This window comes from Silene latifolia, chromosome 9, assembly GCF_048544455.1.
Source record: "Silene latifolia isolate original U9 population chromosome 9, ASM4854445v1, whole genome shotgun sequence".
NCBI classification, from domain to species: domain Eukaryota; kingdom Viridiplantae; phylum Streptophyta; class Magnoliopsida; order Caryophyllales; family Caryophyllaceae; genus Silene; species Silene latifolia.
In genome coordinates this window covers 171344784-171416872 of record NC_133534.1, presented here as the reverse complement: position 1 = coordinate 171416872, position 72089 = coordinate 171344784, and the positions used below count along the sequence as shown (strand labels likewise).

The 72089-nt window shown below is 35.1% G+C and overlaps 2 protein-coding genes across 2 annotated transcripts; one reads left to right on the top strand and one right to left on the bottom strand.

Moving 5' to 3' along the window:
- Positions 1 to 41535: 41535 nt before the first annotated feature.
- On the bottom strand, positions 41536 to 41994 carry LOC141601891 (uncharacterized). The gene has a single exon (XM_074422201.1). The coding sequence runs from the start codon at positions 41992 to 41994 to the stop codon at positions 41536 to 41538; it is 459 nt and encodes a 152-aa protein (XP_074278302.1).
- A 17399-nt stretch (positions 41995 to 59393) lies between these two features.
- On the top strand, positions 59394 to 60533 carry LOC141601890 (protein FAR-RED IMPAIRED RESPONSE 1-like). The gene has a single exon (XM_074422200.1). The coding sequence runs from the start codon at positions 59394 to 59396 to the stop codon at positions 60531 to 60533; it is 1140 nt and encodes a 379-aa protein (XP_074278301.1).
- The last annotated feature ends 11556 nt before the right edge of the window (positions 60534 to 72089 follow it).

Genomic DNA, 72089 nt, shown 5'->3' with positions numbered 1-72089 from the left:
TATCTGTAATACTCCGTATTTATGAGTCTTTGGGTACTCTATCAAGTAGGCCTTACTCTGTCGAGTAAGGGTGAGTTGCGTTTTAAAATAGTTTCTGACCTGTTGGGTACTCGATCGAGTAACTAGGATACTCGATCGAGTAAGGGGGCACTCGATCGAGTACCTTAGCTACTCGATCGAGTAGCTCAGTTAGCGGGTGATAATTCGACGGGTTTTGTTAATAACACGGATTAATATATAAATCTTTCCGTCACTTTCATAATACACTTTTACAAACCTAATAACATTAAAAGGGAGATTCAAGTTACGTTCTTCGCATTCATCCGTGTTGTTGACAAATCCCGGAGCTTGAGAGGTCGGATTCCATCGTTCTTTATACCTTTGTGATCCTTGCGTCGAGGGTAAGATCTACATACCAATTTTATAGTATTTCGTCAAGTTTCGTTAAACCCTAATTTTGGAATTGGGGGGTTTTGTGTTAGTTTTGTGATTGTTAGTAATTATGTGATTATATGTTAGGAGGAGGATTCGTAGAAAAGGATTTGTGATACAGCTGTTGAGACCGTCTGATTGTGTTGCTGTTCCAGGTAGGATTTCCTACTCAGTATTAGTCCCATAATGGTATATTGGTTGATGTGTTGAGATTGATTGTTGATATAGTAATTGTATTGTGACGGTTGTGATTGCGATTGTGTTTGTGATTGTTGTCTGTGGTTCTCGAGGCGTGTCCTCGGCTGAGTGGGGTCACTTGCGGGAGTGGCTTCACGCCCTAGTTTCGCCTTCTGTGGAACCCGCCACAGAAGGGATGTGCACATTAAAGGACAGGGTTATCGCTCATTATGAGGAGCGGGGATTTGGTGGGTGCGGCTGCGGTCCCCCCATGGCGGTGGTCGGGTCCGGTGGACGTCGGTGATTGAGATTGTTGGAATTGGTGTGGTTGTGTGTGTGACGGTTAAGTTGTCTGTTTATCTTATTGTTGATATATATTGAGTTGTGTGATTAATCGACCCGTTTAAATGTTTTAAAATGTGGTGATCCATTCGGGGTGGTGAGCGATTATTGAGCGGTATGATATGACGCGTATGGGATAGCGGGATGAGTCATCACGTGGCGTTAGAAGTCTTCATTTGTGTCGACGATGTTTTATAGCTTTGATAGTTTTAGCGATGAGACCGTCCGAGAATCTTGTATTTCTTTTTATCGATTTGGAATTGCTATGTAATCACTTTAAACTTTATTTACTTTTAAAGTTGTTTCATTATTGTCTTATGAATATCATGCCTCGGGTAACCGAGATGGTGGCATCCTTATACCTGAGTGGTCCTGGTAAGGCACTTGGAGTATGGGGGTGTTACAAATGGTATTAGAGCGACGATCCCGAAACACGTAACCAATGAATTTAATGAATATAGGGAGTCAATTAAAATGAACCGGGGTAAAGGTTGTAGGAGCTAATGCAAAGGCTTGGGAGACGTCCTAAAGTCGCGAACTCGCCCTACAATTTTGAACCGGTCACCATGGGATATGAGTCGGGATCGCTATGTGTTTATCTTGTGAATTGTGTACCTATATGGTGATGTGTGGCATGAATCGGTGGATGTATGTATGTGGAGAATGGGGAATGTGTAGAAAAGATGGTGATGATGTGATTTCGTAAGCTATTGATTGAAAGCATGATAGTTGGTTTACAATGTTGTTTTGAATTGTAGGAAAAGTATATGAGAATGATGAATGATGTGGTAGAAAAAGGAAGTAGTTCATATGTGATAATATGTGATGAATGATGATGTTGCAGGATGGATGATTTATAATGTGGCATAATAATAACATGTGCATAGAAATGTTGGGTCGTATACGTATATTTGGTTTGCATAAGGTTGCATGATAAGTTTATGTACTTGTCCACTATTGTTCATGTGTATATGTGGTAAGAAGTGTGTAGCTGTAATGAATAAATTGGTTGGAAGAGATTAAGTAAGTAATTGCATAAAAATATGAAATTTATGTGTGGAACATGTTTATGTGGGTAATGGATTTTAATAATATGGCAATGTTTGTAACATGTGAATAGGGGATTTTATGTTGTATATTATGTTATTGTGTACGTAAAGTTATAAAATAAAAGCATGTGGTAAATCGTGATTGACAAGTTAAATAATCTATGTGCATGATTAATGTTGTTGCTTGGCTTTTGAAAATAGTAACATATGATTATGAATACTGGTTTTATGAGTTTTGGACTGGTTTTGTTTGCTTGGTTGTTGTTTAAGTTGTTTGGAAGTAAAATCAAGTAGTTGTGTTTTTCGATTATAAAGAGGTTGTCTTTAAACTATTATAACTTGAGATGTATAAATGATTTTGATGTGATTCCAATTAGAGGTGATAGCTTGTCCTTTTACGATTCTAACGATAGGTCACACGCCCAAATCGACCAAGTAATGAGTGAGTTATGACTGCTTTTCTGGAAAACCGGACAGTCTTGAGAATTGGGGTACTCGATCGAGTATCCTTGGTACTCGATCGAGTAAGGGGGCACTCGATCGAGTACCTCAGTTACTCGATCGAGTAGCCCTGGTGATTTGTTTTACGTGCTTCTGATCTTCACCTACTCGATCGAGTAAGTCCCTTACTCGATCGAGTGGCCTGTACTCGATCTAGTGACCCCTGTTTTGGGTCATATGCTTGCCCTTTGACTTCGTTACATAGTATGTTTAATTCAAAGGTGTTATTTTGCTTCTTTATGCATTGTTTTTACATGTATGTTGGTCTTGATACGTAAGTTACCAAATCTTATGGTGTAGTGAGTGGCACCTGTAGTGAGTAGGAGTTCAGTTGGAGGACATGAGTTATATGTGTTGTGATAGATAGTGGAAAAAGAAAAGGAAGATTGGTATGGTGTATAGAGACATAGAGCATGTTTTGTGAGATGAGATGAGTGATATGTTTGTATGTTGAGTAATGTAAAAGTAAGTGAATATGGACAAGGGATGATGCGAGTCTAAGGAACGTGAGAATGAAAGGGTTCAGAGTAAGGATGTGGATAGTGGCAACTTGAGATGTGTAAAGAATTATGGAGGGAGATGGTTAGGAGTTGAGTGGGTCAAGAATATATGTAGTGAAAGTTCGTTTTAAAAGGGGGTTGAGAATAGTGGTATATAATGAACTTTATGAAGACATGTTGCGAGGTGGATTTGTAGACAGTGAGTGAGTTTGGAAGATTTGGTTTATTAAGAGGTGAAACTACGTGTGATTTCTTTGGGCATTTAACGGTATGAAATAAATTTTGATTTCTAGAGATGTACGAAGGAGATGCAATTGTTTGAACAGTGAACGTTGATTTTATGGATAGATTAGTGGCAAGTGTGAGTGATAGCATAATAAGAGAAGATCCATGGTAAGAAAGAATGAGATGATATCGATATAAATAATGGGATGTGAGTCTTGGAGCAATGAGAAAGCGTAGGAACACTAAAGAGTTAAGAAGAAGTAATAAGGAGTTTTATGGTTAATTGATTTTGTCGAGAGTAAAAGAAAAGAATGAGGGGAGTAAAACTAGGAAAACTGTTGACCGGAGTTATGTGATATAAAAGTAAGGAATCGTCAAGATGTATGATACTATCATGGGGATTTGAGTTAACGGTTACATAGGAGTCTCGGGACAACATGATTATTCATGGGTTTTGAGGAATTAAGGGAGTAAGAAGTTGGTAGAATATCTGCACAATATGAGATTTTTGGTGGAAAGTTAGATGACGATACAATTAAGATAGTATTGGGAATAACGTTGAGGTAATTTTGTTAATGGGTTTGATGTTCTTTATTTGGGGATGTTAACCAAAGATAGGAGAAAAACCGTGTTGTTTTGATATGAGTGTAAGAGGTTGGATATACGGCGGTGGTGGTATTGTGGTGTTGTCACTAGTGGTTAAGGGTGATGATAGATAAGAAAGACAAGAGATCTAGAGAGGTTGATTTTACAAAGGCCGGATTGATATGTATGGTTGTAAGGGAGTATAAGATGTGGTTATATGAGGCGAGCGCTAGTGGTTGAATATTAGTGGTATGGCATGGGGTGATGGTTATGCGAATGGGAAAATATGTTATGAGGGGCATATGAGTTAAGCTCGGGCGACAGGTAACCTTTATCGAGTGGTAACTTACGTGATCGGGATTGACTAGTTGGATGTGATTATGGGTCTATGATGTGTATAAATGTTTGTGTGAGGTTCGAACCTCACGAGAAGCGGTATGGTGTGATAGTTATAAAGATGTTATATGAATGTTTGTGATATATGTAGGGTACGACAACTTGATGGAATGAGGCTAAAAGGTAATAATATGATTGATCGGCATGGATAGTTAAAATTGTATGTGTATGGATGATACTTGTTTATTCCGTGAAATGGTAAGGATGATGTTCATGAGACTATTATCTGTTTAATTCATATAACATGTTGCATTATGATTTAGTAAAGTGGATTTGAGTAAGTTTTTCTTATCCGAGAAGTTATGTTGAGTCAGTGTTTATGGGACTGTGTAAGTTGTGATGACTATCGATGTGGTTGTGGTGCCTCGAGTGGTGATCCGGGCACGGTACATAGTGTTGTGATACGGGTATTTTCGCCTTCTGCGGTGTGGCTGTTGGTGGCGGTGTTGCGATGCCGTCTCCGGTTGTAGTGGAGTAGGCGGGATGATTATGATACGAGTTTTCAAAAGTACATACCAGTCATACATAGATTGTTGTTACATTTCTTTGTTGCCTCTGTGAGTTTCGGTTTGTACGGATAGACAGTTGTTTTGTTTATTGATGTTTTCTTTACCAGGTTAAGTTTGAGAATGAGGGTATAGTATGATATGAAAGAGAGTTGTACATGTTTTCGTTGTTATCATGGTATAGTGACATTACATTGATGGGACACTGATTGTGAGAAGTTGATACTGATAATTTTGATCTTGTTTTAAGTTGAGGCATCAGTAGTCATAGTCATGATCTGATATATGCAGGTGGTTCATAATCCTTTGTTGAGACAGTGAGTGTAGGGTGTTGAGTAATTAGTGTCGTGTTAAGTTATGTATGAGTCTTGCGGTAATGAAAGAAAGGAACTTGAAGGTCTAGTGTGAGTGTACGTAACAAGTGTGGATCGTGAGTTATGCTTTTGGCGATAAGAGTTTTATATAGTCTATATAGAGAGGTATGTCATGTTGCAGTAATGTGGAAGAGTTGGAGAGTTAGTTATGCTAAGGGTTTTGCAGTATTAGTTAGAAGGAGTGCAGAGTGAATTGAAGTATGAGAACTGTTTATGTAAGAAAACCTTGGAAATAGAAACGGTTATAGAAATGAGGTTATAGGCAGTTATCTTTGACATGTGGTGGTGATGAGGATGATGAGATGATTTAATTAAGGATTTAGTATTAGTGAGTTACGGGGACGTAACATTTGTCTTAAGAGGAGTAGGATGCGTTAAAAGTGAGTTTCATGGTTGTGCATGTTGTAAAATAATTGGAAGTAGAGTGTTAGCATAGCGTAAAGGAGGGATTTGTTTCATGGTTGATGTTGTTAAAAGGCCATGGCCGTGCTTGTAGTAGTGTGATGTTTAGGAGTTCGAGAGTTTTGATAGTGGCATGATGATGTTTATGAGTGTAAGTAAACTTCGAGGACGAAGTTCCTTTTAAGGGTGGTAGAATGTAACATTCCGTTTGATGTTTATGTAGTTGGTTATGTATGGAGTTAGTGTCGGGAGAGTTTATGATGTAGTTGATACGACATCGTGAGCGAGGTGTGGAGGTAGGAATAGTTGGTAGAGTTGGTGTTAAGAGTTCATGGTTTCATGTTCTGTAAGTTGGGGTTTTGTTTTGAGTTCTTAGTAGCTTTGTTGCGTCTTGACCGAGTTAGTATGTTTGTTTTTATGTATGGGTTGAACTTCGGGGACGAAGTTCTTTTTAAGGAGGGAAGACTGTAATACTCCGTATTTATGAGTCTTTGGGTACTCTATCGAGTAGGCCTTACTCTGTCGAGTAAGGGTGAGTTGCGTTTTAAAATAGTTTCGACTGTTGGGTACTCGATCGAGTAACTAGGATACTCGATCGAGTAAGGGGCACTCGATCGAGTACCTTAGCTACTCGATCGAGTAGCTCAGTTAGCGGGTGATAATTCGACGGGTTTTGTTAATAACACGGATTAATATATAAATCTTTCCGTCACTTTCATAATACACTTTTACAAACCTAATAACATTAAAAGGGAGATTCAAGTTACGTTCTTCGCATTCATCCGTGTTGTTGACAAATCCCGGAGCTTGAGAGGTCGGATTCCATCGGTCTTTATACCTTTGTGATCCTTGCGTCGAGGGTAAGATCTACATACCAATTTTATAGTATTTCGTCAAGTTTCATTAAACCCTAATTTTGGGATTGGGGGTTTTGTGTTAGTTTTGTGATTGTTAGTAATTATGTGATTATATGTTAGGAGGAGGATTCGTAGAAAAGGATTTGTGATACAAATTTGTTGAGACCGTCGATTGTGTTCTTTGCATTTCGGGTAGGATTTCCTAATCAGTATTAGTCCCATAATGGGATATTGGTTGATGTGTTGAGATTGATTGTTGATATAGTAATTGTATTGTGACGGTTGTGATTGCGATTGTGTTTGTGATTGTTGTCTGTGGTTCTCGAGGCGTGTCCTCGGCTGAGTGGGGTCACTTGCGGGAGTGGCTTCACGCCCTAGTTTCGCCTTCTGTGGAACCCGCCACAGAAGGGATGTGCACATTAATGGACAGGGTTATCGCTCATTATGAGGAGCGGGGATTTGGTGGGTGCGGTGCGGTCCCCCACTGGCGTGGCGGGGTCCGGTGGACGATCGGTGATTGAGATTGTTGGAATTGGTGTGGTTGTGTGTGTGACGGTTAAAGTCATCTGTTTATCTTATTGTTGATATATATTGAGTTGTGTGATTAGTATCGACCCGTTTAAATGTTTTAAAAGCTGTGGTGATCCATTCGGGGTGGTGAGCGATTATTGAGCGGTATGATATGACGCGTATGGGATAAGCGGGATGAGTCATCACGTGGCGGTTAGAAGTCTTCACGTGTCGACGATGTTTTATAGCTTTGATAGTTTTAGCGATGAGACCGTCCGAGAATCTTGTATTTCTTTTTATCAGTTTGGAATTGCTATGTAATCACTTTAAACTTTATTTACTTTTAAAGTTGTTTCGTTATTGTCTTATGAATATCATGCCTCGGGTAACCGAGATGGTGGCATTCTTATACCTGAGTGGTCCTGGTAAGGCACTTGGAGTATGGGGGTGTTACAGTATCATTGTTTGAGGATAACAGAATGTGATATTGTTTGTAATTGTTCCGAGATAGAAACAATATCACACTTCATTTGAAATAATATCACTCCTTATATAAAATAATATCACTGTTTCACCTTTTTGTATTTTTCTGGGCAGTTCAGATGAGGATGATGCTGATGATGGTTGATCGGTTGAAGGAATTTTTGTTGATGGCGCTCATTAATTATAGCAGCAGCAAATAGACGACATACTTTATGACTAGTATATTAATATACACCACAACCTTCATTAAAGTATAGATTATACTATATTATATAAAAAATACTCGTACTCAGAGAATATTTGATTATTTTATTTGTCTCAGTTGTCTTGTTTTTGTATTTTGTGATACTGAGAAACAATATCACACCTTATATTTATATATTTCACATCTTACTCTAAACAGTATCACTACATCAGAACTACTATATATGCCTTTTGCTTTAAGATTTTCACATCTTGTGTTTTGTGTGTTGTCAAAATACAGCAGTTCGAGTTTATATTTAAACAATATCACAAACATCAAATTAAAATTTGGCAGTTCATTATATGCTTCTGCAGTTTTCTAACACAATATCAACTTGTGTACACAACAATATCACAACATTCTAAAAACAATATCAACGTGAAATTTAAAAATCCATATCCATAGTGATATTTTAAAGTAACCAGTGTGGTATTGTTTAGTAATCTGTGATATTGTTTAGTAATCTGTGTGATATTGTTTAGTAATCTGTGTGATATTGTTTATCAAACTGTGTGAAACTGAGAAACAATATCAACCTGTGTACACAACCATTGTAACACCCCGCGCTTTCCTTATATTTTAAATAAACTCTTAAGTAATTTTTATTAAATAATTATTATTTAAAGCTTATTTTCATAAAATATCGTCCTAGTCGTATAACGGTAATAATAGTGTAGATTTTAATAATATTATTCTCCGTCTTGAGTTATAGTAGGCTTGAGACGAAAATTATAGTGGAAACCGACTCATTTTGAGTTATTGGGCTTATCTTGACTCATGGGTCATTTTCCTTCTCTTTTCTCTACACAAAACCCCAACTAAACCCTCACAACTTCATCTCCCTCACTTCTAATTTCTGAAATTCCTCAACAAACACATCTCCATTGTTGAACCATCTCCACTTAACCCTAAAAATCACCATATCTCACTCAATTCTTCACCAATCTCGTTCCTTTTCGCGCCATTCTCTTCCTTTTCTCATTTCCTTTCTTTCTAAGTAAGAAAGTCACCATCTTCTCTCTTATTTCAGAATTTTCATCTTACAAGAACATGAGTTCTTGACTTAATATCTTTATTTTTGTGTTTAGGGGAGAATTTGGACAACCCGGAAGAGGATAGCTACATCATTGGCGAATCTTTAGAAGATTGAAGTGCAAAAAGGTAACGGTGATGGGTTACTCGACTTTTATGTTAAAATTGTGTGGCTTTATGTAGTAATAATCTCATATGAATGTTTAAGGTGGTATCTTTCATGATTTGTGCTAATTTGGATGTTGCATAACATGCTTGTTTGCAATTCTCACATGTTTGGATGATAATCTCATGCTTCACCTCTTGAATCCGGAATTACCCATTCATATGCTCAAATATGTTGTTTTTCCGAGTTGGAATCATGCTAGGATACGTAAACATTTGATGGGAAGCGATTTTTGTTGGTTTCAAATGGTTTGGATGTCGAATTTCGTCAAACCCGTGTATGCGTGCTCCCGGCCGGTCGACCGGCAGCCGGTTCACCAACCGGCTGGGAGGTTCCTGTAAGTTTTCGTGGAATTTTTGTAAGCCTGTATTCCCAGCCGGTGGGCCGGCAGCCGGTCCACCAACCGGCTGGGAGTTCTCTGTAAGTTTTATGGAAATTTTGATGTTGGCCGTATTCCCAGCTGGTGGGCCGGCAGCCGGTCCACCAACTGGCTGGGAAGTCCCTGTAAGATTTTGTGACTTTTGTAATTTAGGCTCGTACTCCCAGCCGGTGAGCCGGCAGCCGGTCCACCATCCGGCTGGGAGAGCACTGTAGGTTTTAATTTATTCTCAATATTGGTGTGTTGCTCCAGCCGGTGGCCCGGCCGCCGGTACCCCTCCCGGCTGGGAGTCCCCTGTATGTCTCTTTCTACTTGTGACTTTTAATAATGATTGAATTATGCATGTATCTTCTTCCTTATTGATAATTAGTTACTTTAAGACTTATTCCTGTTATGATCATGCAAAACCATGGACATTCCCTTTGGACCCAAGTGTGACGATCTACATTGTGTGACGACTTGACATTCCTTATTTACCCTTTCGGACCTTTGGTTACGGATATGTGTGCCATGTTTCCGGATTGGGTTATCCTTCCGCCTCTTCGGACCTTTGGTTACGGACTGTGTGCCATGTTTCCGATTTGGGGTTACTCGACCTTTGGTTACGGTCTGTGTGCCATGTATCGAGTCTTGGATGCGGATAGGTCACCGCATGTCGAATCGGGTGACGTCCATCCCGAGAGTCTGGATCCAGGTTTAGACTAGGACCGTATTATGATCGTCGTCCTACCAGGAGGTTGGAGTCTAGGTTGTTCGTCTTGTCCGTCCATTCTTTGTATTTGTCTTACATTTTAGTCGAGTTAATGTGTGACAGTTGACCTAATAATACTTCTCTCATTTGTGTATCTCCATTCCTATTTCCTTATGCCCACTAATCATGATTTTCTTATTACCGTAGGTATCCATTCTTATGCTTGTTTGTTTAATTAAATTCCTAATTACTTGTATTTTGACATATTGTGGCTGGGAGAACCCTGAGTTACTCCCCACTGACTGTGGCTTTCATATTTATTATGAATGACAGGTTGGTGATGAAGCTTAAGTGGGGAAGACCGTGTGAGCTAGCGAGTTCTTACCTCGGACCTTATTTAGTTATCACTTGATAGACTCACCTACTTTTGAATTTATGTCAATTCGTGGGATATCTTTTCCCCAATAAATAAACTTGTGTTGTAAACTTAAACTTAACTATCTAAACTTATGTATTGTGTTGGTGATGCCTCGCGTTGGACTTCATTAGAAACCCCAAAAAGTTTTTAAAATATCGTGTTTCCGCCGCGATTTACTAGTTACATTTAGTTACCTCAACGAGGGGTGTCACAACCATATCACAACATTCTAAAAATAATATCAACGTGAGATTTAAAAATCCATATCCATAGTGATATTTTTAAGTAACCAGTTTCGTATTGTTTAGCAAACTGTGTAATATTGAGAAGCAATATCACAACAATTATTACACAATATCACACCAAACGTGAAATAATATCACACTTTAACAAGAGTTATATGAGATCCAAAATAGCGATCACTACTTTACCATTATAAAAAGTATCATTAAATTCCTTCTTGTACTAACATTATATACCATTTAGTTTAATTACAACTTTGTTCTAACAAATATAGTAGTCCTAATTCCTTCCTCTACCTCTACCGCGGTTCTTAAGATTTGCAACGATCTTAATCCTACCACGTTTGTATGTTATTGCGGGCTCGTTGCTACGATCTTCACCATCTTTTCCGGAATCAGCTCCTCTGTAAAGCAAATCAATACTAACAGTCAGTTATTATTTCTGGACACCTTTGTACTAATTACTTTCTACCTTTTTGTATATAAAATTATAAATGCTTTGGTTTTTACCCTTTCCTAGGAGATTGCCGAAGAATTGGCAATTCTGTGTTAATAATCGGTTTCTTAGTACAATCCTCCTTTGCTGTTTCCGGAACATCTTCTTTATTTGTCTCCTCCATAACAACATCAACGTTCTCTTTTGTTTGACCTTCTGCCATTGGTACTTCCTCTTTCTGCTTCCCTTTCACCTTTTCGTTGTTCTTCCTCGTTTGCTTCAATATCTTCCAGATTTCGTCCTTCCCATCTGAAAATTCTTTTACTTTTTCGATCAAAGGTGTTCTGTTCTCATTTATGTCAGCTAAAAGCAATGCTGCTGCCATTTCTAGCCAGTAGTATCGCCTATACACTTTTTGGTTCAGGTCGGCTTCAAACATTATACCCTCATATCGAATCATGTGCATCATTAAGAGGTTTCCAGACTCAGTATTGTTCATCTCTGTCTTTTGCCAAGGGAAGTTGATGTTGACAACATCAAACGTTATTATATCATCTGTCTTTCCACGTTCTTCTTTGCTAAGTAGTCACTCATGTGCTCTCCCTACAATATTAAGTTTAACAATTACTGATAATTTTACAAACATTGAAATTCATTATTTCAATGTTGATATACGAAAATAATTTAAAGAACTATCAATTAATCATACCACCAAATCTGCAACTTTGTGTATTTGTGTTTGCTCCCAGTCGGCGTACTCTGTGTTGTCCAGCACTTCCACTGTTTCGCTTTTAAAATTTATACAAATACAGAAATAATGTTCTTTCCATACCATTGAAATAAAAACCAGATCTGCTTCCAGGTTACAGGGAACTGTGTTTCTTCTAATGAATTCGTCCCATTCTTCGAACATCTTTTCTTTAATCAATTCCCTGTCTCCAGCTCCTTCGGTTTTTATTTCCTGTGTTGAATATATATATGTTAAAAGTCCTATTTTTGTTTTAAAGAGTTATTATATTTAATCAAACTAAATGGACAGCTTACCATGTGTCGAATCCCAAAAAACATTAAACTTATTTCACATTTTTCTGTGTGCTCAATCTGGTTCAGAATTAGGGACCAACATTCAATCACATTGCTACTGACGTGCTCATTTGGAAGCAACGACAATATATCGTTTCTGACAAGATATTGATCATTACTGAATTTGGCAACCACCTCACTGCTCCAAACATTAACACAAACCAAATTAAAATATTGCAAACAATATCACACTTCTCTGAAAACAATATCACACCCCTTAAGAAACAGTATCACAAAAAATAGCAGTTCTGACAAAAAAATAAAATAGTGCAAACAATATCACACTTCTCTAAAAACAATATCACACCCCTTAAGAAACAGTATCACAAAAAATAGCAGTTCTGACAAAAAAATAAAACTACCACGAAATTAAAATAGTGCAAACAATATCACACTACTGTAAAAACAATATCACACTCTTTAAGAAACAGTATCATAGAAACATACTGTAATGGGAAACTGTGGTCATTCAATAGGCAGTAGTCAAGCACTTGTTTCCTCATGGTCAACATCTTTGCACACAGTGATTTGTTACCTTCATAAACCTTGAGACGACCTCCACCTTAGCATCTGCCACACCACAGTTGTACGTGCTCCCAAGGCCATCTGATTTCCCCCTCCTACTGCATCCCACCACACTGGCAGAACCATCTTCTACCACAACTACAAAAATATTTATTTTTGTTATTTGAATATGTAATGATTATATATAATGAAAATAAGTCAGTGTTGAAGAAAAATAACCTATTTTTTTGGATACAGGAGTTTGAACATTCTTTTTCCCACCTTTCCCTCTCTTTTTTTTGCTTGCTGCTTTCCTTTTTGCTAGTAATTTAGGTAACAGTGTCCCTTTAATTGCATTAAGGTTTGTAACCTTCCTCAGGACCTCACTCCTACATTTATTTAAATCACTCAACACAAGCGTCACTGCAATCTCCCCCCTATACAACTGCCTCTTCTTTTCATCATTCGGTTCACATTTAAAATCCTCACCCACAAAAAACATCATGTAGAACATCATGAATAATCCACAATCCAGGTTCAACTCTTTTGTTTGCCAATCAAAGGCGACAATTGCCAGCACATAGTCCTGTACTTTTGCCCCACTTTCATAACCTTTACTGTTGAGGTAGTGCCCGTAAAATGATTTTGTTTATGTTTATAATAAATAACTATCAAATTTCAATCTTAGCTAACAAAAGCATTATATCCTTAGTTCTTATTTTTAAATATAGTACTTACAGTTAAATGAGCAAGGTGTACATGCTCCTCGTCCTCGAAATCATCATATTCTCAGTTGTCCAAGTAGAACATTTTTTCCCTCTTGGAGTCAATACAGACGCAAATGTAGTGGTCTTGATATAGCAAAGGTATGAACACCTATAGAAATATTTTATAGAAAATAACAACTGCCATTCACAGACCATAGCATACAATATCACAAGTAATGAGTGACAATATCACAGAATATATAATACAATACCACAACTAAAATAGTTACCTGATTTAAGAAACAATATCAATACTTACTTCTGACAATATCGGATAATTAACTTAACAAAGATATCGAACTAAAAGTACTTTTAAATTCATACCATATCTGAATTCAAATTCAGTGGCTGTTTATACTGATTTGACCACATATCCCATGTCCTCCATACGTCTTTCTTCAGTCTTGTCAGTTCATCAACATCTTCTTCATCTACAAGTAAGATTTTCTCCATACCACCCTGTTTGTTTATAAGAGAATTGATTAGTCGTATTGACACATTTTTACACGTAATTTAAAACACAAGGAACACATGAAGTTTATGTTTTCCATACCGAGTGGGCAAGGCCATAGAAAATCCTTGTCGGTCTGTTGCTGTCTTTCTGCGCCATTTGGAACTGATTGAGCAATATTGCCTATGCCTCAATAACCACTGCTTTTATTTTAGTGTCAGGCAACAAAGACTCAATATCGCTCTTTGGTATGGAATGGTAAATACCAAAGTCACAGACAATCTCTCTGTACCATTTTCCAAAAAAATTAGCATATTAGTTTTTAATTATTATTATGTAGTAGATTAATTAATGTCTTATATTGAAAAAATAAACTTACGTTTTCTTAATCGCATGATCTGTAAGGAAGCAATAATCCATGACTTCTTTCCGACGCTTTAAGACAGTTTCAAATAAATTGTCTTATCTGAACATGAAATCTGAGACAAGTTGAGCATCCTTGTCTGGCAAACCACAGTCCATAGTACACCCCAAATTATGAGGTAACATATCTACCGATTCAGGTATTTTGTTCATGTTGTCTGCGTGCAACAAATAGTCATTGATGCTCCTTGTTCCCGCTGTTTCCAACTGAACATTTGGAACACCCTCCTTCATATGAGTCCCCACACTTTTATCATCATTCTTCTCCCCATCCTTTTTTCCACTGCCTTCTTTGCCTGGACTTTTAGTATTCAGCTCCTCACCATTTGGTACATTATTAACAGTTTTCTCAACATCTTCTCCAATTCCCTTCTCAACATTTGTTACGTTCTCAACATTTGCTGTCTCCTCATCCTTTTTTCCAGCCTCCTCATTTATTTCCTTAACCTCTTTTTCAATGCTCTCATTTGGTTTATCTGTGTTAACCTCCTCAACAGTGTTGGTCCCTCCTAAACCAACATTGATTACACCTTCATCAAGCTGTGTCAACACATTTGTCTCCTCATTTATTTTTTCACACTCTTTTTCAACAGCTTCTTGATTAAGTGTATCACGATTCAATTCTTCATTGAATTCTCTTGCAATAGCACTTCCTACCCCTACACCAATATTGGATATTACATCATTCAATTTTGAATTCATGTCATTATCCAGCCCATCATCTTGGTCTTCATCATCACCACTGTCCAAGTTAGTAACATCATTAATATCATCATCTTGTTGTTTGTCATCACATGCCAAGTCATCATCACTGTTCTGAAGATCTTTATCTGTACATCCACCATATTTTTTGTTCAATTCCTTGTATTGCACTTTCAACATTTCAGTCCAAACATCAAATGATGGCAGCCCTTCTTTTGCTTTCTTCATTTCATATGACCTCGCTATCAACATGTCCATCAAGTTATGATATCCAACATCTTTCATGAAAGGCAGCGTTTGAGTCTCTGTTGTACTGTTTTCAGGATTCTCAACCTCTTCTTCAGCAGCAGCATATTCTTTAGGATTAACATCTTCCGCACCATCTACCTTCGCACCAGATTGTGTAGATGTAGTTGCTTCACCCATTGAACTTTTTGCTTTCATAGTGATCAGTTTTCTCATGTTATGTACATACCTACCTATGAACAATTCATTGTCCCTCTTCATACGTAGATAAATTTCATGAGCACGCTGCCAAATTATAAAATAAATATATTAATTACTAAAATAGACTCTTTGTTAATAAGAAGATATGACACAATAATAAGGTTATTCAATATCAATATCATAACAATATCACAGCCTACTAAAAATAATATCACAATAGTGCAAAAACAATATCATAACAATTTTTAAATCAATATCACAACAATCTGTTATTCAATATCATTTGCTTTTATAAACTATATCACAATTATCAATTAACAATATCACAATATCATACAATATATCAAACAATATCATATCTAAAATAATTATCAGATAGCAAATGATTTTATTCAATATCAATATCATAATAATATCGCAACAGACTCAAAACAATATCACACTAGTTCAAAAACAATATCACAATAATATTTTAATATCATAGCTAAAATAATTATCAGATAGCAAATGATTTCATTAGTGCTTACATCCATTGCCCTTACTCTGATTTGTTCATCAGTTTCAACACCACTAGGCAACTTCACCATCATATACCCCTCTTTTGTTTCCACTTCAGCTTCATGATCAGACGCCTGAGTTAGTAATATCTCTGGAGCTGCTGAAGAATATGGTGTTTTTTTAGGGACTTCTTGTTGCTGACAGATGGGGTACAGAATCTTTGATATTGGAGCATTCCCCAAAGATCCTGTTTTTTTCTCATCATCCACTCTCTTTGACAATTTTTATCGTCCCAATGTTGGATGAGTGGTAAAGTGTGTTCCAAAACATCGCCCTTGAAATCGAACCTATACATATATGCTAGCATAAGAACTATTACGCATCCACTGACAGTTGACTTTCCCCCTTCTTTGAACACCCTAACACTTCTAACCATTTCCTCAAATACGTATTCACACCAATCAAATTGGCTTATCCTTGTCACATGCTCAACAGCCTTTACCAGTTTCAAGTCCAGAGATTTATTTGAAGACGGTGCTAGGAAAATAGACATGCTGTAAATTACAAACATTCTTTTAAATTCATCTCCAGCATCATTACATTCCATCAGTCTTTCATGAACATCCTTGACCATAATTGGAGCCGAAGTACTCTCCAATCCAAACTTTGCCCTCCATGCATTTTTCAGCTTTGTGTCTGTCACATCAGTGGTGTTTCCCATGTGAGCGACGTCCACTTTACGACCTTGTCGAGGAAGTTGAAATATGTCATGCACATCGTCTTTCGTTAACAGAAAATCAAATTTTTTTGTTTTGAACATGTTGCTTGTGTGATCAAATGCCTTCAGCAGCAACTTTAGAATTCCATGTGGAATTTTTTTTAGTTTCCACTCTAACAATCCACCAAACCCAACATCAGAAACGGCCTTCTTTTGTTCTTCATTTAAGTTGGCAATCAACTCAACCAATTTGAGTGGCCTACACTTAGTCTGAAATGGTTGCGCCTTCTTCTTTTTGATCTCAGGCTGCTCTACCAGTGCATCTTGTATCACCAATTCGGCATCTTTATTTCTATCAGTCTTTAATTTCTTTGTTGATGGTTGGCCCTTTTTTTTGTTGACGGCAGGATGCTCTTCAACTTCATCCTGTAACACCATTTCGTCAGCTTTACTTTTATTTTCATTACCATCCTTTGACCTCTTGGTTGGTTGTTGTTCAACCTCATCATTTGTTGATTTCCTCTTTCACCTGTATGTTTTTTCAGGTTGTTTGGAAGCTGTCAAGTCCATTCTGCTGAATCAATATCACACTTCATTAGAAATAATTTCATACCTTATTCAAAACAACATTAGTATTGTATGTCACTGGTAATAAGTATTTTTAAAGGAGTATACAGTTTCGTATTTCTGTAAACACTATCAATAATAGAACTACACAAAATTCATGAAGATTGAGTACCACTAATATTTAGATTCAATATCAGACCATACAAATAACAGTATTACAAGTTTTTCTTTCTCATTACCAACACATATATCAACGTTATTCATTGTACTGAACAGAAACTTTCAATTTATGGACCATATTGTCAAACAAATTCAATTCAGTCATATGAAACTGTACTTGTTCACATTTAGCCAAACGTTTAACCCTAATTTTCGCGATTCAAACAATTTGCAATCGTTATTTTGACAAATACACAATTTTCAACTTTCAATTTCACAATCGAATAGTGTTCAAACGAATAATTAAACGGTTTAATATATTAAACAGTTTTTAACCAGTTTTAACCCTAATTTTTCACAAATAAACATTGTTGAACTTTGAATATCACAATCGAACAGTGTTTAAACATAAATTTCTTCACTGAATAGGTTAAAACCTATTCTTAATTAATTAAAACAATACGTAATACTAATTTTGCACTTCGAACAATGTCGAACCCTAATTTTCGCAGTCGCACAATATTCAACGCTAATTTAGCAGATTTAAAGAGGAAATTATGTAATTTCAACTGTAACAGAAAAATATTCAATTAACAACTACGAAGTTGTACAATTATATGAAAATTATTGGAAATTAACGAAGTTTATCAATAATTTTGATACTTAAACTAACAAACACTCGATTTTAACAATGATTTCACTAAAATTCAAGTCCTCGAGAGAATTAAGACAGAAATTGTACCTGATTTCCAGTCAAAATGCAATTGAATTGAACAATGATTAGTATTTCTTCGTAAATTGTTGTTGATTCGCTTTAATAATCGAGAGTTTTTGTGGTTTTTTCAGTTTTTAGAGAGAGAAAGTGAGTAGTCGAAAAAAATGTCGCGCGTTTATGAATTTTAAAAGGCGTGCGTGTTTGTTTTTGTTACCTTATTTTGTAAGTGATATTGTTTAGTTTATTGCGCGATATTGTATCCGTTACTTATTCCTCAAATATTTAGGGGTTCTCACCGGATCCCGACTCTCTCTCTCTCTCTCTCTCTCTCTCTCTATATATATATATATATATATATATATATATATATATATATATATATATATATATATATATATATATAGATTCAGGATCATATGAGAACCACTAGGATGATGAGAACCATGAGAACCACTAATAATACTACTAATATTAACATTACTAATTAATAATACTAATAATATTACAATTTTACGCGCTCAACTCCCCAAACCCTTCAACTTCAATCATTTCCCAATTTTCCCTTTATCACTCATCTTCTTCTCTCTCTTCGACCCTCATCATCCCCGTTTTCGATCGTCGCCATTTCCGATCATCTTCTCCGATCATCATCGCTGCTCATCTCTATCATACCTTCATCGTATTCGATCATCTGCTTCTCATATTACGGTTCAATCCATTCATCAGCAGCATTTTCGTGAGATTTATCAATCTCATTCCTACAAATTCAGGTACTATGCTTCGGATAATGGCGATTGTACTGTAATTTTATCATGCATGTATTTTTTCCTTCGACATTCATCAATTCATATTCAACTATTAACCCTAATTTGCAGCAATTTCACTAATTAAGGTCTTTTTATTGTTATTCTATAATGAATTCTTAGATTCGGGATAAAAATTCAGAGTTTTTATGTATTGAACACATTTGCATAGAAAATCAGAGTTTATACGTTGCTTATAGTTTAGCGAGTTCTGCATTTTTGTTTTGATTACATGTTCAAGTAATTTTTAATAATTGAATTTGCGGATTTGTGAGTTTTTATTCTGATTGCATGTTCAAGTACTTTTTAATAATTGAATTTGCGGATTTGTGAGGGTCTTTTGGTTTTAAATGATCTATATTGTTCGAATCTGAAAGAATAGTCGAGCTGGTAGTTGCTTGTTGTTTTCAGTATTTTTTAGCAAAGTAAGCTTAGGTTTTAGGATACCCGTCCACTGTACGTGCAAGAAATAAGGTCCAGGGTGCATAAAATAGGGTTCAATGTGCATCAAATAAAGTTCTGTCCGCATCAAACAAGGCGTCACTTTAAAATTAGCAGTTGGTTCATTGTTGATAAGGTGCCAATGCTTAATTAGTAGAGGGCCCTTGACTCGGAAAATCTGCATATTTTCCAAAATCTAAATGCTCTCGGTTGTGCATTGGCCGAAATTTCTATTTTCACCTGTGTTAACATCAGTCAATACATTCACAGATATGACGCGAAAGACTGTTGCAAGGAAGAAAAACACACCAGTAAAAAATACACAAATAAAAGGAGGTAGATCAGTGAAAGATTATTTCCCACCAAACCCAACAAATTCAAGTATAAATGATGCTGTTGACCAAAGTATATTGTAAGAAAATCTGTATAGCTTTGTTTGTTTTTATGTTTCATCCCTTCCTTACCCCAAAATAATGATAGACTATATTTTAATGCTCTCTATAAACTTGGATGCAATACCTGTATTGCTTGCTTAATGTGATATTTCCTGAATTTATCTTAGTGTTTTTCTGAATGCTTAATGTGATATTTCAAATAACGGACTGCTTGTACTCTTTTCCTTACTAGTTCCTATTTCTAGTTTTTTCATTCGAGAGTTCAATTTGTGATGCTTGTAGGTCATTCTCTTACTGGTCATACTTATACATAGCCAAGTATGGTCAATTGGTGCAAGGGGTGGGTAGTCAATATTGTTGCAGAAGATAAAGCACTTTTTGCCGTGAATTAAGTAAGAGAAAAAAAAGAGGCTATGAGTTTGTCATTTTCTCCCTTAGTCAAAGTTCAGCTAATCGACAACTATTATCAAGCCCAACTTGATGATGTTTTCAATAATCAAGATCTAGTAACTAACATATTTAACCAACTAGATTGTTACGAAGATAAGGCGAATATGGCGTTGGTCTGTAGGAATTGGTCTCAGCTTTTCCTCATACACCCAAGTGCACCTCGCATTGAACATGCATATGGCATTTCTCTACGGACCAATGATATCAATGGTGTAAGAATTGTTCGTAGGGGTCCTAAAATAATTTATAAAAGATGCAAATGCTTTATGACTGAAGATTTGGCAGCTAAATTGCTCCTGCATCATCAACAAGAGAAAAATACTTTTCAAAAAGAACATCTTAACGCTCTTGATGATGCTGAACGCGCATATGTGAATGAGTTGCTTCATGCTTTAGCCACGCCATCTCCTGCACGTGACATAGCAGTTGCCATTTCAACAGAGTTAGCAACTCGGGAAACTTTACCTTTTTTCGGTTTTTTTTCCTCTATATATAACTCAACTGCTCAAGTTTGTAGCAATTTTTGTCATTTTGATGTCTGTGTATTTAGGCCGTTAACGGTTCAGGTGTTAAAGTTGCCCTATTTTCAGTCTTTTGTGGTACTCTTGTATAATTCCATGTATTAAGCCACCTTTGTATAATTATGTAGTCGGGTTTTTTCATTTTGAATGTTGTAAAACTTTGTCATGTATGGATGATATGTTTTATTAATGAAGTTTATTTTCCTTATTTTGTTAATCATCGAGCTTTCATTGTTTCATAATTACATGAAGTTTCTGGATTTATGGAACAGCCTTGTAGATGCATCAAAAAACAATCTCAGTGCATTAAAATACCCCTGTATATGCATGAAATAAGCTGCCTTCTTAACCTACTTACTTTGACGGATAATCCTCTCAACCCAAGTACTACAGCTGCAAAGCCAGAACAAATTCCTCCTCCACGTCGACAAAGTCCACGTATCCAACCAAAAGTTATTGAGCAAGTAACACCAGATATGCTTTCTAGTAACAACAATGGTGAGGGTTTACCTTTTCTTGTCCCTTTTAAAGATTTCCAGTACATGTCGTTTGTTCCAATATTAATGGTGATGGTTTAAGGTGCAATACCCTTATGAATGCATCAAGTATCCTTGTAAATGCATAAAAAAGCAATCCATATGCATTAACCAACCATGCCTTGTGGTTTTCTTCTTGTTCGAATGACAATAGCAAGGGAAAGGGTTTAGGGTTGGATTAGGCGGACCCACGGTAGCGGGTCTGTAACACCCCACGTTAATTGAAGAGGTCCAGTGATAGGCTTAAATGACTAGTGCTTAAAGGGATTAGAAGTACTACTCATATCAACAAAGTGCACTTTCTTTTATGGTCATCCATGCAAAAGAACTCCACAGTTAAGCGTGCTTGGCTGGGAGTAGTCTTAGGATGGGTGACCTCCTGGGAAGGTTCCAGGGGTGCGCATGAGTGAGGACAAAATGCGCTATAAAAGACCCGTGTTGATCTGTGGGCCATGTACACAGCCTGGTGAGCTATCATAAGTAACCGCTCCCGACCCGATTTGGGCCGGGGTGTTACAGGGTCCGCCTAATCCAACCCTAAACCCTTTCCCGTCCCGTTTTAGGACACCCGGGTCCCTTCCCGTCCCCAAAAAAGGGTTTACTCGGCCCCTTCTAGGGTGTCTTTAGGTTTTCCTGTTCGAATGACAATAGCAAGGGAAAGGGTTTAGGGTTGGATTAGGCGGACCCACGGCATAACGGCAAAATGGTGCCTGTCCATTCACAGTTATCAATTCAGATTGAACAAAATGTGTACTCTCACTAAACCTTCTTATTTTATGTTGATAGGTAATAAAACCATCTTAAGATAATAACACATCCATGGTTACATATATAACTTAATCAAGTGTTGTCATAATTCAACAAAGGATTTAGCCTATTAGGCTCATCCTTAGAGTAAAATAAAATATTTAAATTAAAAACAAGAAAACTTACAAACTTAAATTGTGCTCAGAATAGAAGACGAACGGTTGACGAGATTTATTATTTAGGAAAAGAAGGTTTACAAGGGGAGGTTAGAAAGAGAAAGCCAGAAAGAGGGTTAGGAGAAGCCTGTTTTGAACTAAAATATATGCCTGTTTATATAGGCAAAACTAAAAGTAAAAACTATTAACAAAACAGTAATTGTACTGTAAGCTTTACAAAAGCTCTGAAAACAAAACAGTAATTGTACTGTAAACTTTTATAAAAGCTTTGAAAAATAACCACACTTTATGAGTGCTAAAACTGCTGCTGATGCTTCACTATTTTTGCATGCGTCTGAGTGAATTATTATTCCACTATCCTTTCTTTATCTTTTGATTTGACATCTTTTGATTTGGCCTTTGAATGCTTATTGATTATATCTTTTTCTATTGATAATTGGACTTCTGTTTCTGCTTTCATTTCTTGAGCATCTTGGAGAATGTCAAATTTGTTCTTGCTATTAGATGCTGTAGACATTGTCATTGATATATCACTTGTTTGGGATTTATTATCCTCATGTATCTGTTTTTGAGCTAAAGCATGTCTCGCCAGTCTGGAATAATGGCTAATAATTTCAGCTTTAGTTTTGTCTTCTATCTGGAATAATTCTTCAGATGGTTGGTGTTCTTCCAATTCTCCAGTTTCTTCAGCATTAAAGATAACTAGACTATCTATCTTGTCTTGAATTAAATTAATTGTGTATATACATTTTAATTCATGAGTGTCTGTATCTTGTCTTAACATTGCATCCCAAAAACGATAATAAGATTCTCTTTTTAAACAAAGTAATTTGTGTTCAGTATAACCTGTTTTCGGAATGAACTTCCAAATCCAGGGAATAGAAAATTCAATAAAGAAATTCATTTGAATAATGCCAGGGATATCATCCTGACTAGTTCTTGGAAGTAATTCTTTCCATTCATCATAAAGATCTTTAAACATTTGTGGCAGGATATCTTCATTAGTTCCATAAAATTGCCACCATTTAATTAACCAAGTTGGTAGATTTTGATCAAAAACTTCGGGGTAAATTTTTATTAGCCACGTATGGCTTTTTGTAGGGTTTTCATATAAGAAAACTTTGTCAAAAGCCTGGATGTAATCTCAGTAATTGTAATCAATTCTGCTATTATTTTTGCCTGTAAAAGTTTTGGAAGTAAATGGAGTTATTCCCCATAATTCAATGGATATTATCCTTTTGATATTAATTTTTGAAAATTTCCAGAAATTTCCTGGATCCTCAAAATGCTTAAAATTGAATTCATTATCAGTGGAGGATTCCTTCATAAAAATTTCGACTTTTATAAGTCTCCATAGGATACTGATTATTTGTTAAATAACGGTTATATAATAACCAGGGATTATCTTCCCATTTTTTGTCTGAATTTTGGAGTATGATTATGTCCCTTTCCTCTGGTGATTTCACCATTTTCTCTTTTTCATCAAGAGAATCTTCCATAATTTTCTTGAAAGATGGAGAATTATATTAAGTTCTTGTTGCTTCCATATTTGGAATTCATCAAATTCTTCTTTTTGTGATATTATCACATAAATTCTTGGCTATTAGCCTTTTTCCACCATATTGTGCCAAAGTATTACTTGGTCTTATAAAACTAGATGATAAACCTGGCCCTGGGTTATTCCCATATCTTATAATTTCAGATGATTGTCTTCCTCTCCCTCTATTAGAAGGATAAGAAAAGCGGCCACGACCACGACCTCGACCAGAATCCATTCCTGAAACAAATAACAAACTCTTATAGAGTTAAATACTCCCTTGTTAAAAAATCAGGGAGGTGATTATCAGATCCTTTTTTATAATGTATTTCAAAATCAAAAGGGGCCAAATGAGCTTGCCATCTTACAAACATTTGTTTGGAAACATCATGTTTAAAATCTTTTTGAAACATAAATTTCGCATAACTACAGTCAGTTCTAATTGTAAATTTTTGGTTATATAAATCATTTTGAAATTTTAAAACACATCTAACTATAGCTAAAACTTCTTTAGCAATAGTTGCATAATAAGATTGTGCAGAATTCCATTTTCCTGAATAGAATCGAACTAAAAATTCCTGTTTATTATTGGGATCAATTTGTTTAAGAATCTCTCCATAACCAACGTCTGAAGCATCTGTTTCCACTATTTTTTCCCAATGAGGGTTTGCCAAACTAAGGCATGGTAAAGATATAACTTTACTCTTAATTTTTCTGACAGCTTTAGTGTGATCTTTAGACCAAGCACTGGGATTCTTCTTCAACCTGTCATATAAAATAGCTATATCATTTGCTAAATCATCATAATATGGTGAAATATAATTCAGACTTCCTAAGAATCTTTGAAGTTGAGTTTTATCAGTAATTTCATCGGGGAATTTAGATCCAAATTCAATGCTTTTGTTGATTGGAATAATTTGGCCTTTCTCAATACTATGACCCAAAAATCTGATTTTAGTATGAAATAAAGACATTTTAGTTTTAGAAATTACTAAACCATTAGATATGACAATTTTTTTGAAAATATCTAAATGCATTATGTTCTTCTATATTCATAGAGAAGACGAGAATGTTATCAATATAAACTATGATGAAATGACTATAATTGTTAAAAATATCATTCATAATTTTTTGGAATTCTCAGGGAGCATTTTTTAATCCAAAAGGCATAACATGCCATTCATATTGTCCAAAAGGAACATTAAAAGCAGTTTTATACCTGTCTGCTGGGTCAATTTGAATCTGCCAATAACCAGATTTTAAATCAAATTTAGAAAATATGAAAGCTTTATACAAACGATCTAATAAATCTTTTTTGTTAGGTATTGGATATCTAATCCATTTTAACACTTTATTTAAAGGTTTATAATTAATAACTAATCTAGGAACTCCTCGTTCCTTTTCAGCATTTTTGTTAACATAAAAAGCTGTACATGACCATGGTGATTTGGATGGTCCAATAAGTTTTTTTCTATAAGAGAGCTTATTTCTTTTTTGCAAAATTCCAAATATTCGGAATTCATTTGACAAGGTCTAGCCTTGGTAGGAACATTTTCTTCCCTAAAATCTTCTTCATAAGGAAGATTTACTATATGCTTCTTTCTATTCCAAAAAGCATTAGGATGATCATTGCAAATAGATAGAGAAAATTGGTTTTCAATATCGATTATTTTTTGTTTTAATTTAGGATTATTTAGCTTTTGTTCTATAGTCAAAATATTAATTTCATGTTTTAAAAAACTTAATTGATTCTCTTTTAAAGAAATTTTACTATAAATTTCATTTATAGCCTTCATAAAAGGTTTCATGATGAAATTAAAAGTAATAGTTTTTCCTTGATAATTGGCAGTTAAATTCTTATTATCTGCAGTAAAAGGATAAATTTTTGTTATAAAAGGTGTTCCAAGAATAATAGGAACTGAGAGTTTATTTTTGACTAGAAGAAAGCTTAAAGGAATGCAGGTGTTATTAACACATATATCAGCTTTTGGGAGTTTAAATTCAATATCTAATTTATCTCCTCCTGCCCGAGATAAACTATGAGTAGTTTTAACAAAATATCTGGAATCAATTTCTCCTTCTTGTATAATATTTAAGTCTGCTCCAGTGTCAATTAAAGCAATAAATTCTTTAGAAAATTGATTATTAATTCTGAGTAAGATCTTAACATACCATTTTTGGCCAGCAACCATATTTATGGTTTGGAGAAATTTTTTATTTCTGTCTATTTCTAGGGGTGTATCAACAATTTGCATAGCTTGACCTTCACCATCTAAGTTAGGGATAAGGTCGGGAATAGGAATAACTTGGTTATCAACCTTTTTACCTTTAGATTCCTGATCATTGTTTATCAAATCATGTTAAAAAATAAAAAGTTTTTCAAGATTAGAAATTCTTATATCATTTCGTTGTTCTTCAGTTCTAAGATGTTTGATTTCAGATTTTAAATTATTTCTTTCTTTCAAAATGTCTTGTAAAGAAGAAGGACTAGAAGTTTTATTTTTATTTTGGAGACGTTTATAAATTTCATTTAAGGAATAAGGTTTACCCTCTGTAAAATTCTTATTCTTGTCATTTACAAAATTATTATGAGAAGTGCTAGGTATATTTTCAATAATTTGAGATCTTAATTCTGCATTTGGGATAGCTTTTAACATATCCATCCAATTATTATTTGTGAGAACTTGAATTTTTGCATCTTGAAAATTGGATAAGAGATTAAAGAATTCATCTTTTTTGGGATTAATACAAGCTTTTCCCTGTCCACATGGTTCACATTCCGAACTGGTAGTTGCAGAACTACTATCTGTATAAAAAGAATCATCTTTAAGAATTTTTAAATTATTACTGGAATTACTAGAATCATCTGACAAAGTTTCAGTTTCGCTTTGTAAATCTTGTTCATTAAGAAATAATTTCGAAATCTTGTTTTTAAGATCATTATTTATATCCAAATTATTAATTTGTTTTTGGGTACAGCAATTGTTTGCCATATGACCTTTTTTATTACATTTGTAACATCTTATTTCCTTTGAAGGTACATAATCTCTTTTCCTGTAATGTTTTTTATGAAATTGTCTCTGATTTTTCCGATGAGTTTTTTCTTCTAATTTTTCTTTAGAATATCTTTTCTTTTTTGTATCTAGGATAATATTTTTTATTATTACCTTTGTGTTGTTTTCTACGAGAAGTAGAAGGCATATCCATACCAAATTGTTCACAAAATTCACCTAATCGGTTTCTTTCAATAATATTCTGGTGCTTGAGTTGTTGATTTAATTTAATCTCATTACAAAGGTTTATACCTTCTGCCGTACAGGCTTTAATAAGGTGACCATAATTATAATGTTCATAATAAATAGAAGGATTATTTCCTCGAAGAATCTTTCTGATTCTTTCTGCAAATAAATGTGGTAAACCATCAATAAATTTGGCTTTCCAATGAGAGCTATTACATTCCGGTAAAAGCATAACTCTGCTAAGGAAGGTGTCTTTATACCACCTAAAATCAGTTAAAGTTTTACATCTAAAATTTTGTAAAAGAGTTCTTGTTGAATCATAATTATTCCCATATTGACCAGTAAAATGTTCAAGTATATTGACAAGTAAAGTGTAAACCGCAGTTTCTATGACCACTTCATTTTTAATTTCTGTGGTTGTAATAATAGCCAATTTTTGAGCGTCAGTGAGGTAATTATCCCACCATCCTTTAAGTTGACTTGTAAATCCTGATATTATCATTTTAGCAACATTAAAATCACTATTATCAGCATTTTTACAACATTGAGAATACATAAGCATTCTATGACAATGGTTATGAATTTGTTTTTCAGCAAAATAATCTATATTCCATTCGTAAATATCAGTTCCACGATAACTGTTACCGATAATTTCAGCGTTTTCTTCCTGTATAATATCTACATGTGATGGTCGTTTATTATAATACAAAGTATTAATAGGTTTTTGACCCCATTTATTTCTTGTGACAACATTCAAATTATCTTTGAAATCTGGATATAATTCTTCATTTAAAGCATTTAGGCTTAATTGTGAAATCTTTTCAGCTAACTTACTTATCAGCTTTTCATTTTCAATATCAGATTGTAGTTTAAAATTTTTTATTTCAGGAGGACTTTTGATAATAGGAACCAGTTCTTGTGAAGAAGAAGAATGATCTTCAGCTTTGGTATTCTGGACAATTTGATTAAGTAAATTAATGACTTTATTAGTTTTATGATGTAAATTTGTAATATGTTCACCAAGAATTTTTAATGATATATTAGTATAATTATTCTGCTCAATTAAAGAATTTAAATGACCAGTAGTTGTAGTAATAGTTCCATTTTCATAAATTTTTGAAAGGGGCATGTAAGAACACCCATCTAATTTAAACACTTTAAGGGGAGGATAGACTCCCTTAACTTCATTTCCATTGAGAAGTTCAAAATTTCTTTCAAGGATAGTTAAATGATTATATAAATAAGTTAAACAATACCAAGGGACAAAATAAATAATTTCATTTACTGAATTGCAGTATTCATAAAACTCACCTTGCAAGATATCTTGCTGTTCTTCATCAAAATTATGAAAAAATCAAATTCTAAATTTTTCCCAAATAGGAGATTGAAATTCATTACTAATTAATTTTCTGGTTGTTGAACCAGGAGAAAAATCTAATAAGGTTTTATTAATCATCAGTATAATTCATTTGAGACAATGTGTCTGCTTCCTTTTTAGGATGTCGTCTTATAATTTTATCAGAATGCATTCTTAAAACATCTTCATTTGTTTCAATAAAATCTTCATCTCTTAATTGAGAAGTTGAACACCTAGATGTACTACGCACGTCTAAATCTTGATCAAGGGCTGGAATAAAAGTCCTATTAGAAAAAGATCTAGTCATTCTTGAAATACTACTTCTTGGTCGAATATGATTGTTACCAAAATTTAAAGTAACAGCTCCTTCAGGAGTTTGCTGTACATCAAGTAAATTAGTTTCCATAATCGGTTGAGGAGGCATAGCCTGAGTAATTGTCCAATTTTCAGGAAAAGATATTTCTTCCCATTTAATAGCCTTTCTAGTAGTGATATTAGATCTGTTACAATTGGTTTTAATAATAATAGTTTCATTTATAGCCTTATCAGCTAATCTAAAGTGAGGATTTAAAGTATATAAAGGTTTATAATAAATCCTGTAGCAAATAAAAATTAATTCAGATCCTTTAGCATAATTGTAACCATGAGTTTTAACATTCAAAGTTAAAGCATCTAATATATTGGTATCTGTCAAAGATAACTGTAAATTTGGATAAACGTCAAAATAGACTGGACCATGAGCCAAACTGGATTTAACAACTCCAATGATTGACTTTTGCCAATTCAAATTTCTGCCATCTCTTAAGGCTGCAATAAAACTTTCTGGTAATCCTTCCAGAGTTAATGGTTTAAAAGCCACTTGAACTAAACCAATATGAATAAATTGATGTTTAGATTTTCTAAGTGGTTCTAAGTCATTATTATTTAAAAGTTGGAGATACATTTCTTCATTATTTAGAGAAATAGATTCCTCCGTGGTTTTAACTCTGTGTTTTAACCCAATATATTCAAAAAATCCATAACTATAAATAGTTCTTTTGCTAACTTCTGGAATAGTCCATTTATTTAGCAAATCTAAATTCTGAGGATATTCAACCTCTTCAGTCATACTGTTCTTTACAGTCGACTTACTCGTATTAAGTATGTGTAAACTCATAAGATAAGAAAGTTGAATTATGACTTAACTATCATAAATTATATATATACTTCCATGACTCTGATATATATATATATATATATGATCATATGAGTTTTGTTTTTTTGGTGAGTTACCCATCTGAATCTGAACCACTAATCTAACCTAAGATGGATGACTGAGATTAAATCTTGCTTAACTTATAAATAATTATTTTTCTCTCCATATTCCTCATTATTAGTAAAATCACACTCTCTCTCCTCTTTTCCCCCCGAAAAAGCCAGAACAAAAGAAGAAGAAGAAGAAGAAGAAGAAGAAGAAGAAGAAGAAGAAGAAGAAGAAGAAGAAGAACGACGACATCGTTCAACTGTGTCAAATTCAATCTTCATCAAATTCCTTCAAATTGCAGGCTACAAACTCAATCTTCATCATTCTCGTGCAAATTTGTCATCAATTAAGGAGATTCGTTGCCGCTTTCGCTTCATCTTAGTATTTCTTTTCAATTTCACTATAGGTAAGTACTAATTTTGATTTTCTAGATCTGATTTGTGCGTTCTCATTATCGTTCTTATTTATTATCCGCTTCATTTTCGTTGATTCGTTGTATTTCCGTTTGTATTTATGTATGATATTTAGTCTGTCTCACTGTTTGAGACTTCAGAAAGTAAGAAACTCACTTTGTACAACAATCAAGATGTCTCAAGCATCAAACTGTCGAATTTTGTCTGTTGGTGTTAGTTATTGTATTGCTTTGACCGTGTTATTGTATTATTCAAACTTAGTTATTGTATTTTGTAGTTATTTCTTGTTTATTGTATTAATTTGTAAATAATAGTTATTGTATTACTTTAACCGAGTTATTGTATTATTCTAATTCAGTTATTGTATTTCTAGTTATTTCTTGTTTGCTATATATGTTAGAATATATTTTGTTAATAATAGTTATTGTATAGCTTTAACCGAGTTATTCCATTATTCAAACTTAGTTACTGTATTGTTTTAACTTACTTATTTCAAATTAGAGTTGTTGTAAGATGATTCCTTTTAATATAATCTGTTTAAGTTGGTTATAATAATATTACATATCAATTATTGTATTTTTTTAACTTAGTTATTTCAATTTGGAGTTATTGTTGTGGTCTTATATAATTTGCTTATAGTTGCATAATTATTTATAACTTACCCCCTTTTTTTGCTTTTAGATCTTTCAGTGAGCTTTTGTTTTCTGCGGAATCAGCCCTCATCAATAGGCAAAACATGATTCTCGCCGGGAAGAAATACTGGTGGAAAATGGTGAAAACAACGACAAGACGCGATTTTCGTTGGAAGAAATACTTTTAGACGTAGTATCGGAGATAAATATATGTAATATTTGTGATGTTACCACTGTTAGATGTATTATTTGAAACGCTTAGATGTAATGATAATGATGCTTAGATATAATTTGTTGGAGATGTTTAAATGTAATGTGTTGGAAAGTTATATAATGAAAGTAAGTGGCTTTTTTAACCTTGTTATATATTATTATTATTATTATTTCATTTTTCTGATTTTGCTATTGCATTAACCAATCTCAATTATTGATTGAATGAAAATAACTAGTTATTCAATTAAACAACATGAAAACAAACACAAGATAGAAATTTGATTATATTTGAGTTTCATTTCAATACAATAACACGATTTACTCATTACAATAACCGAGTTTCTGCATTACAATAATTACAAATACCAAAGTTTTACATTACAATAACTGAGTTTCTACATTACAATAATTGAGTTTCTACATTGGAATAACTACAAATATCAGAGTTTCCACATTACAATAACTGAGTTTCTCTACATTACAATAACTAAGTTAATCAATTAAACAAGATGAAAGCTAACAAAAAATGACCAAGTATATATATCAATTTTTCCATTGAATATCAATTATCCGCGTATATCGTGACTCAACCTGCAAATCACCAAAAAGCAGAATATAACTTAACGGAACACCCAAGAAGTAACTGGATTGTAAAATAAATGGATTGTAAAATAACTATAACTCACGAGTGAATAACTGAATCACATATAGAATAACTGACTTTATTCATTACAATAACAGAGTTTTCGCATTACAATAATTACAAATACCAGAGTTTCTACATTACAATACTTGAGTTTCTACATTACAATAACTGAGTTTCTACATTAAAATAACTGTACATACCAGAGAACGTTATTATCAATAAACAAGTTATTTTATTACAGTAACTTAATTATTCTATCATACAACATCAGTTATTCTATTACACGACGTCAATTATTCCATTAAGTATCAATTATCCGTGTTCAACGTCATTCCACCTGCAAATCACCAAAAAATATAAAATTAATCGAAATACTAATGTTATTAAACATGAAAAAAAACACATAAATCATAAGCATTTGTTATTTGATTCAAATACTGCAGTTATTCGAGTATAAAATATGAAATCGTAAGAAATATTCACACAGATTTATGTGTTTGTAATAAATATTCATACCATCTTCTTGATTTGAAGAGTTAGGGTTTTCCTAAATTTGAGTATTAAGAAAAAAATGATAGTTTCAATTGGATTAATCGAAATTGTGAATGAATTTTGGGTAAACTTCTGGAATTTACAAAAAAACAATGTGAAGAATCGATGATTTGCTGATCAATTTAGAAGATTTTTTGTGCGATGTTTCGATCGTAATAGAGTAGCAGTAGTTTTGATAGAAAGTAGAGAAAGAGAGAAGAGAGAGTGGAATAGTTTATTTGTGTTACGTATGATTGTGAGTAATTTGTTTTATTTGGTCAATTGTATATATATATATATATATATATATATATATATATATATATATATATATATATATATATATATATATATATATATATATATATATTGAAGAGTCACGGGCGAGAGCACCTAAGAGGGGGAGGGGGTGAATTAGGTGTCTATTTAAAATTTAAGCTTAATGAAAGCTTCTTTAAAAACTCTTAAACACTTTAAACAATGCTTAGATGAAAGGAGAAGTCGATACTTAGAACTAGAGAGTTAGAAGTAATCAACAATGATTCAGCAAGCAAAAGTTACAGTGTACTCAACAGTTGATTCTGTAGATAAAAACGTGAGTAGAGTGTGCAGCGGAAATAAAACAAAATAGACACGACAAACGATGTTTTTAAAATTAGTTCGATCACTACTCCGCGACCTACGTCCAACACTATTTTATTAAAAGTCTCAGAAGTAAACTCATACAAACTAAGACCACCCCGAATAATAAAACAACTCCCCAACCTACTCCGGTTGATAATGCTTAAAAGCTACTCCGCTTCCAAGACTTTTGCTTTGGGCTACTCCGCCGAAAGACTCTGTGCTTAAAGCTACTCCGCAATAAGGCTTTTGCTTTGGGCTACTCTGTCGAAAGACTCCGTGCTCAAAAGCTACTCTGCTTTGAAGACTTCATGCTTAAGGATAACTCTATCCTAAGACTTTGGTTTGGTTCTACCCGGTTGTTACAAGACTCCACTTATCTCAATGTTGTTCACTTAATTGAACGGAGGAGATAAAGTTTAAGTGCAAAACACGGGATCCTTGAACACGAATAAACGACTAGGTGCAATACAATAACTCAATAAAAGACTCAAAAGATAAATAAACAAACTTGCAAAATGATTCAAAGATTTGAAATGATACACGATTTTGCAAAGTTAATTTACTCGATTGAAAGTTTAAGTCTTTTTTTCAGTTTTAAACTCGTTATTGCACACTTGTAAAAATGAATTAAGCAAGCTATTTAAAATGTCCAAGTAGTATACTTTACACATTAAAATATCTTACACTCATAAGCACAAGTGATTAAAATAATGTAAGTAGTTTGCTTGGGCAACATGCAGAAGTCAACCGAAATCTTCTCCATGCAACCGAGTATTCTTCCTCAAGAAATCGGTGCCTAAGAATGCAAGAAATCAGATTGTGCACACACACAAAAACAGGTTGGGTTTTTCATCAAGAAACAAGCATAAATGGTTGTGTTAATGGGAACCATAAACATTTCCATAAATGTAAAAAGCAAACAACCCATTTATAGAAAGTGTCTTATTGTGCAAGCAAACTCCTTAGCAAGACATTGAAAGCTTTATTTTCTTCAAAAGACTTCAAAACATTTCCAGAAATCATTTGTGATACTTGAAAGCAATTTAACAAAGATTCAAATAATTTCGAAATATTTCTTTCAAAGACGAGCCTTAATTAACAGTTGACTGAACTATTATTTTTGCACCTAAACGTAAATTCGAGTTAAGGATCTCCTCACAACACATGACTTTAGCACTAATGACAATCTTTATCTTTGTTCTTCATGATGACATTCTTGATTACCTTGAATTGAAAATTTGAGCTTCATGCTACATTGTTAAAACTTAAGAGGCACACGATTAAATAACAATGAGATTAATTTGTCTTAAGACATCATCAACATTAACTTAATCAAATTGGGTCTCTTCAATTTTCCCCTTTGATGATGGCAAGACAAATAAAATTGAGTGTGCAATTCCCCCTTAATCCATGGTCAAGGTTAACAAGTGAAAACATGATCAAAATAAGATGCATAAATACATGGTCATTGAAAATTAGTCAAATTTTTCGTTAGCCTAAGTAGAACATTTAATCGCCAAGTTAACATAGATACGGTGTACGCAAGCCTAAGAGTCATTGAATCACCACATGCAATTTTAAACAACTTCCCCCTCTTGACATCATCAAGTACGAAGAACACATAGTCTAAATAAGGATTAGAGTTATACAAAACAAATTGTTCAACAACTAACAACATAACCAATGATTAGCAAAATATATCATAAACACAAAGCCAACGCAAAAAGGGATTAGAAAGGCTTTTGTTTTGATTAGGCATTAGGCATGGTTATGGCAAAAGGCTTGGTACGGCATAGGCTAGGCACCGCTTAGAGCAAGAGATCAATCTTCCACGTCTTCTTCAACCAACCCGTGAACCATCTCCATAAGCTCTTCATTTTGACCCTTAACCTCCGTGAGTTCCTTACGCAAACCCATTACTTCCAAACGAAGACCCGCAATCTCACCCATTTGAGCATATTGGAGATCCAACAAGACTTTAACATCCTTGGTGAGACGTGTCAAGGAAGACGATTGCATAGAGGAGGAGGCAACATCCGTAGCCTTCATACCCGACCAAATACGAGCAAGTTTATCACCATCAATTTTCAAGTACATTTGTGATAAAACTCCCGAGGTCATAGTGTCACACATGTGATCCACACCGAAACTAGTCGAGTCCACAATGTCCATTTTCTCTCGAAAATGACCGATAACCACATCCCATATGCTAACACGGTGGAACTATCAACCTTACGCTTCTCTACTATTTTAGCAAGATGATCAATGTGAAAGAACATCAAAGCGGGTAGGTTAATTTGTAGGTGTTTAGCAAGATAAAAGATCAACCACATGTCTCGCATACCACACACACCATGACTCTCATTACATGGGATAAAGGTTCTATTAATGAAATTGAAAAAGAACCGATGGTTAATTTTGATTTCTCGTGGCTGAAGTGTGATAGGGGATGAAGCTTTGGGAGTTAGAAAATTTGTGACGGTCAAGGAACTTATACCATCTATAGTCGGCCAACCACCCTTAGGAAATGTGGACAACCCGGTTGAAGGAATACCGAGTAAATTCCCGACAATTTCAACATTGAGACACAAGGGTTTGTTATTGATCATGGCGGTAAGACTACCCGATTGGACATCGACTTTGACCGTGGTATAAAATTGAACAATATCTGCTAAATAAACTCGGTTATAAAGATTAAGAAGATTCTACCACTTTTGTGCATGAATTGTATCTTAAAAGAATGTAAAAGCGGGGGACGAATCATACCATTCGAGTTCATAGCGACGACCCGACTTAAAGTTTCCTTGAATGACATGCTTGTAACAATCAAAGATCGCCTTAGGAAAGCGATACCCATGAAAAATCTCGAGTGCCTTGGACTTGTTCTCATCGAGTGGTTGCTCAATAGCAATCATAGCACTATTTGATTCGTCATCAACTTCCTTAGCCATTTCCTCCACTTTCCTTTTCCTTGAGATCAACCGAGTGGACACTCTCTTAGCTTTGCCTTTCGGTTTGGGAACGGTTTCCTCCTTGAACAACTCGTCATTATCAAAGATGGCATTCAATTTCTCCTTATCAATTTCCGTTTCCACAACCTTTGCCTCACTCACGGTTTTGCCTCTCCTTTTTCGCCTTTTATTACCAACCGTATCCTTTAACATCTCATCACTGCCAACACTTTCTTTCGATTTCAATTTTGATTTTGATTTTGATTTCCCATTACCCTTTTCAACCGATTTCTCCACAATTTTCTCAACACTCTTTTCTTTTTCCTCACCTTTTTCAATTGATTTTTCAACACTCTTTTCTTTCTCTTTTTCATTGTTTTTCTCATTCTCCTCTTCTCCTTCATCTTTATTTTCCTCACTGTTTTTCTCTCCTTCTTTTTCTACATCCTCATCAACAATCTCCTTTTCATTGTCCTTACCAACACCAACATCAACTTCTTGAATAATTGGAGTACCATCATCATCAACTTCACCAACAACCCGTGAGCTTCCTTCTTCACCCTCGGTTTCGGTTGCATGCAGCATATTCAAATCGAATTTTTGATTGAAAACCCGACTTGAGAATCTCCTAGCTTCGACCGCTGTTTTAGGACGATTTGCAACTGATTTCTTTCTTGTCATTGGGGCATTTGGCACAAAGACTCGAGGTTTCTTTGGTGGTTTTTGATTTTGGACAGTTTTTGAACCAAGACTCTCGGATTGAGGTTCAACCGATGAAGTTTTCGGCTTGTAGGAGTCTCGGATTTCCTTCAAGGTTTTAGGTTTAGTTGATTTGGAGGCATTACTTTTATAGTGAATGTAAAAGTAACGGTTGGGAGGGGTAAGCTTTTGACGGTTTTAGAGAATATTTGGGGAAGATGTAGTTTTTTGAATATTTTGAAAGTGAGAAGGGAGGTCATCATTTAAGAGTTGAAAAATATACATGTAGTAAATGAGGTGGGTGAATAGTGTTTTGCTTTTTATTTGATTGGTTGAGAGGAAGGGTGAGTGTAGCCGGTTTAGGTGGATTTAGGCGGCTAGGTACATGGGTAATGGAGAAAGTGAGATTTGATGGTTAGATGGTAATTGAGTGGCTCCATGTGAACAATATCTTTACCCATTGGATTTATATGCAAATTAATCATTTAATCCATTGAGTAAAATTAACACATAATCACTTATAAAAACATGTAAACATCTACTCTAGTCAATCTCGAGGGCAAGTCGTCATAAAATTTTACGCGGAATCCAACAAATCAATTTCCAACCGAAGTTTTACGAATTGTTCTCTTTCAACTGGTTTTGTAAAAATGTCGGCTATTTGATTTTCCGTTCTACAAAATTTAAGACGAATTTGACCTTTTTCCACATGATCACGCAAAAAATGATGTCTTATGTCAATATGCTTAGTCCTTGAGTGTTGTATAGGGTTCTTTGAAATGTTAATGGCACTAGTATTATCACATAAAATTGGAGTTGAATAAAAGATAATACCATAGTCCCTTAGTTGTTGTCGAACCCAAAGAACTTGCGCGCAACACAATGCGGCACTTACGTACTCGCTTTCAGCGGTGGAAAGAGCAACTGTGTTTTGTTTCTTAGACGCCCATGAGATTAAACACAGACCTAAGAAAGTAGCCATCCCGGAGGTACTCTTTCGATCAACAACGCTTCTAGCATAATCTGCATCCGAGTATCCTAAAATCTTAAAAGGACAATGTGAGGGATACCAAAGATACAAATTAGACGTTCCAACCAAGTACCTAAGAATACGTTTTACGGCAATGAAATGCGATTCTCTAAGACTAGCTTGGTAACGAGCACATGGACATACACTATATAAAATATCCGGTCGACTAGCGGTTAAATAAAGTAGTGAACCGATCATACCTCGATACATCGTTTCATCAACTTTCTTACCATTCTCGTCTTTGTCAAGCTTGGTGGACGAAACCATAGGTGTAGAGAAAGGTTTAGAATTAGTCATACCGAACTTACATAGCATCTCCTTTATGTATTTTTATTGATGAATCATCACACCATCTTGAGTTTGCTTGATTTAAAGCCCAAGGAAGAACCCTAGTTCTCTCATCATACTCATCTCAAACTCAGATTTCATTAGTTCCGAAAAGTACAAATAAAGGAGTTCATTCGTTGCACCAAATATTATGTCATCGACATAAATCTGTACAATCAACAGTTCACCACACTGTGACTTTATGAACAATGTCTTATCAACCGATCCACGCACAAAACCATTTTCCAAAAGAAATTTTGACAAGCGATCATACCAAGCTCTTGGAGCCTGTTTTAAACCATAAAGCGCCTTGTCCAATTTAAAAACATGGTTTGGAAATTCATTGTTCATAAAACACGGTGGTTGCTCCACAAAGACTTCCTCTTCTAAATAACCATTTAGAAAAGCCGTTTTGACATCCATTTGAAAAAGTTTGATGCCTTTATGAGCTGAAAAAGCTATTAGCATACATATGGCTTCAAGCCTAGCTAATGGTGCGAAGGTTTCATTATAATCAATGCCTTCTTGTTGTTTAAATCCTTGCACCACTAGTCTAGCTTTATTCCTTACGATATTGTCTGAATCATCTAGCTTATTGCGAAAGACCCATTTGGTACCAATTATGGTACAACCAGGAGGTCTAGGGACAAGATGCCATACCTTATTCCTTTTGAATTGATTAAGTTCATCTTGCATTTCCATCACCCAAATCGGATCTTCAAGTGCCATGGTGATGTTTGTTGGTTCAATTTGTGAGAGGAACGCATCAGATGCAAAGAAATCATTGAGGTACGACCTTGTTTTCCTTCCCGAATTCAAGTCACTGGTCAAGTTAGAAAGGGGGTGAGATTTTTGGTGTTTCCACTTCTTTGGTATGATTAAGGATGGTGATGCTTCTTGGGGTTCTGACTCAACAGTTCGCTCAACTGTTGGTTCTGGTTCATTTTATGTTTGAGGGTTTATTTCTGTTTGTTCGTTTTGTTCAAGTGTACCCTCATTCCCCCTGGATGTCGTAGCCTCATTTTGTGGTTCAAGTGGTTCTGTTCTCCTGTCTCTTGGCCAGTTCCTTCAATCAACAGTTGATCCGACTGTTGATTCTGCTCCTCTTGTTCGTTCTGCTCATGTACATCATCCATGTCATGTCGAATCATTCCAAGCTCATAGTCTTCATTATCTTCATCATCCTCTTCCTGTGTATTAGAATGAAAAAGACTAGACTCATCAAATATGACATGCACACTTTCTTCCATTTTCATGGTTCATTTATTATACACTTTATAAACCTTGCTACGATCCGAATAACCGAAAAATACGGCCACATCACTACGAGCATCGAATTTACCCAAATTATCCTTTCCATTGTTGTGAACAAAACATTTGCTTCCAAAGCATTTCAAACAGGATAAATTAGGCTTTCTTCCTTTAAGAAACTCGTAGGGTGTTTTGTTAAGCATTTTTTGGATCAAAACACGGTTATAAATGTGACATGATGTGTTGACGGCTTCGACCCAAAAATTCTTTGGCAATTTACTACTAATGAGCATAGTCCTAGCCATATTTTCAAGTGTACGGTTCATACGTTCTATTACCCCGTTTTGTTGAGGTGTAGCACGCGCGAAAAGTTATGGCTAATACCGTGCTCATCACAATAAGTAATAAATGAGGAATTTTCAAATTCGGTTCCATGGTTGGATCTCAAAGATATGAGCTTTTTATCAAACTTGTTTTGGACCTTTTTCAACCAAATTAAAAATTCATCAAATACTTCATCTTTAGAACTCAAGTAGAGAAGCCAAACAAATCATGAAAAATCGTCAACAATCACACATAAGAAACGACTACCTCCTTTACTTCTAACACGCATAGGACCACATAGATCAATATGAAGTAACTCAAGGGGTTTATATGTACTAACGAACTTTTTTGATTTAAAGGAGCTTCTTACTTGCTTCCCCTTAGCACAATCATCACACAAGCTATTAAAGTCAAATTTGATATTAGGAGTGCCATCGACTAAGTCAAGTCGCTTAAGGGTGTTCAACGTTCTAGCATTTACGTGACCTAATCTCTTATGTCAAATCCATGGGTCGTTCTTTTTCAAAGCACTCATACAAGACATGGTACGACTAGACAATGCAAAAAGATTAGTCAAATAAACATCTTTAACACGTTTTCCTTCTAAGAAAACTTTCCTTGTATTACCATCTAAGACACGACATTCACTAGCACAAAATTCAACGATATTACCATTACCACACAATTGAGATATGTTAAGGACATTATGCTTCAAACCTTTGACAAGAAATACTTTGTTGACACATTGTGACGATGACTTACCAACCTTCCTGATTGCAATAATTTCAACTTTCTTATTGTCACCAAACGTCACAGTACCACCATTGTAGGCTTCTAGTGAGAGAAATTGATTTCTACTTCCCGTCATATGATGTGAACATCCACTGTCCAAGTACCAATTGTTGCTACCTCTCACTAATGCCTATAAGAAATCAAGAGGTTAGTTTAGGAATCCAAACGAATCTGGATCCCTTTTTGTGAGTTGCATTATTAATCAAATGTTTGCGAACCCACTCCTTTTTGGTAGCCTTGATGTTTTTGTTTAAGTCGTTTAATCTGTTAGGACAACCATTAAATTCATGACTTGTCTTACCACAAAAGTTACAAAAAATATACTCAGGAAGGCCTGCATTTTTTCTCCTTCGAAAATCAGTCTTGCTTGGTTCCTGGTTTCGAAAGTTATAGTTCGCTGAACTGTTGCTTTTGAAACCAAGTCCAGCTTTCTCTTCAGATTTTTGGGACTGATTTATGAGGGAGTCTAAAATGTTTTGGCCACCTTCCCATTTCCTGTAAAACTCTTTAGCATCATGCAACTCTTTGGTCAATGTTTCAATTTTAGCAAGATGGTCAAGATTTAGTTTGCCTACTTTGTCGAAAGCGAATTTAGCATGACTACATTCATCACTAAGCAACATAGCAATTTGTACAAGTTGCTTATTATCATGTCGACACGAGGTAAGGTCAGCTAGCACTGAGTCTCATTCTTTAATCAAAATATCAACTTGAATAATTAAAGACTCGTTTTCTTTTTCAACATCAGAAATAACAGTTGAGGCAACTGTTGCTTTTGACGAGCTAGCAATATTCGTGAGAACAAGGTTTTCTTTTCTCAATTTCTTAATTTCTTTTCTGAGTGATGGAATGATGTTACTTTCTTTTATCTCGTCTAGACACTCTCTACGACCAACATTTTCTTCGGCAATCTCCTCAATTTGAGTTTGCAAGTCATAGAGTTTATCATTTTTAGCTAGACTCTTGTCAAGTACGTCATCAAACATCAAACAAAGCTTATCTTTAGAAAGAGTTCTAACCTTGTTCTTGAGATTAATTACCTCGGTGTCGGAGTCATCGCTGGAGTCATCGGAGTGAGCCATAAGGCATAGTGCGGATACTTTCTTTGAAGACTTGGGTTCGTCAAGATCAGGACGAGTTGTCATATAAACTTTGGCATCTGATTCTTCTTCAAGGACTTCATCCTCATCGGAATCAGATACACCCCATATTGCAGACATGACTTTATGCTTAAAATCTTTCCTTGCAAAATCTCGTTTTTCTCTAGATTTGAACTCATTCCATTTGAGACAATCTTTGATAAGGTGACCTTTCTCACCACATTTGAAAGAAGCCACCGTTGAATAATATCTCTTCTTTTGAAAACGTTTTCTTTTAGCATTGTTGAACTTCTTAGGATTGTGACTATTGATCATATCCGCCATGTTACGTGAGTACATGGCTTGTTCGTCATCTCCATCATCTTTCTCATCACTTGAGGTTTATTTGAGAGCGAAACCTATAGCTTTGGAAATTTCACCCGGGCGCTTTGCGAGACATAACTCGTGTGCCATGAGTGAACCCATTAACTCATTGAGGGACAATTTGGACAGATCTTTAGCCTCCTCAATAGCCGTCACCTTTGGTTGCCATTTATCACTTAGGCTACGAAGGATCTTTCGGACTATATCCTCGGATTAGAACTCTCTACCTTGACCTTTAAGTTCATTGACAATACTAGAAAAGCGAGAAGAAATAAAATTGATTGACTCGTCTTTTATCATATTGAATATCTCATATTGTTGCATGAGAAGGTCAATACGATGCTTCTTGACTTGAGACGTTCCTTCATATGCAAGGTTTAAGGTGTCCCAAATCTCTTTAGTCGAGGTACATCCGGAGATGCGATTGATATCTTGTTCACCGATGGCTTTAGAATTTTTCTCGACTTTACGATAGTCAACCTCAACATAACTGTCCTCACTTTTTACGACATTGTTCCCATCAGAGTCAGTAACCGTTATAGCAAGGGGACCCTTTTGAATAATGACCCAACACTCATAATCCGTACTTTTGACGTAGTGTTCCATACGGTGCTTCCACCAGGAGTAGTTATCCCCTTTGAACATAGGGTACTTATTATGTTTCCCGTCCATGACTACAGGATCAACTCTCTGGTAATTAACCAGCTATGAAGAGCACAAGGCTCTGATACCAATTGAAGAGTCACGGGCGAGAGCACCTAAGAGGGGGAGGGGGTGAATTAGTTGTCTATTTAAAATTTAAGCTTACTGAAAGCTTCTTTAAAAACTCTTAAACACTTTAAACAATGCTTAAATGAAAGGAGAAGTCGATACTTAGAACTAGAGAGTTAGAAGTAATCAACAACGATTCAGCAAGCAAAAGTTACAGTGTACTCAACAGTTGATTCTGTAGATAAAAACGTGAGTAGAGTGTGCAGCGGAAATAAAATGAAATAGACACGATAAACGATGTTTTTAAAACTGGTTCGGTCACTACTCCGCGACCTACGTCCAGCGCTATTTTATTAAACGTCTCAGAAGTAAACTCATACAAACTAAGACCACCCCGAATAATAAAACAACTCCCCAACCTACTCCGGTTGCTAATGTTAAAAAGCTACTCCGCTTCCAAGACTTTTTCTTTGGGCTACTCCGCCGAAACACTCCGTGCTTAAAGCTACTCCGCAATACGGCTTTTGCTTTGGGCTACTCCGCCGAAAGACTCCGTGCTCAAAAGCTACTCTGCTTTTAAGACTTCATGCTTAAGGATAACTCTATCCTAAGACATTGGTTTGGTTCTACCCGGTTGTTACAAGACTCCACTTATCTCAATGTTGTTCAGTTAATTGAACGGAGGAGATAAAGTTTAAGTACAAAACACGGGATCTTTAAACACGAATAAACGACTAGGTGCAATACAATAACTCAATAAAAGACTCAAAAGATAAATAAACAAACTTGCAAAATGATTCAAAGATTTGAAATGATAAAAGGTTTTGCAAAGTTAATTTACTCGATTGAAAGCTTAAGTCTTTTTTCAGTTTTAAACTCGTTATTGCACACTTGTAAAAATGATTTAAGTAAGCTATTTATAATGTCCAAGTAGTATACTTTACACATTAAAATATCTTACACTCATAAGCACAAGTGATTAAAATAATGTAAGTAGTTTCCTTGGACAACATGCACAAGTCAACCGAAATCTTCTCCAAGCAACCGAGTATTCTTCCTCAAGAAATCGGTGCCTAAGAATGCAAGAAATCAGATTGTGCACACACACAAAACAGGTTGGGTTTTTCATCAAGAAACAAGCATAAATGGTTGTGTTTATGGGAACCATAAATATTTCCATAAATGTAAAAAACAAACAACCCATTTATAGAAAGTGTCTTATTGTGCAAGCACACTCCTTAGCAAGACATTGAAAGCTTTATTTTCTTCAAAAGACTTCAAAACATTTCCAAAAATCATTTGTGATATTTGAAAGCATTTTAACAAAGATTCAAATAATTTCGAAATATCTCTTTCAAAGACGAGCCTTAATTAACAGTTGACTGAACTGTTGTTTTTGCACCTAAACGTAAATTCGAGTTAAGGATCTCCTTACAATACATGACTTTAGCACTAATGACAATCTTCATTTTTGATCTTCATGATGACATTCTTGATAACCTTGAATTGACAATTGGAGCTTCATGCTACATGGTTAAAACTTAAGAGGCACACGATTAAATAACAATGAGATTAATTTGTCTAAAGGCATCATCAACATTAACTTAATCAAATTGGGTCTCTTCATATATATATATATATATATATATATATATAGTGACAAGTTCTCCCAAGTCCTTAATATCTTTTGAGTCCCTAAGTCTTTATTAGGGCCCTTGGATTAGGAGAAGGGAGAGTGGAGATTTGCCTACTTTAATCCCACTATAGGCGTGAAAAAAAAAGGAAATAGGTTGAGGAGGAGAGAGGATGTGTGTGTCAGTACTATTTCCTATTACCCACTGTGCACACACAAACACATCCATAATCATTTAACAACCTTTCTCAACACATTTCTAAACATACTCCACCAAAACACAATTTGAAAAAAAAACTCATCAGACTGGCGATAATTTAGAGCAAATCCTACTTTCTTCATTTATCATCTTCCTTTATCAGCTTCCTTTATCAGCTTCCTTTATTATCCTCCAATCTCAGAAACAAACAACAAGACCAACGTCCAACGTAAAAAATGACGGATTTGCAAATGATTCCATTTGGCCATGGTAATTATTGGATTGTTTTTTTTATTTTCTTCATTCAAAGTTAGTTTATATATCATGCTTTTATGAAAACATTAGGTTAGATATGAACAGTTGTTTAAATATGATGACGAAGTGTATTTTAGGTTATTTTTGAAGCTTGTTTTTTATTATGTAAAATCTGTAAATCCACTCTTTTAACATGAACTCCATCATTATAGAGTTCAATATCAACTCTGTGAATAATAAGTTAAACTTCTCGATGTTGGAGTTATTTATATGGTAGAGTTCAACATCATATTTCAGGTTTGAAATTTATTACAGTGAATATTGTATCTGCAACATGACTGTAAGAAGACGAATAAAGTTTAACTGTAACATTAAAAAGTGTAATAATAATGGGATGAAATTGTAATTTTAACTGCAAATGGTGTGATTTTAAGCCACCAAAGTATTATTGTAATTATTATGGTAGAATTGAATTTCAAAAGTGTAATATTTGTACCTTAAATTGAAATTGTCAAAATTGTAATTATAACTGATAAAAGTGTAATTATAACTGATAAAAGTGTAATTTTAACAGGTAAAAGTGTTATTGTAAGAGACAAAATATGTAAGTTTTCAAACTGTAATTCTAATAATAACAAGTATAATTGTAACAGACAAAAGTGTATTTATAAGAACCAAAGGGTTTATTCTAACAGAAAAGCTGTAAGTTTTGAAACTGTAATTGTAATAATAAAAAGTATAATTCTAAGAGATTAAACTGTAATTTTAACAGGTAAAATTGTTATCATAACAGGCAAACGTTCTAAATTTGTAAACAGTAATTCTAATAGTAAAACGTATAATTTTAACTGAGAAACGTGTAATTTTGACTAGTAAAAGTGTTATTGCAAAAGACAATTTCTGTAAGTTTTCAAACTGTAATTCTAATAGTAACAAGTATAATTGTAACAGACAAAAGTGTAATTTTAACAACCAAAGGGTTGATTGTAATGAGAAAAATTTGTAAGTTTATAAACTGTAATTGTAAAAGTAGAAAGTATAATTCTAACAGATAAAAGTGTAATGATAACTACGAAAAGTGTAATTTTAAGAAATATATAATTTTAACAAATATATAGGTTACTTTAAGTTGTTATGAAAACAATTGATAATAATTACGCTATTGTCAGATAATATTGAGCACAATGGAAAACGAAAGCCGAACGAAGAAGAATTTTGCAAAGACGTTGAAGCTAAGTTCACCCCCAATGTTGGTCAGGAATTTCTAGAAATAGAGGAAGCAGTGACATTTTATAGAATTTATGCTGTTGCTTGTGGTTTTGATGTGCGTAAGTACACGACTAAGAGATGGCGTGGAGGGGAGATCAAATCTAAACTGTTGGTTTGCAACCGGGAGGGGTTCAAACATAAGGGACAATTGGAGTGTAGTGGCGGCCAGGACTCAGGTAGGAGAGACAAAGTCAGGCGTGTTGGTTGCAAAGCGAGGATTAGGCTATTCGTGATGAATGGGGAATTAAGAATTGTGATTCCACAAAGTGGCCACAACCATGAACTCGTATCAGCCAGGGATAGAGAGTTTCAAAAGTTGGCTTGCAACATAACAGACTATCACAAAATGATAATCCTTTATAATTCAAGGGTGAGCTGATTAAAATTACACTTTTCTTGAATAAAATTACACTTGTTTTTGTTATAATTTCACTTTATTTTGTTAGAATTACACTTTTATCAACTAAAATTACACTTTTTGCGTCTACAATTACATTTTTTTCTTGTTAAAACAACACTTTTCTTTTTTTGAACTTATACATTTGTATCTGTTTTAATTATGTTTTTGTTGATTAAAATACGTACATCTAAAAGATTGTCAATAATCAACAGCTGAAGATAGGAGCTACGAAGACTTACAAAATTTTGAAGGAACATGTTAATGGGTTTGAAAACATCGGAGCTAGTTTGAATTCTTTTAAGAACTTTCACAGAGATGTGAAATGCTACATTCATGAACGGGACGGTCAGATGTTCGTGGACCACTTTAAGGAATTGGTTGTTAATAGACCAGGGTTCTTCTTTGACTATGATGTTGATTCTGACGGTAACCTTAGTAAAGCTATATGGGCCGACGGAATCGCTAGAAGGAACTACTCAGTTTTTGGGGATGTAGTGTCGTTCGATCCGACGTATTCCACCAATAAGTATGACATGTCCTTCACACCTTTCACCGGGGTTGATAATCATAAACGGTCAGTCACTTTCTGTGGAGCGCTTGTTGCTCATGAAGATGCAGACTCGTTTAAATGGGTTTTTAACCGTTTTCTGGCTGCGATGGGTGGCAAAGAGCCTAAGTACATTATCACCGATCAGGATCCTGGTATTCTTAAAGCGGTGCCATTGGTGTTCAAGACAGCGCGCCACCGCTATTGTATGTGGCATATCATGAACAAGGTTCCAAGCAAGTATGGAATGGCGAGAGATGATTATTCAGTGTTTCTAAAGAAATTGAATGCCATAATATGGGATGAAGACATTGAAGCGGCAGAGTTCGATGCAAAATGGGAAGAAATTGGCAGGGAACACAATGTTAATAACATTGACTGGTTCCAAGAAATGTACGCTAAAAGGAAGCAGTGGGTTATGGCTCATTGTAGGGACCTAGATATGGGGGGTGTTATGAGGACCACCCAAAGATCAGAGAGCGAAAATAGTTTTTTTAAGAGATTTGAGAGTAAGTCCGGAACATTAGTTGAGTTTTCGATGCGTTTTGTTTTGGCGCGATGGACCAACAAAGACACACACAAAAGCAGTTGACAATCGTAATGAGACACACTTTCCCTGTAATATCAACGCATCTAGCTATCGAAGTGCACGGGGCGCAAGTGTACAGCCATAAAGTATTCGAGGAATTTCAAGAAGAGGCCAAGTGCTCAATGGGTACTTGTAAAAGCAGAGGATTCACTGAGTGTGGCTCTTTAGAGCTGACCACTGTAAGAGATGCAAACAGGGATAGAAATTATGAGGTCACATACTGCCCAGGTATCATTCTGTAGCATTTGTTTGTTAAAATTATACTTTTATCCATTAAAATTATACTTTTGTTGATTAAAATTACACTTAGGGTTATTAGAATTATACTTTGGGATGTTAAAATAATACTTTGGGTTGCTAAAGTTATACTTTAATCCGTTAAAATTACACTTTTATTCATTAAAATTACACTTTGGATTGTTAAAATTACAAATTAGGTTAAAATTATACTGTGTTGTTAAAGTTATACTTTTTTCCGTTAAAATCACACTTTTATTGATTAAAATTACACTTTTGTGTATTACAGTCACACTTTCTTCTGACTGATTTATCTAACATATTACTCTATATTGTTGAACTAGATACATTGAAAGCCACTTGTAGCTGCAGAATGCTTGAGAGGAAAGGCATTCTTTGCCGGCATGTCATATGGATTTACTCGTCAAACGGAGTGAAGATTATTCCAGAACAATGTGTTGTTAAAAGATGGTGTAAAGATGCAAGGTTGTCTAAAATGTTCGATTGTAATGGTGAAGCAACTGAGGACGTTGATATAATAGATGGAAAACAGATTGCGATGTCAGTAATGTGGTCGGAGATTCATCAGACAGTTGGTATGCTCATTGGCAAATTGAAGAATGATGTCGACAACTTTTCTAGTCTAATTAGACAGTTTAAGGAGAAACTTTCACCATTAGCATCACCATTGAATAAACAACAACAGTTGGAGAAAATTCTTGGATGTTCTCCTAGTCAGGAGATAACAATTTTGCCGCCCTAGAAGTCAAAGAACAAGGGGAGCGGAAAGAGAATGTTGTCGATGAAGGAAAAAGCAGTTGCTTTGGCAAGGAAGCCAAAACGTATGTGTAAAAATTGCAAGCGATTAGCTAACCATGACAAAAGGAACTGCCCTAACCCATTCGCAGAGCACCCACCATTGTCGCAATCGTCAGCACCCTCGTCGGAAGAAGAAGAAGAAGAAGAAGAAGAAGAAGAAGAAGAAGCGGAAGAAGAAAGAAGAAGAAGAAGAAGAAGAAGAAGAAGAAGAAGAAGAAGAAGAAGAAGAAGAAGACGAAGAAGAAGGCATCTTAGAATAATCAATATAATACCTAATAATTAGTACATTTTTTTGGGTATGTCTACACAAAATACGAGGTACAACATGATATTTCGTATTGTGTTTAGACATCAAAGTGCCAGGAAGGCAACTGGTCGCCTTTGGTATTACAATGTATTTTGTTGAAGTATTTTTTATTGGACAAAACAGTTATAATGTGCAAAACCAGAACGTTGAATTTTTCACTCTTGACTATTATGACAAATTATGTCCTTACAATTACACATATCTAGGGAATAAAATTGCAATGGCCTCATATCTGCTTAGGGTAGGATTGTTATGATCAGAATTACACTTAAACTCCTTATAATTACAGAATATGCAATTTCAGTTACACTTCATCTATAGTAAAGCCTTATAACATAGTTAAGTGTTCATGCAAAAGTATAATTTTAACTTTGACAAGTGTAATTCTAAGGGCAAAAAGTATAATTCTAACGGACTAAAGTGTAATTGTAAGCTACAAAAGTATAATTTTAACTTTAAAAAGTATAATTTTAACGGACAAAAGTGTAATTGTAACAAACAAAAGTATAATTTTTACTTTAAAAAGTATTAAGTTTAACTGACAACCTTGTAATTTAAGCAATTACTGATAAATATTATTGCACCAACTTTTAACAGCATAACTATATTTTCATCATAAATAAAACACCTAAAATGACACTTTTGCCTTTTAAAATTACATTTATATTTTGTGTAATGTAAGGTCTATCTGTCACTGATATGGCCGGTTAGAATTACATTTCTGACGGTTAGAATTACACTTTTGTGTATTACAGCCACACTTTCTTTCGATCGATTTAACTAACATATTACTCACAATTGTTGAACTAAATACATTCTTTGCCGGCATGTCATATGTATTAACATAAAACACCTTGTCTTATAGAATGTTGAAAGATTGTTTACACAAAAACTGTCTAGATGAAGGTTGCTAACATCTGCAAATAATACAAAGTATGAAATAAGTGTTTACATAGCCAAGGCAATATTCCCACAAAAACTTAACTACTAAATTAAGGTTGTTATTTTTTCACATTTCTACGCTTCTGTTGTAATACCTTCCACAGTTTGTCCTTCGTGCTAACAAAAGCTTTGACCTTCTCGAGCACACCTTCGCGCAAAACGTTCATGTCTGCTAGAACGAGGGTAGCTATCAGCTGGATCACCAAATAGCGCCTTGATTTCTTCTTCTCAAGGTCTTCATGCTGGAAAGGAAGACCCTCGTATAAGAGCATAGCCATCATGGTGAACAAACCCGACTCTGGTTGGTTGAGAGTAGGTGACATCCCGCTGAAAGGTATCTGGCGCAACACATAATTAGGAATTTGCCGTGCCCTAGTGTTCTTCTTTTCCTTATCCCGTGATTCTAAATAATCACTCACTGCGCTAGCCTGAAAATGTACATAATTACCTCAACAAACTGATTGAACAAAAAAGATAGCATTCGGAAGAAAGGGATGGACAATAACTTACAATTAAACGCGCTGTTCTTCCAAACTGCGACTTTTTCAAATCAGAATGCCTTTGCCCGTCCAGCAAGTCGACTGTATTTGATTTGTGATTGATACATACGCATGCGAAATGGTCGTCAATGCAGAACAGGACAAATAGCAAGTCTGTTGTCAAGTTAAAGGTTCGCTCACTGTCGACGATGAAGGTGTCCCAGAGCTGGTACAGGTTGTCATAGTTGCTGTCTGATTGTGTGCCTGGTTGTTCAAACGTCTCAAGCAATCGCAACCGTATATCCTTTAAAAGACAATAGTGAACATGATTAATGTGGTTACTTTGTCACCTAAAATGACACTATTGTCCCTTAAAATTACACTTAACACGGTTAGAATGACACTTTTGTTGATTAAAAGAACTAAAGTGAAACATTCACATAATATAACTGTAAGTTAGAAAAGTGTCATTCTAAGTAACAAAGGTGTAATATAACTGGGCATAAATATGATGCAATGGTTAATGGATTTACCATGTGACGTATACCAAAGAATGACATCCTCATTTGGTCGCCATATTCCTCCTTCTTCAAATGGTTCATCAAAATCGACTAGCACTCGATGACGTTCAACGACATAAGGTTTTCAGGCAACAAGGACATAATGTCAGCTCTCTGAAGCGTTGCGTGACGGGTGTACCAGACCAGCTGTTCACTGCACTCCGTAATATTAAAGAAGTCGTTAATTAAAGTAGAACAAATGTGAAAAATAATTTGAGTATCCTTGATTAAAGAAGTCGTTAATTAAGACAGATTAACAGACCGTTCATCATAATTGTGGTCATCTAACAAGCAATAGTCGGCAACATGCTTCCTCCTCTGTTTAATATCCTTGATTAACGCTTGGTTGCTCCGGAGCATCTTCGACACCACATTTGTGTTGAGACCACCTCTACCACAGTCGAGAGAGTAGCCCAACCCGTCCCCGTTTCCACGAGGATGGCTCTTAACAGATGATAGCGCTTTACCAGATGGAATGCGCATGGCAACAGGTGTCGCCTCCATAACGGGCTCTTCAGATTCAGTTACGCGCGCACGTTTTGTGGATTCCGGCCCTATGTCACCATTTGTTTTCCTCTTAACAGCATTTAACTTTCTTGTCAACGGATGTCCAGCAGTTGCTTTGAAATAACCAACCCGCATCAAGATGTCCCGTCTAATACTGTTAATGTCACAGAGGACGAGTGTTGCAGCAATCTGAGCACGGTACAAACTCATAGCATCCTCTTTCCCGAGGTCACATTGAAAAGGGCTTCCGCGGTAGAACATCATATGTAGCATCATGAAAACACCACAGTCATTTCTCGAATATCCTTGAGCTTGCCAGATGAACTCTATGTTCACGATCTTAAACCCGCTGACCATTGCCCCCTTAGACAGCCCTTTAGACACCAAATACTTCCCCATTATATTTGCCTGAACATGAGTACTCGTCAGTGTGTTAACGAAGTACGACCCATATAAATTGGTTGACTTTTGGATATCGTACACTTACCGAAATACGCGCTATCCCTCCGTAAGGGAGCTTTTCTAATGGGTCATCGTATTTGCGGTTATCGAGGTAGTCAATCTGCTCGGTGAGAAAGTTGATGCACACGCAACTGTAGTGATCACCGTCACCAGATAACACGGGCAGAAAGATCTTCATCGTGTGTCGCTAAGATCAGAAAAAGGAAACCTTAAAAACCATGATAAAAGATTACATGTTTTGTTATGTACCATGTCCGTGTCAAGCTGGAATGGTGCACGACAGGTTTCAGCCCAGGCATCCCAGCCACCAAAAATGTCTTCATCTTTGTTCAATACTTTCCCTTGCTTTTGAGCCTTCCAAATAGACCTTGCGGGGTCCTTTAATTTGAAAAGTGTTAAATGCGTGATCAGATAATTAAAAGAGCTATTTTATAAAAATAAAGTGAAACTTTAACAAAAAAAAAGTGTACTGTTAACACAGAAGGGTAATGTTAAAAGTATAATTTACACAATAAAAAGTGTAATTCTAACGGCCAAAAGTATCATTTTAACAGACAAATGTGCAATTTTAACATATAAAAGAAGAATTTTAACTTTAAAAAGTATAATTCTAAAGGACAAATGTGTAATTTTAAGACACAAAGGTAACATTTGAACTTACAGTGTGACTTAGGCCAAAGAAACAACGGGATATGTCCGAAGGTTTCATGATGTGGTTGAGTAGCAAGCACCAACCATCAATAACACTTGTCATGATTTGCTGCCCAGGGTTCAAAGTTGCAATATCTTCCCGGGTAATGAAATAAAACTCGCTAAATTGGACCAAGCGTTCACTACAACAAAAAAATTCACTTAGTAAACAAATATATATATAATTAGGAATGTTAAGGGCCTCTTGTAAAAAATAATACACTTACAACTCGGAAAACGCATCTGACTGATTGAACGCATAGTCAATCAAGTATTTCCTGTCACTAAACATTGGCACTAAAAGCTCCTGACTGAATGCTAGGTTTCTCGTCGCAAAGCACAATTCAGGATTAGATGCCCCACAATCAATAGAACACCCAAGGTTCTCAATGACGTGATCCATGCACGGTAAGGGCTCACTCGAGTGAAGTAAAAAAGGATGGTAGCTCAGATCACTGTGAGGGACGTAGGGTACCGGGATAGGAATGTCGGCGTTCTCTGCCTCTGGTACTACGTCAGCTGTTACCTCTCTGGGCTCGATAGTCCCTCCCGAAGACTTCACGGCATCATCCTCCACTGCCGCATCTGTAATAAAAATAGTGTTATTTCATCATCAGATAGTAAGTGTAACTGTGGCAGAGAAAAAAAATAAAGTTTAGTAGACAAAATTATAATTCAAACAAAATAAAGTGTTATTTTTTCACAACAAAGTCTACTTTTAACTAAAAATAGTGTAATTCTAGCAGACAAAAGTGTAATTGTAAGCTTCAAAAGTATAATTTTAATTTAAAAAAGTGTAATTTTAGCAGAGAAAAATGTAATTCTAACACCATAAAGTGTTATTTTAACGAAAAATTGTCTAATTGCAAAAGACTAAAGTGTAATTCTTAGAAAAAAAAAAGTGTTATTGTAACTTAAAAAAGTGTAACTTTAGCGGAAAAAAATGTAATTCTAACAAAATAACTTCATCCATGGCACTTCTAAACTCTGAAGGTCAATGCATTAACTCCGTGATCCTTTAGTGCAGCCCCATCCACCACCTTTTCTACCACTGTCTGAGGACTTGTTTCCAAATTTGGCTCATCATTATTCCACCCCGTCTCATTTTCAGCATTCACAGATATTGGGTGCTCCTCGAACAGCGCGTTTCGTCCGCGAGAGAATATGAGTACTTGTCCATTCTACGTCCATAAATTCCTTTGTCTGCAACGCAAATACATATTCCGGCTGCTCGTTACCCTTTAACAACTGCTCATCATTCGTTGCGCATCCGTCGTTTCCGGCACCCTTTTCATAATGTTGTTCGGCTGCGCGCTCTGCGTCGCATATCTCAGATGTCAAGAATAGGAACTGAGTGGCAGGAGGTGCAACTTCTATGTTCTGAACTTCCACCAAAGCATTATCCGCCTTCTCAGCTCCGCGTAATCGGCCCACTAAATTCCAAAGATTTGAATCCACTTGTACAAAGATCGTCTAATGTTGCAGTAACCACTATTGTACTTGAACATTGAAGACCAACCTCAGCATTCCCCTTCCCAATCTTGTCATCGTCCTTGTCCGTCTCGGCATTCATAACTTCACTCACATGCACAACCGTTCCCGTAGCGTCCGGGGCCAATTTCACCAATTCTCGCTACCTCACCAATTCCTTGGTCTTCTCTCGGCCGCATTTCGCTCGGCGCTCTGCTTCAATAATCTCCGCAGACGAAAATAGGAATTGAGTGACAGGTGGATCAGCGTCGGTGGGCCCATCCTCCTCATTTTTATTGTCAGCTATCTAAGGTTCCCCGGCCATAGGCACCCCCATGTCCATAGTCTGCTCTTGTTCCTTTGCAGCAGCAGCATTCGCATAGAACTTCTTCTCAGCCTCACCAACCTCTTCTTTTGAATAATACTCTTCGAGAACTTCCCGGTCAAATTTAGGTGGTTCGTCAACAGCCACCTCCTTCCCAACTACCTTCCTCCTTTTGTAAATAACAGAAATATCACGAGTAGTACAAACGTCCACGTTGGTGTCCTTACTGTGATCGTCTCTGTTAGCAGCGTCCTTAAATTCAGGCGTGTTGTAAAATTGCACCGCCTCCATTATCTGTTGTGTAGACACCTCCCGTGCTTTCTCACTGGCTACTTCATCCGAAAAAATTGAGGCGGCCATCGTGCCTTCGAGGTCTGTACCAACATCTACAGTCACCTCTTTCTCATTATCGTATCCATCATCCTCTATGTCATCACTATCCTCCTCATCCTCAACATCATCACCATCCTCATCATCTCCCTCGTCCTCATCACCATTGTCCTCCTCTTCATCATCATCCCCAACCTGTTTCTCGTATCCGTCGTCATCTACCTCATCATTCTGATACTGATCACCTGGACTTTGTTGCAGCACAGGAGCTGATTTCACGGAATGATTTATTCGTTCAGCTATCTCCTGCATTTCCACAGCATAATCCTTCATCCTTTGGCTTTGAAAGAATGATTGCGTGCATTGTGTAGCGACAGGGTCACTAGAATAGTTCAGACCTCCTGTTAACCTTTTGAGCGTCATGGCTGCATCTGCATACCATGAATAGAAGACAGTAGCATTCCTTTGCATCTTCAAGTAAAGCTCATGCACATCCTACATTAAAATACAGATAATTGGACAAGTGTTCAGTCAAAAGTGTTCATTCAAAAGTATAATTTTAACCTTGACAAGTGTAATTCTAAGGGCAAAAAGTATAATTCTAACGGACTAAAGTGTAATTGTAAGCTACAAAAATATAATTTTAACTTTAAAAAGTATAATTTTAACGCACAAAAGTGTAATTGTAACAAACAAAAGTATAATTTTTACTTTAAAAAGTATAATTTTAACTGACAACCTTGTAATTTAAGCAATTACTGATTAATACCGCAATTACAATTGTAGTGTAATTGTAGTGAAAGAAAGAGTAACTTTAAAACATTAAAATTAGCCTTGACAAATAAACAAATAACACTTACATCTACACCCCGAGCTTTCAACTCCTCGTCATCATCAACACCAGAAGGGAGTTCAATCTCGATGAACTTCTTCCTGTCTGAAGTTGAAGTCACTTGTAATGCCGCATCACTAACCACATTTCCAATGGCCAACACTTGGCTGTCATTAGGCACCCCGCCAATACTTAACAGTTCTTTTTGAAGGCACCGACGATACTTGACCAAGGACCAAGTTAGCCGACCCAAACGGTTCTTGTCAAGCTCACCATGTAGTCTGTCAGAAAGCGTCTGCCGGTCCCAGTGCTTAATGAGAGGCATGCTTTGGCGACAACTCGTACCACGGAAATCGAAACGTTGAAAGTACGTAATCATTAAGAAGGGGATACACCCCAGCAGCGTCTGTTTATTTTCACCAGTAGCTGCCGCAGCCTTCACCAAATGTTCCAGCACATAAGTACACCAATCGTACTGCGTAATCGAGTCCACATCTTCAACAGCTCTCAAAAGCTTGAAGTCAACCCCACTGTATGACGTTGGAGTTAGGAATGATGACATGGCGAGCAGAACAAACAGCCTGCAGAATTGAGGACCTCCTTTTTTGTATTTTTTTTTTAAAATATCTTGGAAGACAATTCCTAAATTAATGCCTTCGTTAACCCCTTTTATGTTGTACGCTTTTCGCCATTTATCCTTCAATTGCTTGTTCTCCGGCGCTTGAGAATCCTTTTGGCGGCCCGTAGGTACTAGATCAACAGTTTTAGGACCAAGTGGTAACATAAAACAGTCATACACGTCATGCTTGGTGACCATGAACTCCTTATCCTTAGCTGCCCGAAAAATATACGATTCATCACTGAATGCTTTCAGAAAATCTTTAACATGACCCATCGGATATGTTTTGAGCTTAAGCTCCAGAATACCACCGAAATCGATCCTCCGCATCTCATCTGTGCATCATTAAGCTTTTCAACGAGCTCAACAAGTCGCTTCGGCCAAGACTTGATGACCACCTTTGCAATTTTGTTCGTGGTGGTTTGGCTGGTTTGGCCTCAACAAGTCGCTTATTCAACTTGACAGCACCTTTGCTTTTTTGGTCTTGCCGATTTACCCTCATTTCCATCCGACATCCGTTAACATTACTCAAAATTAATTGTTGAGACAAAAAAAAAATTACTACAAAAAAAGATTAAATTGTAGCAGCATAAAGTGTAATTATAGCAGCCACAAGTGTAATTCTAACAAAATAAAGGTGTAATTATAGCAGCCACAAGTGTAATTCTAAAAAAATAAAGTGTTATTTTAACAGGCAACAGTGTAATCTCAGCAAAAAAAAAAAGTGTGATTGTAGCAGCATAAAGTGTTATTTTAGCAACAAAAGTGTAATTCTAACAAAATCAAATGTTATTTTAACAGACAAAAGTGTAATTTTAACAAACAAAAGTGTAATTGTAGCAGACGAAAGTGTAATTCTAACAAAATAAAGTGTTATTTTAACAGGCAACAATGACATTTTAGCAAAAAAAAGTGTGATTGTAGCAGCATAAAGTGTTATTTTAGCAACAAAAGTGTAATTCTAACAAAATCAAATGTTATTTTAACAGACAAAAGTGTAATTTCAACAGAAAAAAGTGTAATTTTAGCTGACAAAAGTGTAATTCTAACAAGATAAAGTGTTATTTTAATAGGCAACAGTGTAATTTTAGCAAAAAAAAGTGTAATTGTAGCAGCATAAAGTGTTATTTTAGCAACAAAAGTGTAATTCTAACAAAAGGGTAATCAAAAGTGGGATTTCTCCATAAAAAAAAATGGATAAACTGTAATTTTAACAGAGAAAGAGTAATTGTAAGCAACAAAAGTAGGATTTTTCAAAAAACTCTGACTAATCTTAATGAATATGAACATATATGCTAAAAACGTTAGTTGACAAAATACAGTGATAAAAAATAAATGTCCTACATGTCCTAAATGTGCTAAAAATAACTGGCTAATCAAAATGAAGAAACCAAATACAGTGATCAAATAGAACAGTACATCAACAATGGTGACAAAATACAGTGATCAAATACAGTCCAATTACATAACAATGTCCAATAAATTAAAAAAAACGTCTAAATAAATGAAGAGAAAAAATCATAAAACTCTTAAAACCCAAAAAACAAATCATAAAACTCAAAAAACCCAAAAAAAAATACCTTCTGAAGTAATATGAATGGACGAAAATGGCAGCTTGCAAGTGAGAAAAGAAAATGGAGAAAAAAACGATAATAAGGTAACAAAAAAAGCGATAAAATTGGGGGATTTAGAGAGCAGTTTCGTTCTTAAATGGTTGAAATTAATGGGTTTTAATTTGGGGGAAATATTTTGGGGGAAAATTACTTTTGCATAATAGAGAGATGATAAATGGGGGGAAGTTAGTAGGACGTGTGTGTGATGTTTTGATTGACAACCTGCATGCATGCTAATACCCTATGAGTGGTAGGAGGAGAGAGGTAATTATTTTAGCCATTAGAATAATATTATTAGTTGCTTTTTACTTTTAATCTAAGTCATTCAATAACATGATCTAAGGGTAGACAATATAACTCATGGACTCACATGTAAGACATGGACTTAGTTGATCTTATTACTATATATATATATATATATATATATATATATATATATATATATATATATATATATATATATATATAGTGTCAAGTTCTAATAAGTCCTTCATAATATTTGAGTCCCTAAGTCTTTATTAGAGCCATAGGATCTTCTAAATGAACCGTCTGGATGAAGTTTGTAATATAGGGTCTTTAGGCGTTGGAAAAAAAAGGAAAATAGGATTAGCATGAGAGAGGGAGTTGTGTCAGGGGACAAAGCTATTACCCACTGTTTATTGTCAACATGCATGTATTTTCTATAACACTTCCTCAACACAATATCAGCAACAACCACCAAATTTAAAATGCACAAAAAAAAAACATCAAATTTCTTCCTCTCTTTCATGGCGATAACATCCCAAAAACCGCCCTTCAACTAAATTTAAAATCCCGTTTCAACAAGAACAACAATTTGCCAACAAGAACAACAATTTCATATCTCCCAATAATCTTACATGGTCATAATTTGTAGCAAATAAAGTTATTTGTTTTGATCCTACCATTTTCAGCATATCAAAGGTACGCGAAGATCTTTAGTCAAGAACAACAACAAGCCTGATAAAATGCGTACTCCAACATCAACAATGGCTGACATGCAAGTTGTAACAGTGATCGATGGTAATTATTAACATTTAATAATTTTTTATCTGTTTATGTTTTAAAAATCTGAACTCTCTATATTAAAAATGAAATACTTGAAAACAATGAACATACATATGAACAAGTTTTGTAGAGCAAATTTTGTAGAGTGTAGAGCAAGTTTTGTAGAGCAAGTTTTGTAACCTAATTCATGTACAGTGTAACATTCTTGACATCAATGTGTATTGTTTGTATTTTGGTGGATTGTTTGTATTTTGGTAATAGGTTTAAATTTGACTTTAGGTTCAAATATTACATTTTTTCCCGCTGAAATTTACGTATCAACACGTGAGTTTGAAAATACGCTTTTTGTTACTTGGAATTAAACATATTTCAGTTAAAATTACAGTTTCTGAAATTAGAGTTACATAATGGAAAAGTTAAAAATATTCTATTGCAGAAATGGATAAGTTACACTTTAATTTACTGAAGTTACAATTTTCTTGATTAAAGTTACACTTATTTGGGTGAGTGCTTGAGGTAGTCTTTGGCTCTCTATTTATGACACCAATCTATGGAATTAGACTTTTATTATCTAACATTACACTTTTGTTAATTACAGTTATACTTATTTGGAATTACGCTTTTGTCTGTTAGAATTACACTTTGTTCTATTAAAATTACACTTATTTATATTGTGCTGAAATTACAGTTTTTATTGTTAAAATTACACTTTTGCCTGTTAGAATTACACTTTGTTCTATTAAAATTACACTTATTTATATTGTGCTGAAATTACACTTTTGATTGTTAAAATTACCATTTTGATTTTTAGAATTACACTTTTTTATATTGCAGTCACACATATTTATATAGTGCTGAAATTTCAGTTTTTATGTTACAGTTACACTTGCGTATATCATTCATTTACAGCTCAAATGCAACTGAACTGATTATCAGAAAATCATTATCCTTTATAATTGTAGGGTGTGTCACGTAGTTAGCCTTTTATTACAATTACACTTATTTGGAATTACACTTTTTCCTGTTAGAATTACACTTAGTTCTATTAAAATTACACTTATTTATATTGTGCTGAAATTACACTTTTGATTTTTAGAATTACACCTTTGACAGTTAGAATTACACTTTTTTATATAACACTTTTTAAAATTACACTTGTTTGGGGGCATCATAAAGATGTTTCCTATGCTGATGCCTTAAACTATATCATTCATTTACAGCTGAAGATAGGAGCAACGAAGACATACAAAATGTTGAAAGAACACGTCAATGGTTTTGAGAACATTGGAGCTAGCCTAAATGATTTTAAGAACTTTCACAGAAATGTGAAATGTTACATTCATGAACGGGATGGCCAATTGTTCATAGATCACTTTAAGGAAATGGCTGTAAATAAGGAAGGGTTCTTCTTTGACAATGATGTTGACTCTGACGGTAGCTTGAGTAGAGCTATTTGGGCTGACAGTGTTGCAAGAAGGAATTACTCTGATTTTGGGGATTGTGTGTCGTTCGATCCAACGTATACAACCAACAAGTATGATATGGCCTTCACACCGTTCACCGGGGTGGATAACCATAAGCGGTCTGTCACATTCTGTGCAGCCCTTATCGCACATGAGGACGCTGATTCCTTTCAGTGGGTTTTGAAACATTTCCTGGTGGCAATGGGTGGAAAGGAGCCTAATTATATTATTACCTATCAGGATCCAGGCATTTTGAAAGCGGTGCCACTTGTGTTCAAGAAAGCGAGGCACCGATTTTGCATGTGGCATATCATGAACAAAGTGCCTACTAAGTATGGGGTGACAAGAGAAGATTATATTGTATTTATAAGGAAAATAAATACCATTATATGGGATGAGGACATTGAAGCTGCAGAATTCGATGCCAGATGGGAAGAGATAGGCGAAGAACATGGACTCAATAACATTGACTGGTTTAAAGAAATGTTCTCGAAAAGGAACCAGTGGGTAATGGCACATTGCAGGGACCTAGAGATGGGAGCTATTATGAGGACGACCGAAAGATCAGAGAGTAAAAATAGTTTTTTTAAAAGATTTGAGGGCAAATCAGGTACATTGCTTGAGTTTTTGCTGCGTTTTAAGAGTGCTATGGACCAACAACGGCATACGCATAAGAAGCTTGACAACGAAGACAAGCACACTTCTCCTAAATTGGAGACGCATTTGGCTCTTGAGGCTGACGCTGCAAAGGTGTACACTCATAAAGTTTTTAAGGAGTTCCAAGAGGAGGCCAAGTATTCGATTGATACATGTAAGAGTAGAGGTTTTGCCGAAATCGACTCTTTAGAGGTGACTACTGTAAGAGATGCAAGCAGGGACAAGAATTACGATGTTACGTACTGCCCAGGTAAAAGCCTTGAGTACTGAAGTTCTGATCTTTTTCCTGCTTGAAGTTACATTATAGTGACACTTAGTAAGTTTAAAAGTGTAATTCTAGATAAAAAAAATAAACACCTTATGGAAAGAAAGTATAACTTCAACGAGACTATGTAAATAAGTGAAACTATAATATTAAAAAGTGTAATTCTAGCAGACAAAAGTATAATTTTAACAATAAAAAGTGTAATTGCAGTACTATATAAATAAGTGTAACTGTAATGGTAAAAAGTATAATTCTAATAACAAAAACTGTAATTCTAACAACAAAAAGTGTAATTTTAGTAATGAAAAGTGTTACACTAACTCTTACTTGAAATTACACATTTTCCTATTGTAATTATGAAATTTATAGCTGTGACTATCTAACAATTTACTATATATTGGTGAACTAGTTACGTATAAAGCAAGTTGCAAATTGAGAGAATGCTTGAAAGGAAGGGAATTTGTGCGGGCATATAATATGGATTTACTCATCTAACGGAGTGAAGACTATACCGGATGAGTATGTTGTGAACAGATGGTGTAAAGATGCACTCCGGTCAAAATCCTTCAATTGTAATGGTGATCCACCAAGAGATTGATATAATAGATGCCAAGCAGATTTCCATGTCAAAAATGTGGTCCGAAGTACACCAGATACGGTTGGGATCTTGATGGGAAGAAGCAAGGAAGTAGTTGATGACTTTTCGTCTCTCATAAAAGATTTTAAGGACAAATGGCACCATTAGGTTCACAAATGAATAAAGAACAAAGCAAATGGTTGCGCTTATTGGTCGTTCTACTACTCAGAAGTAACTATATTTCCACCAAAGAAATCGAAAAATAAGGGAAGTGGAAAGAGACTCTTGTCGAGTAAGACTAAAGCAATAGCCTTGGCGATGAAGCCGGAGCGCATGTGTAAAAATTGTAAGCAATTAGCGAATCACGACAAGAGGAATTGTCCTAACCCTTTTGCACAACACCCACCTACTCCACCAGCATCTGGGGCATCATTTGGGGAAGAATCAGAAGCAGAAGAAGAAGAAGAAGAAGAAGAAGAAGAGGTAGAAGCAGAAGAAGAAGAAGAAGAAGAAGAAGAAGAAGAAGAAGAAGAAGAAGAAGAAGAAGAAGAAGAAGAAGAGTAAGAGTAATTGTAATTCTGATGTATAATTGAGCAACCATGAGGTCCTTTTGGCTAATTTATTTTGTAATTCCCCAGGACAAGCTTTTGGTTGTATAATTATTCACCAGTTATAACATTTCGTACTTAAAGTTACACTTTGTGTGATCAGAGTTACACTTTTTTTGATTAGAATTACACTTTATCTGGTCAGAATAACAATTATTTTGAAGTACCATTTTATCTTTGTTAAAGTCGTAATTTTGGTGACTTATATTGTAATTCAACTGGAATTGCTTTTGGTTGGATAATTACGCACAAGTTATAACATTCACTTGTTAAAGTTACACTGTGTGTTCACACTTAAAGTTTATTTGATTAGAATTACACTTTGTGTGATCAGAATTACACTTTTGTTGATTAGAATTACACTTTATCTGATCAGAATAACAATTAATTTGAAGTACCATTTTATCTTTGTTAAAGTCCTAATTTTGGTGACTTATATTGTAATTCAACTGGAATTGCTTTTGGTTGGAAAATTACAGTTTCTTTGATTAGAAATACACTTTATCAGTGCTTCAGAATGACAATTAATTTGAAGTAACATCTTATCTTCATTAAAGGCAGAAAACGCCAAAATAAGTACAAAGTTCAAAGTCAGAAAATGATCCAACTTACATTGTTACACCTAATTAACTGTCACATGATGCTAGCTATCAACAAGATAATTTCATACAGAGCATCATTCAAAATTAGATTGTCAAACTAACACTTGTTATTTTTTTTGCCACCCTTGTTAATCCTACGCTTGCTTTGCACGTCTTGGAATAATTTGTCTTTGCTAACAATAAAGGTCTCCACCTTCTTCTGAACAGCAGGTCGTATGATGTTCATGTCAGCTAGTACAAGTGTTGCGACTAGCTGTATCACCAAATAACGCCTTGCAACCTTCCTTTCCATGTCCGGATGCTCAAATGAAAAACCCTCGTACAATAGCATCGCCATCATGGTGAACAGACCAGACTCTGGTATGTTGAGAACACTTGAGACACCACTAAACGGTATCTAGCGGACTATAAAATTGACAATCTCTTTTCCTTTGTCAAAAATTTCTTGAGTCCAAGTAGTCGCTCATTAAACTTCCCTGAAAATATTTGAACGTACATTAAAAAGATTATTATATTAACATGTTTAGATGGCAAGATTTGGAGGACAACGTACAATTACACGAGTCGCCTTTCCCATGAGTGATCTGTCCAAATCTGCATGCCGCTGGTGGTCAAGCAAGTCAATGGTCCGTGCTCTGGAATTGATACATACACATGCCCAATGGTCGCTGATGTTGAATGGGACAAAGAGTAAATCTGTATTCATGTCAGCAGTTCGATTACTGTCGACGATGAAGGTGTCCCACACCTTGAACAGTTTATCAACCAGGTTCTCCTGCTGTGTGCCTGTGCCCTGCTGCTCAAAAGTACCCAACAATACAAGAAACATCTCCTAAACAAGCAAACAGTGACAATTAACTATAAGTAACAGCTTTAAGTGAAAGTATAACTCTAATAAGAAAAACGATCGCTTATAAAGCGAATCGTATCACAAAAGTTGAATGACTAAAGCACGTATAAATAAAACTATATAAGAGTAACTTTAATTACCATGTGCCTGATACCGAGAAATGCCATCCTTGCCTCTTTACCGTATTCCTCCTTCTCTAACTGGTTCAGCAATATCGACCAACACTCGATCACATTCCACGTCATTGGTCTATCAGGGGCCATAGACATTAGGTCCTTCCGCTGTAGCTTAGCGTGCCTAGTGTACCAAACTAATTGCTCAGTGCGAACGTAATAACATAAAACAAAACTGAGTGAAAAATTGACATGAGTGAAAAATTGACATTTTCAGATAGCGTCATTTACAGTAGGTGAAATTCATGAAAACAGACCCATCATCGAAAATTTTGGACATCCACCAAATTGGCCCACAAAATATCCTTTATCAAACTTTGGTTGTAACTTCAACCACACTATATAAATAAGTATAACAGTAATATTAAAAAGTATAATTCTATTACACAAAAGTATAATTTTAACAATCAAAAGTGTAATTTCAGCACAATATAAAAAAGTGTCATTCTAACGGTAAAAAGTGTAATTCTATTAACAGAAACTGTAATTCTTATAACAGAAAGTGTAATTTTAAAAATCAAAGGTGTAATTTTAAAAATTAAATCAAAACTAGGTGAAGTTCATGAAAACTGACCCATCATCGAAATTTTGGTCATCCACCAAGCAGTAGTCAGCAACGTGCTTTCTGAACGTTTTAATATCCTTTATCAAACTTTGGTTGTTCCGGAGCAGCTTGGACACCACTTGAGTCTTGCCACCACCATTACGCCAATCAAGTGAACAGCCCAACCCATCCCCCTTCCCACGAGGGTGGCTCTTTACGACAGATAGTTTTTGGCCAGAAGGTGGCCGCATACTAACAGGCGTAACTACCAGGGCAGGCTCTTCAGTCTCTGAAGCACTGACATGCTTGCTGCTGCTAGCCCCAATATCAGCAACTGTTTTTCTCTTATTGGCATCCAAGTTGATAGTCAGTGGATAAGAAGCAACCTCTTTGAAAGCATCAACACGGCGTAATACATCTTCCCTTTCCTTGTTAATGTCACATAGGACAAGGGTTGCGCGTAATCTCAAAGACGAAACAGTTCATATTCACGGTCTTCCCAAGGCCACATTCAAACAGTTCCCAAAATAAAACATCATTGTAAGCATCATATAAACACCACAGTCATTTCTCGAATAACCAACTTTTTGCCAACTGAATTGAATGTTAACGAGCTTAAAATCAGCGAGCTTTGAGCCTTTAGACAGACCTTTACTCACCAAATACTTCCCCATTAACGCAACCTGATATATGCATATACATGTGTGTGTGTGTGTTAGGTAGACAGTTCTTTAGAAAAAAATGATTTCTCAAAATTGAGTACTTTATAGCAAAATTACCGTAATAAGTGCAATCCCACCATAAGGCAGCTTTTCTAAGTCTTCATCATACTTACGGTTGTCAAGGTACTCAATTTGCTCGGTTAAGAAGTTAATGCACACACTGTTTGTAATGATCACCATCACCGGATAATACAGGGAGAAAGATCTCGAACATATATATGTAATGTTTGGCGAAACATTGTACGAATAATGCTTACATGCCCTATCTTGAAATATGAAGAACTCACCATATCGAGTCTGTTTTGAAATGGTGAAGAACTCACCATATCGCCCAATGTCCAAACCCACCGAAAACATCTTCATCTTTATTCAACACTTTTCCTTTCTTCTTGTCCTTCCAAATATACCGCGCCTTGATCCTAATGTTGCGATAAGAAAGATGATGTTGTCGAGAAAAGGTTGATAAATACCAAAAGTGTAATTCTAACAACCAAAAGTGCAATTTTAATGACATTAGTAGCTATATAATCGTAATGATAAAAGTGTAATTCTAAGCACAAAAAGTGTAATTCTAACAACCAAAAGTGTAATTTCAAAGCAATATATAAGCGTGATGATGAGAAGTGTAACTCTAACAACAAAAAGTGTAATTTTAACAACCAAAAGTGTAATTTCATCAATATATAAATGTAATGATAAAAGCGTAATTCTAACAACAAAAAGTGTAATTTTAACAAAGAAAATGTGTAATTTCAGCAATATGTAAAGACAATGTAATCAGAATACGTAAAGACTGTCATTTCAGCACACACAAAAGTGTAATTTTTGTAGAGAAAAGTGTAATTATATTCTAACAAAGAATTGTTCCGAACCATAATGTAGCAATTACCTTGCAACACAAATTTAATTAACACAAGAATGACTTACTGTGTGACTCATGCCGAAGAAACAACGGGATACAACTGTAGGCTTCATGATATGCTTGAGAAGTAGGCACCAACCATCAATTACACTAGTCATAATTTGCTGCATGGGCCTCAGAGTGACAATGTCTTCCCGGGTTATGAACCAAAACTCGTTAAATGTTACCAAATGTTCCCTGCAAAATCAATATTTAATTAGCAAAAACAATCTCAATATATACATAACCATTTATAAGAACAAAATGCATCAATTACTCACAATTTGTCAAACGCATCTGATTCATTAAACACATAATCAATCACATCTTTCCTCCTACTGAACACTGGGTCAAGGGTATGGTTACTCCAATCCGATACAAACGTGACGATCTTTCGATCGGGAGCGAGTGCACCGCATGATCTATCGAACAACCAAGGTTCTCAATGACGTGCTCCATGCAGGGTAAGACCTCGGACGAGTGAAGTAAAAATGGATGGTAGCTTAGATCACTATAGGGCACGTACGGTTGGGACGGGGATCTCCACATGCGTTGCCCCGCACCTACGGTGCCGCAACCTCGCCGATCTCGGGCTCCCCTTTCTCTTGAACCGAAGCATAACGAAAAGCGCATCTAACTCTGCAGTGGGATATACGGTGCACGTAAACTCGAGTGACTTTACGGGCGAATCTCGCACGTTAACTTCAATCTAGTTGAACAATAGTGACTCTTAGTAAATTTATTTTTGTAATGCTAAAAAGTATAATTCTAAAAAGTGTAACTATAATGCTAAAAATTTCAGTACTATATAAATAAGTGTAACTGTAATGCTAAAAAGTATAATTCTAATAACAGAAACCGTAATTCTAACAACAAATAAAGTGTAATGGTAAAAGCGTAATTCTAACAACGAAAAGTATAATTCTAACAACCAAAAGTGTTATTTCAATACTATATAAATAAGTGTAACTGTAATGGTAAAAAGTATAATTCTAATAACAGAAACTGTAATTCTAACAACAAAAAGCGTAATTTTAAAAATCAAAAGTGTTAATTTAACAAATAAAGTGTAATGGTAAAAACTGTAATTCTAACAACGAAAAGTGTAATTTTTACAACAAAAAGTGTAATTTCAAATATTTCTGTTAGAAACTGTAATTCTAACAGAACTGAATCTCTAACCACTCAAAAAGGAAATGCATATCAAAACTATAAATGATTACCTCCATGATCCTTCACTGCCACGTCCTCAATCGCAGTCTCAACCGCATTGTCCACCACATTCTCCACCAAATCATCCACCACATGCTTTCCAACAACAACCAGATTATTTGCTGCATCATTATCTTCAGGAATATCCTCGTCTTCATTTCCAAATAACTCATCAATCACGTCATTCACTTTCCCAGGGTCTACTGTTGCAACCTCACCAGGTTCAGACTGCCCTTTATCTTGAACCGCACCCCAACGAAAGGCCTCATCTACTTCAAAGCGAGAGACCAAAAAAGTAAGTGGTAAGTCGAATGACTTTTCGGTCGCATCCTGCGGTGTAACCTCCACTGGGGATGAACAATAGCAGACACGTTACGAAATTTGAATAAATAAGTCAAATGTCTCCTCCAAAATGTAATTTCAGGAAAAATACTAATTTGAAGTTCAACATAAAAAAATGGATTCAAACAAAACTAATAAATGACAAATAACACTCAACTTAAAAGGGTAATTCTAAATACAAAAAGTATGATTTTGATAGTAGATAGTGTAATTTCAACCAGACAAACAAAAAAAACGTAATTTCAGCAAAAAAAAATGTAACTCTAACCACTAAAAAAGTAACAGCAACACACAATGATGCCCCTTCAAATAATACTATCATTCCAACTTCCAAATAATGTAACTCTAGGAAGCATAGCTTAACTACAACTGATTACCTCCATGATCCTTCACTGCCGCGTCCTCCATTGCAGTCTCCACCACACTGTCCACCACTTTCTCCGCAGCATCCTCCTTTACCACCGCCACCGGATTATTTGCTACATCATTACCTTCATCCATAACCGCGTGTTCATTTCCCAATAAATCACCAGTGATAATGTTAACGTTAACAAGGTCTACTGCGGCTGGTTCACATCCCACTTGAGTTCCCATCAATTGTGACTCAGTTTCCACAATTCTCCGCTCTGCATCATTAAGCTCAGCGGTCGTAAAAAGGAACTGAGTAGCAGGAGGCACAATCTCCATTGACTTAACATCCACTGACTCCTTCTCACCTGTTTCAGCATCGCCACCAATAGGCCCACCCTCATCAGCAGCTTGTACTTGCTCCATCTGACGAGCAGCATTAAGGGCCCCCTTCCTAATAGCTTCGTCAACAACCTCAGCTGAATAATATTGCTCAAGAATTTCACGATCAGTTAAGAGTGTTTGGAAATGTGTCCTCAACAATAGTGCGATTACATGATTTAAATATCATTATTAAATCTCATTTTAAGAATACAATTGGGAAGTAATATTGTTACTGTCAACTGGTCAACATATATCGGTAATGATTGGCTGACTAGAGTTTGACATTACTGTCGTGTGACGGTGGTGATCAGTTGACCCCCTAGGTCATACCTAAAGGGCAATACTCTTAATTGATCATTTAATTAATCGTATAATGTTACGAGTTAATTAAATTACTTGAAAAATTGACGGACGATTTTGGAAGTAAAATTTACGTATCAAATTGAAATGTGATTAAATGAGATACGGTCTGAGTAATCGAATTGTATCATTACTCGGATGAAATTATTGTTTAAAGAAACAATTGGATTTGAATGAATTATTATAAATGCGATTTATAAACAGTAAAATTTTTGGTACAAGTAATTATGAATTACTAAGTCGATTTTTGTATGTGACGTATTTTTGATGATACGTTGATTTTTAATATGTTAAAAATTACATGACAAATTTATGTGACATGTGACATGTGACATATTGGCAATTGACAAAAATAATATGGAATCCATATTACTCTATGTGCCGAAAAATAGAGGAGCATTAGACTTAATATTGTGTTTATAATTAGTGGTAAACATAATGATTAAAAAGGAAGAGTAGCCATGCAACCCTATAAACCTTGTGAAGGCAAACTATTGCATGCATTGGCTCTATTTTTCTTCCCTCCTCTTCCTTGGCCGGTTTTACACAAAAGGAAAAACAAAAGTTTTTCCTTATATTCTTCTAATACACTACATTGATTTGGTGTATGATTATTTTCATTCATCTAAAATAAGAGTTTTAGTAAGAGAAAATCCTCCATAATCTCCCTTCTCCTACCCGGTTTTAGGAGTGAAAACCAAACAATTTTTGGTTCAATTTTTCTACAAAATTAATATTATACTAGATCTTGTAATATTGATTTAATTAAGAGAAGCCTTGGGTATAAAGCTTGGGGAGAGATCTTATACTTAGATCTTTGTTCTTCCATAAGGATAAGCTCAAGAACAAGAGAGAAAGGTAATCTCTCTTGTGCCCTTTAAACCGAAATCTACAATGTAAGGACATGATTTCTCCTCTTTTATATTATTGTTTGCATGCATAAAATCCGTATTTAATTTTATGACAAATTAATTTCGACATATATGAGTATGTTAATGTGTATATGAATCTACATTTCCTTCAATTGGTATCAGAGCCACGGTTGTTTGCATGCAAATTGGTTAAAAGTTTTTCCGAGTTATATGAATAACAAAATAAAACTTGTAAAATTTGTGTTATTATGATATATCACGAAATAAATACATGCATGTTAATATTTCTGGTCCTAAAGTGTTTTAGGATTTTTTGGTTAATTTTTCGGATTTTTATTGTTCATATTTAATAATAATGACATTTAAATGTGATTTTATGAGTAAAAATGTCATTTTTGGTCGAAAATTAGCTATACTTCGAATTTTCACTTGGTTTTTGGATATGTTGTTACATATATTATTTTGAGATAACCTGTAAATTTTCATAATTTTAGGACTTGTTATGCTCGAAAAATGATTTTTTCAATTTTAATTCGGATTTAAAGTGAAAAATAGGTTAATATGAGTTAAATTTCGAATCTGGTCATAGAAAATTTATATGTTGTCACATGCAATTTTACAAGATGTGTGTAAAATAATTGGCTATATAGAAGTCTTTTAGCATGATTTATGAATTTTTGAAGAAAAATGGCATAAATAGTGACATTATTAGTGAAAATTAATAAAATATAATCTATGACTTAGGAAAAACGTCTAATGTTGCATTTTATTATTTTTTTTTCAGATCTAAAATTGAAAAGTTGGTGAGAATAATTTTTCCATGTTTTTATGATTATTTTATTAAAAATCGATAAACCGCAACATTGTTTTTCCGGAAAATTTTCGAAATTTTTAACCTAAGATTTGAACATTATGAGTGTCATAGAATTTTTCCAGAATGTTCATGAATTTAAATTTCAAATTTTGAATTTATTTGAAATTTTGTGATTTATTTGAAGTCTAATAGCTTATTTTTGTAATTTTGGTCCATTTATGAACAATTTTGTAAATAAAAGTTAATTATGGTCAAATTATTAGTGAAGACTATATTTTGAGTCCTAAGAGGTTAGGGTAATTAACTTATGCATAAATATGAGTTTATGTATTTTTGTGATTATAAAATGTTGAAATCACGCAAATCCGTAAAAACCGAGTAATATACGATATTGGCTAATTAAAAGGCGATTTAGCATAAAAATTGAGCATGTTCATACATATTATAATGCTGCATTTTTCTTTATGATTGTCATAATTTTAATTTATGTAATTTTGAATTATGTAATTTTACTTAGTATGGCCTTAGATTTTAATTGGTATTTCCCGAAATGTATGGGAATATCGATTCGGTTGTAATTTTTATTGTGATCTCGTATCACCGTTTTGTAATTTAATAGATTTATTTTATTTTAGTTACCAATGTATAATAGGAAATTATGTAATTTATTATGTAATTTTATTCATTCCGGAGTTCCAAAAGACGGATTACTTCAAGAATGGCGATACATAAAGACGGTGTTACCTCGAGATGCGTGCCACAACCGAAGTTCTAGGGACCAATGGAGTTGGTTTCCGAATATGTAATAGTTAAATAGTTTTCTATTTTAGGAAGGCCATACTAGGATTTATTTATCTTTATGCTTGCATTTTATTTTATGTCACATGCATTGCTAAATCGCCATAACTAAACATGCATTGTCTTTTATCGAGTTTATCGACCGTGTCAATTAGAATTATCGTAGTTCACCGCTTTAGTTCACTTAAAACGTGATAGATAATAAATTGACATGACCTCTCGCTAAAACTATCAATTGAGACATAGCCTTACCAAATAGTAGAAACCATGAAAACCTATTTCGCGAGGGAGTGCGCTCGGCCCCACCGGGGTACAAACCTTGTTACGTAGGGGAAGTGGGTGATGAATGTTAATCCACCGAATTCATGTTGATGAGGGATGTATCGGCCCCACCGTGCCCAAGTTAATGTGGGTTTGGATCATGGACACATTTATTCGAAATTTGGATTGAACTCAACAAAAGTATTTGATAAGGGATGTATCGGCCCCACCGTGCCCTTGTCGATGTGTTTTGGGCTAAAGATAAATATTAATGTAATTTTATCGACCAAGAGTTCTAAAAGTAGAATCGATTAAAGAGTTAATCCACCGAGTTATATTGATAAGGGATGTATCGGCCCCACCGTGCCCAAGTTAATATGAATTTGGATCTTGGAATCATTTATCATAGTTGGGTAGAGGTCACTATGTAAATGCTATACTTGTTTACAAGTATTAATAAAACGATAAATGTTAAGTTTTCCACTATTCCGTTTTTATATTGTTCTATTTCTTTACCACAATTCATATACGATATCATTTCGATTTTGATACAAATCTCCATTAAAACATCGTAACCAAAGACAAATATGAATTTGCTTCTTAAACCTCATATGAACCATTGCTAAGGATCTCTTGTAAAGAGTATAGATTAAAGTTATTCATTATCAAACAGGTTTTTTATTTTTGACTAACACATCTACTTACAATGGATTATTTTTCCATGTACTTAAATGAATTAAGTACCTTGAAGCGATAAATTGTTTTGGTAATTAGTGTTGTCGAGAATTCGTAATTGACCAAAATAACGCAACCACCTCAATGAAAGTTTTTAAGACTAAAACGAACAAATGAAGAGTGTTCTTCATGAATTCAATTTTGCTTCTCAAAGCAAAGACTCATTGAAATGAGTGGGAGCATTCTCTTAAACCGTTAAGATGAGAACGAGGTTCAAGAAGTAAAAGATAATAATCGAATTGATACAAGGTAATGTTAAAAGTAAAGTCATTGAGGAATGACGATACTACACCTATCAATCCCGACCAATAAAGTTTCCATTGTCTTAAATGTTGGACACGAGAAAGGAAACTACCCCAAATTATTGAAGAATCAACAAGTTAGTTGTGGGACATCTAATGGAACCTTCTTCTTTAAATGTTTATTTGATTAAACATGAATTTTGCTAGTACCACTTC

Excerpts from the sequence above, each read along its gene's own strand:
- LOC141601891 (XM_074422201.1), bottom strand. The coding sequence starts at position 41,994 with ATGGACGGGAAACATAATAAGTACCCTATGTTCAAAGGGGATAACTAC.
- LOC141601890 (XM_074422200.1), top strand. The coding sequence starts at position 59,394 with ATGTTGAAAGAACACGTCAATGGTTTTGAGAACATTGGAGCTAGCCTA.